Below are 72,089 nucleotides of genomic sequence, written 5' to 3' on the forward strand. Positions count from 1 at the left end.
CTTATTTTTTGCGCCACTAATTGTACTTTGCAATGATTGGCTGAATTTTTGAATAAAGAGCACTGCAAAACCAGAAAAAAATTAAATGTGTGGTGAAATTGAGAAAAAAAAAACAAAAAAAAAAACACACACACATTTTTTTTTTTATTTGGGGGGGGGGGGGGGGGGGGGGGGGTGGGGGGGTATTTACGCTGTTCGCCCTGGGGTTAAACTGTGTTGTTTTACATGTTCCTCAAATTAGAACGATTACAAAGATATGTAACTTGTATAACTTTTATTTTATTTGGTGTTTTTTAAAAAATTAAGACTTTTTTTTAAAAAAATATATGTTCTTTAAATTTGCTCTATTACCATGCTTATGGCGCTTTTATCCTTTGGTCTATGGGGCTGTGGGAGGTGTCATTTGTTGCGCCATGATGTGTTCTTTCTATCGGTACCTTGATTGCGCATATATGACTTTTTTGGTCCCTTTTTATTACAATTTTTCTGGATTTGATGCGATCCCCCCCCCCCCCCACTAACTAGACACCAGGGGAGTGCAACTTTTACAGCTGCATTTAAAAAGCTAATTAGCAGGCACAACGATCGGACCGTGCCCGATAATAGCTGTGGTCCCGAGCTGCATAAAGCACCCAGGATCCCAGCGGCTTAGAGCGGGGTCATCACGCAACCCTCCTCTGAACTACCTTAACGACCTCAGGGCATAACTATATGCCCGTGCTCGTTAAGGGGTTAAAGGAGAAGTCCAGCAAAAAATTTTAATAAATTATTGTATTGCCCCCCAAAAGTTATACAAATCACAAATATGCACTTATTACGGGAAATGCACATACATGGATAAAATGGTGATGTCCCGACCCAACTTCCAGAGCTGTGTGGGCTGTGGCTGCTGGAGAGGATGACAGCAGAGGGATGCTCAGTGTCCCTCCAGTGCCCTGTGTCCCTCAGTGTCCCCCTGCCATCATCCTCTCCAGCAGCCACAGCCTGCACAGTTCTGGAAGTCGGGTCATGACATTACCATGTTATCCAGGAAGTGACATCACCATTTTATCCAGGAAGTGACATCACCATGTTATCCAGGAAGTGACATCACCATTTTATCCAGGAAGTGACATCACCATGTTATCCAGGAAGTGACATCACCATTTTATCCAGGAAGTGAAGCCTTGATGCATTAGTAAGTGCAGGGAAAAAAGCACTTCCCGTAATGCGCATTTCCCGTAATAAGTGTATATTGGGGATTTGCATAACTTTATTTTTTTTTTTTGGGGGGGGGAGGGTCAATACAATACTTTAATAAACAAAAATTTGCAGGAATTCTCCTTAAAAAACTGGTGTGTGAGTGTGTGTGCGCGCGGTGTCCCACCACTGGTGTTTTTTTTTTCTTTTTCTGCCCCTGTCAAAAAGTTCTCAGGTTAAGTGGTGGATGAGGTATTAAGTTTCCCCACTAGGTGTCAGAGTTTATTATGTGCCTATGTATTGCTTGTATTGCACAGCTGAAGGAGGCAAAAGGGTTAATGTTTACGTATGCCATGTGTTACATGCTGACCACTAGGAGGTGCACACACTCATCCCCGCCAATCACAGGCAGGCACACCAAAGGTCCCCTGTAGGAGGAGTTACTGGTGGAGGAAGTGCAAGTAAGTTGCAGTCTGATTCTCAGTGAGAGAGAACACAAAGCAAACTGTTCCTGCAGAAGCTAAGCCAGCAACACGTCAAAAAAGTGCAGGACAGACTCCTGAAGAGATGGGAGCTGATCTCAGTAGGACAAAGCTACCGGTAAAAGTAAAGGTCTACATATCCTACTGTGCAGTGCAGGTACACTGGGACACCTGGGGCACTGAGCTACACCCAAATCACCACGGCTGGGGCTCGTGCTACCCTACTGGGATGGGTTCTGCGATACCAAGGTGGCCAGGCACAGTCTAAATGGGAGTATGAGTATAATTTAACTACGAAAGATAACTACACAGGTTCTAGCAGAGTACAAGGCTCCATTGGGTTGGGGATCCTCTGGTAAACTCTACTTTCTGCAAGCCCTACTACAACTCCTTCTTCTGCTCCTCTCAAGCACCTACCTCAAGCACCTAACTCAAGCACTCGAGTTTGTGTTAAAGATTGCTATTGTTTGTGAAACGTGTACCGTGAAACTACAAAGCCTTACAGTAAAGTTATTATATTTTTATAAAAACGCATGGGACTCTGTCTATCTCCTCTGTCTTGCACCTGTACACACACCACCACACACCTTGGGTTGTTTTTCCCCCTTTCTGTGGGTGGAGGTATTGACAATCTGGGTGGGTCAGTTGACGCTCAGGGGTGCTATGACAAGAGCCCAAGGGACCCACAACAACCCGGAAGGATACTGACCATTTTGGGAAATACAGCCGGCCACATAACAAAGCAGGTATTAACATCACACCTGTGGAAACACAAGCGGAAGTCCCACAAGACTTGTCCATCCCACAACCTCATTGAGGAGACAATATACAAATGTACTGTCACATGAGGAGGAATAAGTTTTAGCCCTTATCTCCATACAACCTCTGTCTTTGTCTGTTTGGGGATCTTGTGTCTTGTCATAAGCTGCAGATGTGGTGTGTGGTCAAGCACACACCCACTTGCGGCCTATCACACTTGCGGCCTATGGTTGGTCGGAATATACTGTGGCTTTGCCAGATGGTAAACTATCGTAACGCCAGTGCCGTCACACAGGTATGGTAGCACACGTGCTTTTATTTTAGGGAGGCTAGCTAAGCCCTTTCCCCTGTGGTCAGTGACCTGCCGGGTTGTAAGGGGGTCCCTTGAGTAGTTATCATGGTGGTCTGGAGTGGGGTTTTAACCCACCCGGACTATCGGTAGTAGAGAGGAGGATGAGAGGATCCGAGTAGTAGAGAGGAGGATGCTGTGAGAGTCCCAACCCAGGGTACAAGTGTGCCCTGCCCGAACTTTAGAAGAAGAAGAAGTATAATACTGTAGATTCAAGAATAAACATTTACTTGTGCCTGTGTTTTAACTTCTTGTCTTCATATCAACTATTGCCCACCAGTGTTAGGTGACCTGTCCTAGAGGGTGACACAAGCCCCAGACCCTGTTACCTGAGTTGATCAGAGTGGCCAAGGTTCCCCAGTGACTCCTGCACTGCGAGATAGAGTATGTAGGCTTTTAGCAACTTTGCTCTATCCGGATCAGTTCCTCTTGTTATCAGGATACTGCATGTTTAGACTGGTTCTCGGCGTGGGTTGTGGTTTCTCCGACTGCATAGTGTGTGGAAGTGCTGCTTTCAAGAAAAAGTTGTCTAAGTCTCCCATATACATCTGCTCTGCTTAACAATTAGACTAAGACTGCTTAGTGTAGCTCCGGAGTGGGGACCTGGCAAAGCCAGGGCCCAAATGGACCACAATAGGGACCAACTTGTTTTGCTTCCTCTCTTCTCAGAAACATAGCAAAGACTAACTAGATGTGGGTGTATGCTTCCTCTCCCCATGTGACAGCTTCCTACAGGTAATGTAATATCCCCCTGTGAGTGGTGGAGAAGAAAAGCATAGAAGAAAGGAGCTCAGAGATAGGTAGAGAAAAAGAGAAGGTCCTCATTGGTGTACAGATGATAATAAACAATAACCCTTTGGTCACCTGCAGCTGTGCAAAACATAAGTACCGTTACATACAATAGTGACATTTTGTGGCAAAACTTAGGTACTGCTTCATGACCACAGTTTACTTAAGAGTACAAACTTTTGCGAAGGGTGTGCACTTTTGTTTTGTTTTCCTTATTTGTAAAACCATATTTTTTTTCACCTATGGACAATTAGTTTTTATTTTGGGACGTTCCGTGTTCATGCTGCTCACCCTATGGTAAAACTGACATCTTCCTCAAGTCAGTACGATTACAACGATAGGCAACTTGTATAGATTTTATTTTATTTTACTGCTTCTAAAAAATTAAAGTTGTTACAAAGACTAAAAAAAACTATATGTGTTTAAAATTGCTGTATTTTGATCCTTATAAGCAGTGTCGGACTGGAGTATCAGGGGCCCACCAGAGGAAATGATCCTGGAGGTCCTCCAATGAGGAATGAGTAAGTGTTAGTGCAGGTTCTAAAGCTGGGGGCCCACTGGAGGATCCTCCGGTCCTCTGGTGGGCCAGTTTGACACGCCGCTGATAACGCTTTTATTTTTTTGTTTATGGGGCTGTGTGAGGTGCTATCTTTTTGACCGTGATCTGTACTTTCTATCGGTACCTTGCTTGCAAATATGTGACTTTTTGATCACTTTTTATTAAAATTTTCCCTGCAAGGAAAAAATGTAGGGATTTTTCTATTGAAAATTTGATCTTAAAGAGACCAGTATTGCAGAAATAAGATAGGCTAGAGGCATAAAGCCTAAACATGGGTAAATCTGCGTCATGTGTCTTGTACAAAATGTGAAAAAAATTCAGAGGTCAGTCTGGTCATCTCCTTTATTGTGACCCGCAGAGAAATATTCAAAATATTTGAAGTGTAAAAAGGTATTTGTTAGAGATGAGCGGACATGCTTGTCTGAGCCTACTATTGGCTCAAGTATGGCGGTACTCAAAATTACTCAATACTCGAACGAATACCACGTGATGCTTGAATAACATTGATAGTCTTCTGCCTACAAGGGGGGGGGGGGAGGTCTTGTTATGTTGGCTGCTGTCATAGCAGTGATTGGTTGGCTGCATCAGGTGACCTGGGTCTATATAGACCCTGGTCTCCAGATGCTCGACTCACTTGCAGTCTTATAGCTTATAGGGAGCGCTGCTGGAGCAGGGACAGAGCCAGTATAGGCTTAGATTGGCTAGTTAGGTAGGCCATTGGCTTACAAAAAGACCCAACAATCCTTTTTAGGACTAGTATTCTGTCAGTGTGGCTGATAAAGAGCTAATTCCATAAAATATACCAATATATACTGGTATATAGCTATTAAAGATGAGCGAGTAGTGAAATATTCGAAAGTTTGAAATTCGGTTTAAGTAGACTGCGATGCTCAACTATTCCATTGAATATTGAATCGATCGAATACCTTATTGATCGAGCAGTACTCGCTCATCTCAGCTATTAATAGTCAGTTATATCCACAACTATTCAAAAGTCCTTTTTAGGACCGAGGGGGAGATTTATCAAGCAAGATGTAAAGTGAAATTGGCTCAGTTGCCCCTAGCAACCAATCAGATTCCATTTCTTATGTCACACAGACTCTTTGGAAAATGAAAGGTGGAATCTGATTGGTTGCTAGGGGGCTCTGAGCCAATTTCACTTTACATCATAAATTTGTTTGATAAATCTTCCCCTATGTGTCTCATAAAAAAAGCTAATTCCATACAAAAAAATTAAATAAAATAACATATGCTATAGGTACAGTATTGTAAATCCAACCAGTGTCACAGTGGGACAGTCTAGTGGGGGAGACTAAGAATACAGTATATTGTATAAGTGTTTTCTGCTAATAACAGAAAACATGGTAAAGAGACGAGGACGTGGGCATACTGATGAGAGTGCAGGAACAAGCCATGGGCCTGGGTGTGTTAAAATAAAGTCTGCTGCTGAGGGACAAGAAGACCACGACTTGCAGGATCCCGGGCCACAGTTCCCGTTTATCAGGCACATACAGTACGCGACTCCTGAATGCCGAGCTGCATGAGCGGGTGTTGATGTAAATAACTAATAACACAGCCAGTCGGTTTGCCACCACGTACTCTGAGATAATGGTTTAGGAGGCATTGGAGGATAATGTGTCCATCAATTTCCAAAGCATTGACCTTCCACTGCCTCAGGGTAGTGAGAAGGTGGTGGACGAGGAAGCAACTGGTCCGACTGGTGAGCCAACTGGACCCAGTGTTTCAGAGGGGAAGGGATCTGTATCATGGGCTTCAAGGTGGGCCATAGTAAGTGTTCACTGGAGCAACCTCTTGTGGAGGGGAAGTTTTACTGCTGTGTGGTATTATTTTGATGAAAGTGCCAGAGATAAACAATTTGAAGGCCGTACACCTTAATGAGCACCTACGGGTCTCATCACAGACTCTTGGCGTGTACCCGCCCCCTCGCCCACATATAAGAAAGTTATAAAATTCCCACCCTAGTAAAGGACACAAAGAGTAAAATGTGATACTCTTTACTTTATTACAGTATTCACACAAGGCAAACAGGAAACAGAATAAAAACAGCTGATCGCAAGACATCAGGCTCCTGTATTTTCCCAGAAGATGCCCGAGCAATACTGGCATAGACCAATAAGCAGTAGGATTCCTAATAAATGCATAAGATATAACCTATAATTCTTATGGCATGGTATGGTAAGTATTTGTACAAAACACAACACATTCTATACTAAAGACCAAGCAATTCATTGTTTATAAATTATAACAAGTATTACACAAAATGAAAGGAGTTCTCTGCTTTGGGCCCATCTTACTTGACAATTAGCTGATCACATTGTGTGTTTCAAATGGGACTCACAGGAATCATCCACTGATCATTATATGTATCTGGCTATTTGACTATGTTACCTGTCTTCAGGCTTCATTTCTATTTGTCTAACTTGCAATGATGTTTTTCATACATTGCACACACAGAAATTGCAGATGAATGGAGGACAGTATAGAACAGTAATGAACAGTGTAAGCTTTGATTACATCAGGTAATCTCTTAAAACAGATTTTGCCAGTGAATGGAGGGTGAATGATTAGTCAGATCTAGTTCTGCTTGTGAGCAGCAATGAATATGAGGGCCTTATAGTCAGTGAGGTCACTCACAGCCGTTCTCTTCTTAACCTTACAGTCATCAATAACAAATCCTTCTCCAACTAGAGCTTTCCTGGCAAAATCCTCATTGTATGTGAAAATGTGTAGCCTGTCTTTTCCGACTGTGCAATATGTCATATCTAAAGCCCCAATTATTATGAGGTGTCCTCCAGGTTTCAGCAACCTTGAGCACTTCCTCAGAAATCTGATGTAATCATCTTGGTCTTTGCAGACATGATCTAACAGCCCACAACTGATGATACAATCGGCTGGTGGTAAGACTATCGGATCCGTCATATTTTCCTTCTCAAAGTGACATTTCACTACATGTGGAATTGTTGATCTCACTTTTCCTTCTTTGTTCTGTAACTCATCACTGAAAGAAATGGGAAAAATGAAGAAAACAATGGTTCTACAGTCAACATGACTACAGTAGAATGCAAGTAGTTAGCTCTGGATTCCAGTATTGGACCCTTCTTATTGTACCCCTAAGGTGACATGCACACATCCGTGATATAAGCTCCTCAAGCTGACTATATACCACAGACTGAACTCTTAACTTCTTATGGAACTCCCGGCATCATAATTTATTATGATGCAGAGAGTTCCGAAACCTCTTTGCTGTTGAACTGACATGGCTTTACCAATACAGGAACACTGAGCTTTAACTGTTTTGGGGCTCCTGTTTTCATAATAAATGAGTAGTGAGAGTGGTCAAGAGTTCAGTCCACGGTATATAGTCAGCTTGCGGAGCTTATATCATGGACGTGTGCATGCTCGCTTAATATTAAGGAACTTATGGAGGTGAATATTGTTCTCAGTGGGCTGTGGGCAGTTTACACCAGATGTATATTTAAACCCTTTCATAAATCTCCCCCTTAATTTTGAATACATTAAACGTGCATAAGTAAAGTAGACCGGAGACATGCTACCTAAACATATTGTAGATCTGCTTCATATTTTATGTACAGTAGCAACAATGAAAATGGGTTTCTCTTTAAATGTGGACATATACCTCACCTCTTTTCTTCTATGTCTAAATGAATTTTTGTGGCATGGCCCCAATCAAACGCTCCTGTCCGTGTGTCCAGCCATCTCTTCAGCTCCAGGATGCATCTCTCACTGACCTTCAGCACTATGATGTGTTTAAAAAATTCACAGGCGGCATAGAGATGGTGGACAAAAGAACCAGCACTGAGGTCAATCAGGACATCTCCTTTAATATGACCTGCAAAAAAAGAAAAAATCCAAATATTGAAGCTTCTAACATTTGAACCACATAGTAGATAAGTAATGACTCGTATCACCTCCAGTATAAGGTGTAATCAGTGGATTTTCAATCCCCCAAACTACAGAAAAACAGCACAAAAATCCTGTTCTATGAAGGTTAGATTTGGATGCATTAGAGTCTGGGAGTGTCTCTCCTGTAAGCAGGGGCATAGCTAGGATTTATGGGGCCCCATAGCAAAAAACTGTATGAGGCCCCCCCCTACACCCTAATATATACTATATATATATATATATATATATATATATATATATATATATATATATATATATATATATACATATATTCGGTGATGTGGGAAAAAATAAATAAATAAATAAATCAATCTCTCGTGGCCAGAGGCAGAATCCTGTGTGCAGCCACAAAAGTGACTGGCAGAGGAGAAAGCCAATGTCTGCTTGTTCTGTCCATCCACTGTATATAACTATAACAGCCTATTAGGAGCCTCATGGTTATATAGTTATATATATAGGTGCAGGAGCAGACTACCTTTTGCTTAACCCTTTATTTACTGCAATGCGTGAGTGACCAAGTGTTCTCTTACATGCTGCAACACAAACAAAGGGTTAATACAGAAGACAATTAGCTCTCTCCTTCACTGATAACCTCAGAGGTTATCAGAGTAGTGAGGTAGAGAGCTAATTGTTAACCTTTTTTTGTGTTGCAGAATGTAAGAGAACACTGGGTCACTTACACAGTGCAGTACATAAGGGGTTAAGCAAAAGGACACAGGAGGCTCTTATCTTCTCTGGGCCTCCTCCCTCCAAGGGCCCCATAGCAACCGCCTTTCCTGCCTCTATGGTAGCTACGCCATTGCCTAGAAGATGCATTCAAAAAAATGATGATTGACCTCTGTGAGATAAACCAAAACACTGCAGAAACACCATCACATATTTCTCAACATCAGTGAATCAAGTAACATTTCCCCCCAGGAAGCAATGTAAAAATACTGCAGAGACAACATGACGTTTTTCTTAAAGCGACTCTGTACCTACAAATTGCTTGTACCTTCGGATATCTGCTTTTAATCCAAGATCTGTCCTGAGGTCCGTTTGGCAGGTGATGCAGTTATTGTCATAAAAAATTACTTTTAAAATTGCAGTCCCGTGCCCTACGGGCGTATCTGTGCCCTTACTTTGCACCACCCCTCCGTCCCTCCTCCCCACCCTCCTCATCATTAGGAATGCTCCAGGCAGATTGCCTCCTATTCGTCAGCTGTGAGAGACTGGCACACAGGGTTGGATCGTTAAGACACCTGTGCAATGTTCAAACAGGAGTAAATGTTCCAGTGGCATTCCTAATGATGAAGGGGGGGGGGGGGGGGGAAGGACAGAGAGGTGGTGCAAAGTTAGGAAACAGATACGGCCGTAGGACATGGGGCTGCAATTTTGAAAGTAATTTTTTATGACAATAACTCCATCACCGAAAGGACCGCAGGACAGATCTTGGATTAAAAGCAGCTATCCGAAGGTACAAGTGGTTTGGGGTGGTCAGATTGTGGGTACAGACTCACTTTAACATCAGTGAACTAGTCAGATTTTCAACCGAGAAGGAACAACCAAGTCAAGGAGGGTCTCCAGTCAATGAAACCACCTTCCAAAAAGCTACAGCCAAGTATAACATGACTTTGAAAATACCCAAGCAAGGTATCCATCCACAGACAGCTGTCTTGGGGCATTTGCCCCTCATCAGTGTGCAACAAGATTCTTGCTAGCGGGAGAAAAGCAGGAGGCCTTTCCATTACTTCACTGGACAGTACTTACGGACTTCTGCATATATATCCTTTAAAAATTAGTTAGCGATAGGGTTGCATTCTATGTTTGGCACCAACTCTTGTTGCATTACTCATTATCTCCTTTTGTTAGTTAACTCTGGCTTTGTTAAAGTCAATGCCTTGTCTAGTTCCTCTGACAATGACCCTACTGTTAAATATTGTTCCTGTAAAAATTGTTGAAAATTTAATAAAAAAATATATGTTACTTTTCTGGGGGCCCATGTACTGGTAAACTACTTATTGGTCACCTTTCTCCAAGGCTATTAACAAGGCTACTAACTACTAACTTGTGCAGCCCTATCTCTTCCTATACCAACTACTGGGGGTATGTATAGTAGGGAAACTACCTACTAGGGCCCTGTATATTGGGGAAACTTCTTACTGTAGACTTATTTAATGAAAATCCTACTTACTAGGATCTTGTATACTGAGAAAACTACTAAGGCATCTGTATACTGGGGAAGCTACCTACTGCTGGCTCTTACCTTGTGGTGGAAAGTACATACTAATAGCTTAAGAGAGAGGAGTCTATATCAATGTACAAGAATACACAATACCAATGCACACGCTATAATAAAATATAAAAATATGCTGCTAGGTTGATTCTCATATCCCTTTTGAAATATAATACAATAAAAGACTGAATATAATGCCCTCAGCTAAAAAAAAAATGCATACACCCAATATCCTGGCTTTATGAATTAATACCTGCAAGCGATAAATCTGTGTTCATCCAAATCCAACTACTCATTGATAATGCATCACCAATAAAAGGTAAAAGGGGAACTATCAGCAGGTTAGACAAATCTAACCTGCTGATAGTTCCCTATTGGGAAGGGGGCACTGAGGAGGAATTTATCACTGTTACCTTGATCTTTGGGGCCATTCCCATTATTTTAGTTTTGCCCGGTAAGCCATTGGGAGCATTGGGGGTGAAGCTACTGCTCCTCACAGCACTGATCTGACCCCCCTCTAATGATTATCAATAGAGGGGGCTTGTCGGATTGGTGCTCTGAGGGTCAGTAGCCCCGCCCCCAGTGCAACTAAAAGCTTACTGGGCACAACTAACAGCACGGGAATGCCGCAGAGGATGAAGGTAAGAGACATACCTTCTTCCTTAGCATCCCGCGCACAAAAGGTTGCTATCAGCAGGTTAGATTAATCTAACCTGCTCATAGTTCCCCATTAAATTGTAGTACACCATTCGAAGCAATTAACCTACCCCACTAGGGAGATCTAGATATCACTTCCCCCAGCCCACTTTACTCTCGCCTTAATGCACGGGACACCAAAGGAGCCTTATAACTGTTTAGAGCACTATAAATCAGGGAGACCCGTGGCGTAGCTACAATAGAGGCAGGGTAGGCAGCTGCTATGGGGCCCGTGGGGGAGGGGGGCAGAAATGCACAGGGAAAAAAAGAGCTGTCCTGTGTCTTTCTGAGGATAAGGAGATCTCTGCTTCACTGCTCTAATAACCCCCTGACGGCTGCTACAATCAAGTAGGAAAATGTGATGAGCTCCATCCAGAGGTCAGGGGTTATCAGTGCAGGAGCAGTGAAACAGATCTCCTTGTCTTCCTTTTTAACTCTTTTTTTTGTGTTGAAGCATGTAAGAGAACATTGGATCACTCATACACTGCAGTACATAAGGGGTTAAGTAGAAGTTAGCCTGCTCCTTCATCTACAGTATGTATTTAACCATAAGGGCTCCTGCCTTATTTATAATGATGGCCGGACCATAAGAACAATGATGCACTTTGCCCCTCTGCCATTCTGTCTCGCACCCCCTCCTGATAGTGTGTAAGAGAGAGAGAGAGAGAGAGAGACCTAGCTACGCCCATGAGGGAGACATATGGTGGTTGCTGGTGGTCTGGACTGGATGGACATGCAAAAGACAAAGCGACCGACAGTATGTCACTGGATGGAAATTTACTATGATCATTTATCATTTATATGGTCTTAGGAACTCTGTAAATCTGCTATGTACCACTGTATGTTTTAGTGCATAAGGTTTTATTGGTCTTTAAGTAGTAATTTCTTACTGAGTAGTTGGAGGAAAAATGACTCCGCTAAGAGACCCTATATATGTTTGCTCTGCTCTTTAAAGTTGATATGACTGGGGCAATGTAGGTCACCCCTTTAATCTCTACCACACAGATAGACAAGTTTACCCGTTTAAGTTAGTTATTTAGAGTTTACTATCTAAAATAAAGTAATTTAAAGGGGTACTCCAGTGGGGAAAAAAATTGCTGGAGTACTACTTTGTTTCCATAAGAAGAAATTTTTTCTCCTCTCCTAATGGGCAGTAGGGTGGTTCTGTCTTCAGCTATAGTTATTATCATGATGATCCCATAACCTATGGCTGCATTCCCACGTTCCGTGATCCTGATGGATCACGGACGTGAAATGCATGTACCGGAGTCCGCCCGCGCGTGGACAGAGCGGGGGAGACTGTATTCATAAGCACCGCGCTGTAGTAAGAGCACCGCGCGGCTGATTCATTACAGCGTGGCGCTTACGAATACAATCTCCCCCGCTCCCAGCATCAAATTACAGATGCTGTCCGGGCGCGGGGGAACTCCAGTACATGCATTCCACGTCCGTGATCCGTCAGGATCGTGGGAATGCAGTCTTAGGAGCACAAACAAGCTCTGTGTCCTCTGCGGGATCATCATGATAGTGGTTCAGGGAAGAAACAGAGTGCTGCACCTCACACCTATGGCTGATACTAGTGCCGCTAGGCTAAATAAAAAACACATCAGAATTTTGTGTATGAATTGATCAAGCCACACTGCCCCATGTACCTCGTGCCGGTATCTGATACACATGGGTCCCTACACTAAGTCCACACCGTGCCAGTCAGTGGCCACCAACCCTGCAGGCGTGCACAGCCAGGGAACGGGGGCCATGGGACGGCCTGCGACCCCCATGCCACAGGACCAGACCCAAAAACACCACACCAGAACGCGGCCAGCACCGCCGGTGGAGAAGGTCGCCCCCAAGCAGCACAAGTCTGGATAAGGTATTACACTCACCATAGCTGCAGCAAACAGAATGGGAAAAAACAGGAGGGATTAAAACCATGTGCACTCAGGTGTCTCCTGCTAATTGCGGTCATGTGGGTCTCACCAGGAGGAGTGCAAAACATGGAGAAAAGAGAGAAGCAAAATGCGGTTCAGGGAAGAAACAGAGTGCTGCACCTCACACCTATGGCTGATACTAGTGCCCCTAGGCTAAATAAAAAACACATCAGAATTTTGTGTATGAATTGATCAAGCCATACTGCCCCATGTACCTCGTGCCGGTATCTGATACACATGGGTCCCTACACTAAGTCCACACCGTGCCAGTCAGTGGCCACCAACCCCGCAGGCGTGCACAGTCAGGGAACGGGGGCCATGGGACGGCCCTGCGACCCCCATGCCACAGGACCAGACCCAAAAACACCACACCAGAACGCGGCCAGCACCGCCGGTGGAGAAGGTCGTCCCCAAGCAGCACAAGTCTGGATAAGGTATTGCGCTCACCATAGCTGCAGCAAACAGAATGGGAAAAAACAGGAGGGATTAAAACCATGTGCACTCAGGTGTCTCCTGCTAATCATCATGATAGTAATGTTTATTATGATAATCCTCTGACTGAGGTGAAAAATTTGACCTGGGCATTAGGACATCAATAACTTTGGTTGTAATAGGGTTAAAGGACCTACCTTTAGAGAAGGTTTTTGCAAAACTTTCGATAGGAAATTTCAAAGAATCCTCTTCAAAGCCCATTTCAGGTTTATCTGACATATAATTCTCTAGATGTTGTCTGGAATCAAAGCCGTGGACATGATAGAGCTTATGGGTGCTGGAAGCCATCGTCTTGTCCTGTATTATAGAAAGGGTTGGTCACTCTTCTCCAGTGTTCATCAAATATATGTAGACTTAGAATGAATCAGTAAACATAGCGTCTCTCATCATGAGTTATTCTCTTCATGCACCAGTCATGGGAACCTGTGATAAAGAATTTACATCAAACCACAACCATCTTTAATTAAACAGCTCAGTTTTATGGTTAAAGAGACAAAAGGGAAAGAATCTCAGAGGTCTGCAATGGAGTCTTCATAAAGTATATGTTCCACCATACAATATTAATTGAAATACTTTAGCCAAAGGGATTCATAGAATAAACAACGACTCTACTGCTTTTTTTTTTATTATTATTATTTTTATTTTATTTCTATGCCTTTCCCAGTTGTCTCCTGATTTTCTTTCTTTTTAAATACCCAGGACAACCATTTTTAAAGGGAACCATTCACCCCGTGGCCCCGGCAGAAACTGACATACAGTGACATAAAGGTCAATATACTTACCACATCGCTCCCGGTCCCGTCCCGGATCCCGTTGTTGACACGGAGAAATCTGCGATTCTTCTTCTTGTGCCCATTATGGTAATGAGCTGAGATGAGTCCAACGTCCATAGGAAACGACAGATGAGTCCAACTTATTCATGAGGTCCTCTTCTCGTCGCCGCCCATGCACGCCTCCTGGAACTTGATTGACGTCTTCAGTCTTCAGTCTTCTGACGAATACCCGCCTCTTCTGCGCCTGCGCGGTAAACTGGATACGTGCTCGAGACAATCGGCGCACGCGCAGTAAACAGTGGAGCTGCCGAGCGGCATCAATTGTGAACTGCGCATGCGCCGAAAACTACTGTCACAGTGCCTGCGCGAGATCCGTCGAGAAGGAAGAAGACGAGGAGGAAGAAGACCCGGCGTCAATCAAGTGTCGGAGGCGGGGAGAAGGCTGGACTTCGGGCCCGGCGGCGCTCATTACCATAATGGGCGCAAGAAGAAGAATCGCCGATTTCTCCGTGTCAACGGGATCCGGGACGGGAACGGGAGCGATGTGGTAAGTATATTGAACTTTATGTCACTGTATGTCAGTTTCTGCCGGGGCCACGGGGTGAATGGTTCCCTTTAAAGCTAGTGCAAATACAGTTAAATATTTCTTTTATTTCATTTCTCTGTGGCCAAGTCAGTGCGACTTGGCCACTGACCAATGAAATAAAAGAAATATTTAACTAAATTAAAACATTCAATATTGTACTATAAATCGCTTATTTAGAGCAAAGCTGTACAAACATAAAACACTCTGGAGATCCAGTTTAGTGAATATTTTGGCCTCCCGGATCTGATCGAAGAGTTCTGAAATGAGTGGGAGCAGAAAGCGGTTCTTGACAGTAATCTTATTCAGGCCCCTGTAGTCAAGGATTCATCCTTTTTCTCCACGAAAAAAAGAAAACCTGCCCTGTCTGGAGATGATTACTGAAACCCATCAAGGTTTACCTTGATATAAGCTGACATTGCCTCCGTCTTGGGCTGTGAGAGTAAGTAAACTCTGCCACAAAAAGGCGTAGTACCGGGCATCAATTCGATGGAGCAGTCATATGGTCAATGCAGTGGAAGAGTCTCTGCCTGCTTCTTATAGAAGAAATATGCAAAGTCATGATAGGGTACAGGCAGAGGCAGGGGTTATAGGACCGGTCGCCTGAGGAGTGGAGGCTCCCACTAGACAAGGTGATCACAGAAGCAGAAGACAGGAACCATATTCTCCGGTATTGTAGTTAGGTTCATGTTTCTGTAGCCATGGCAGACCCAAAAGTATGCTGTGTCAGGAATCTGCAGTAGCCTGGTCTGAACTGGGCCTGGTGTTTTGCTTTTGTGTGCCACACCCAATTGCTTCTCAGCTTCCGGCAATGCAGAAGTTAGGGCCCTATTCCACCGGACGATTATCGTTCAGATTATCGTTAAATCGTTCGAATCTAAACTATAATCTTTCGGTTGAAATGCAGTTAACGATTAAGGATTGAACAAGAAATCGTTGATCGCTTTATAAGACCTGGACCTATTTTTATCGTTGCTCGTTCGCAAAACGTTCGCATTGAATAAGACATCTTTTGGTCGTTCGCAATAGATACGAACACAATAGCGAATAGATAGCGAAGAAAAAACAATCGCATTTACGATCATAAGTAACGATTATCGTTCCATGGAAATGAGTGAACGTTTTCAGGTCTTTCGCAATAGCTGTCGTTTGAGATCGTTAATCGTTAACGATTATGCAAATGATAATCGTCCGGTGGAATAGGCCCCTTAAGCTGAGAAGCTTCTGGACTTGATTTTTCACCTGTCTGGTCTCTGTGATTGATGGGTCTCTCTGCCTGTCTGTAACCTGGATGATCAGAGCGCTGGTCCAATGGGGATCCAGACCGGGCTCTTGGTCAGCATAAATCAAAGCTGGTACTGAGTCCCAGCGCTGGCTATTTTGATTAACATCCGGATCCCAGCTAACCCTTGTCTATTCCTGCGCTCCCCATCCTATCTCCCTCTGCTTGCTCATCTGTGTTACCTGACCTCTGGCTTTGACTTTTGACTATCCGACTGCTACTTGTTTTGTACTGCGCTGCCTGCTTGGTTTTTTGACTTTGCCTGTTTGACTATTCTATATTGTGTTTGTATGTCTGTCTTGTTCTTTGTTGCACTTACTCAGTATAGGGAACATCTTCGTGGTTGTCCACGGCCGCCTAGGGCCGATTGAGGCAAGCAGGTAGGGACAGTTGGTGGGTTCAGCATCAGGGCTCACTGTTGTGTCTTGTCCCTGCCTCCCCGGTCCTGACAGAATAGCCAGGCTACTGGTTTTGCCTCACGGACACCATGGACACCATGACCACAATAGTGGATCACATGCAGCAGCTCAACACTATGGTGCAGGAGCTGGCTGACAGGGTCCAAGTGCAGGAGATGGCCCCCCGACAGCTTACCATGACCTCCCCGATACCTCCTGAGCCTCCTATCCAGCTCCCAGAGAAATTTAAGGGGGACAGGAGATGCTTCTGCACTTTCCGGGAGGGTTGTAAGCTGTTCTTTCGACTGTGTCCTCATTCCTCTGGAGATGAGTCGCAGAGGGTGGGCATTGTTTTGTCCCTCCTCCAAGGACCACCTCAGGAATGGGCCTTCTCCCTGTCACCTGACTCCCCCGACCTACAAACAGTTGACAATTAACCAGGTTATGGCAAGGTGAACGTCCAGTAGAGGACTATTGTTCAGAATTCCGACAGTGGAGCAGCCCTTCCACTTGGAACAACTCTGCTCTCCGGTTCCAATTCCGGGCCGGGCTGAGCGACCGACTAAAGGACATGTTAGTGGCCTACCCGACTCCTGACACCCTAGAGGAGTGTATGACCTTGGCCATAAGGCTGGATCGACGGTTGAGGGACCGACAAAGGGAGAGGGGTTCCCCAGATCTGACTAGACCCTCTTTGTCTCCAACCTCCTTCTCTAAACCTCCCCCTCCTGTCTCACCCTCTCGGGAAGACGCCACCGATGCAAAGGCCAGACGAGCACATCACTTACAGTACAACCTCTGCCTGTACTGTGGGAATGTAGGATATAGTACGGCAATGTCCTTCCAGGCCGGAACCACCGCCAGAAAGCTCCAGGCGCCTGAGCGACTATCGAGGGGGTCACTCAGGCGCACAGGTAACCTTCTCTCAAAGGAACAAACTGTTACTGCCTGTATCTTTGGTCTTGGGGGATAGATGCATTTCTGGGTATGCCCAGGTAGATTCTGGGTCATCAGCGAATTTCATCAATCCTGTGTTTTGGTCTGGCTTGAAGGCATGTCCACTTCGGCTCAGGTGTCCAGTGAATGTCACAGGAGCAGACTCAGCCCCCTTTTCCCAAGGGAATGTATGGTATATTACCCCCCCGCCTTGAAGTTAAGGTGGGGTCTGTTCATGTTGAGACCCTTGATTTCCTTCTTATGCAGGATTTGTCCTCTGATGTAATCTTGGAGTTACCCTGGCTGGAAGCACACAATCCGGTGTTTGATTGGTCCAGCAGGGAACTTATTCGATGGGGGCCTAAGTGTGCTCCCCACTGTATTGCTATATCACTTGCGAAATGTTCCCCCAGAGAAGGGGAGATTCCAGAGTTTTTGGCAGATTATGCGGATGTGTTCGACGAGAATTCGGTGGAGGGGTTGCCCCCCCATCGACCTTATGATTGCTCTGTTGATCTCATTCCAGGGGCTAAATATCCCAAGGGGCGTATATTTAACCTGTCCTGTCCAGAAAGAGAGGGCATGCGGGAGTATATAAAGGAGAGTTTACGTAAGGGCCATATCCGCCCCTCCTCTTCTCCTTTGGGGGCAGGATTCTTTTTTGTGGGCAAAAAAGACGGTGGACTTAGACCCTGTATTGACTATCGTGAGCTTAACAAGATCACGGTCAAGAACCAGCACCCGCTGCCTCTCATCCCTGACCTTTTCAATCAGATTGTGGGTGCTAGATGGTTAAGATAGGTTTAAGGGGAGCCCACAATCTGATTAGAATTAAGGAGGGCGATGAGTGGAAGACTGCCTTTAATACCCCAGAAGGCCATTTCGAATATTTGGTCATGCCTTTTGGGTTATGCAATGCTTCGGCAGTCTTCCAACATTTTGTCAATGATGTCTTCCGCGAATATCTTGGTCGTTTTCTGGTGGTTTATCTTGATGACATTTTGATCTTTTCCCCCGATTGGTCTTCTCACATTTTGCATGTCCGTACTGTCATGGAGCTTCTGAGAGTAAATCATTTGTGTGCCAAGCTGTCAAAATGCCAATTTGGCATACAGGAGGTCTCATTCTTGGGGTATAAAATAACCTCAAACTCGTTAAGTATGGACCCTCTAAAGGTCCAAGCCGTTGAAAACTGGGAGCGACCCAATAGCCTTAAAGGGGTTCTGCCACCAATAGACTTTATTATGCTTAACAGGAGAACAGAAAACTAAACATATTTGCAATATACACTTCATTAAAATAATCCCCCCCTGTAAAGATAATTACCTTCCATAACATGTATGGCACCCCCTGTTGGTTCTAATGAAGCTCCTCTGTCCGACCATGTAAGTTTTTCTGGTGGAGCATGCGTTTATCTGCCTCCCCTCTCTGCCTCTGCTGGATCTACAATAAGTACCTGTAGCTGTGAGCCCTCATAGATCTACAGTTTGTGCCTTTCCCTGCTCCCACTCAGCATGATGTAATGCCGATCCTGTGGCATCCAGCTGAGAGGAAATCGATTAGAAGATGAGGCATTCTCTATGAAGTAGCCAGGATTGCTTCTCAGCAGGGGGCAGCTGTGCAGGGGCAATATCTATCATGCTGTTGCTGTCCCTGGTTGCAGATTAAAAGGTCAGTGAGGTGGCTGGGGATTCTCTTTCAGCTAGGCAGGGCAATTGCCCAGGGCCCCCGACCGCTGCAGCTCAGGGGGAAGCCTGTCATTGTAAACCCTGCTCCAGGTTACCGCTGGCCGAGGTTTGCACTGTCCTGTGCCTCCTTAAGAAATCCCCCCTCCCCTCCTTCTGCTCTGACAAGCCTGAGTCTGCAGCAGCTGTCACATGGTCGGGACGGCAGGGAGGGAAGGGATGTGTGCACACACTGTGCGGCTTCCTGACGTCTTCCTGCTCCATATATCAGACTGATTTTTCACCTCCTCTGCACCCTGCTCTTTCAGGAAGAGTAAGTATAGATATGTGTAACTTGTGCATATGAGTATGTAATGTAAGTATTACATTGTGCATGTATGATATATATGTGTATATTATGTGCACTGGATGTGTGGCTATATAGGTGTGTGTGATGTAAGCATTGTATATGTATATATGTGTATATATGCATGTATGATATATATGTGTATTATGTGCACTGGATGTGTGGCTATATATGTGTGTAATGTAAACACTGTATAGTGCATGTATGATATGTATATGTGTATATTATGTGCCCTGGATGTGTGGCTATATAGGTGTATATTATGTGCACTGGATGTGTGGCTATATAGGTGTATATTATGTGCACTGGATGTGTGGCTATATAGGTGTGTATTATGTGCACTGGATGTGTGGCTATATAGGTGTATTATGTGCACTGGATGTGTGGCTATATATGTGTGTAATGTAAACACTGTATAGTGCATGTATGATATGTATAAGTGTATATTATGTGCCCTGGATGTGTGGCTATATATGTGTGTTTGTGGCTAGAGAGAGAGAGTTTGCTATTTTTTTATTAAAGGGAACCAATCACCACCAACTAGCCCCTGCAGCTACACATACAGTGTACCAGTGTACATACAGTGTACTCGCTATGACTGTTACACAAATCCCCCGAAAATGAACCTTATGCATCTCCAGCGACATATGTAAATCATAGTTAGCTAGGCATGTGGGCCATCAGAGAGGCAGGATTATGGAGGATTTCTTGCACAAGCGCTGAGGACCGCCCACATGCCTAGTTTAGTATGATTTACATAAAGATCAGGAGATCATTTTCGGGGGATTTGTGTAACAGTCATAGGGAGTACTTATATGTTTGCAAACAGCGCTCCCAGCCCTATTAGGCCCCCTTCACACATTTGTAAAAACTGTCCGGATTTCCGGACCCATAGGAGCACATTAGTCACGGACACCCTTCAGGATTTTTCTGGAAAATAGGTCAGGATCTTTTAGATCCTGCCCTATTTTCATCCATCATGCCCTGATGGCAGTTCATGATGGGAGTTGTAGCTCTGCAACCTGGATGACCACAGGTTGCAGAACTACAACTCCCATCATGGATTGCCATCAGGGCATGATGGGAATTGTAGTTTTGCAACCTGCGGTCATCCAGGTTGCAGAATTATAACTCCCATCATGTGCTATTGGCAGTTCAAATGGGAGTTGTAGCTCTGCAACAAATTAAAGGTTGACATGGTTAAAAACCAAGCAACAGCAGCCTGCTTACACCAGGGTAGGAAGAGCCATTGGTTTAGGCCCTCCCCAGCCTAAATATTACCAGCCTGCCTCCGCCCAGTCCAGGAGCGCCAATTTTGACGCTCTGGGACCACTGGCACCCGACTCTTCCCAGTACCCCTGGTAACAATGGGTACTGGGGTAATAATGCGGGGGGGGGGGTTAGTGTTAGCCGTTTTATATCGGCTAACACTAGGCCACGACTTAGTAATGGATTCCGTCTATTAGATGGCCTCCACTACTAAGTCTAAAAAGTAAAGAAATAAAGACAAGACACAAGTGATTTTTTTTTTAATTAAAATAAAAACACCCCCACACCCTCCAATGTCTTGATCTTCTCTCTTCTATCTTCCATCTTCTCTCAATGAAGTCACTGTGCTGCGGACCGGCTCTTTATATGTGCGCTCAGCCAATCAGCTGAGCGCACATATGAATCAAAATGTTTCTTCTAATAATGCTATTGTGACCCAGTCTGTAGAAGCGCGCATGCGCGTGAAACAGCTGTTACCTGGTCTGGTGGGTGTCTGGCGTCCGTGTTAAGCCCGATGTGTCCAGCACTTTTAATGCACGTATAAAGTTGAAATAAAGAAAGAAGATCACGCTATATGGTGAGTGCCCTCATCTTTCCTCTTTGCTTGGATGTTATAATTAGAAGAAACATTTGATGTTTTAATTAAAGTAAAGTATTAATTATTACAGAAAGCTCTATTACCGGGAATATGAATTACCGGCTTTAATAGAGCTTCCTGTAATAGTTAATATTTAATTAATAAAACACATTTTTGTTCTAATAAAGTCACTTTTGTTGTTTAATAATTTAAATAAAGCAAATCTATACTTTTGCAATTAAATATACTGTAAATAAATAAACATATATATATATATATATAAATATACATTTATTTATACATATATTTATTAATTTTAACAGTATATTTAATTGCACAATGATGGATTCATTTTAATTAAATTATTGAACAACGAAAGTGACTTTATTACAACGAAAATGTGTTTTATTAATTAAATATATTAACCATTAGAGGAGTCGGCATTATTGCAGAGGATCGCTAACCCCGTAATGCCGATTCCTTTAATACTGTTTCCCTGCTTTTCCAGATGCATTCAAGAGGTGCTTGCATCACTTTCTAAAGATGTCTTGGATGTCTTTGATTTTATTTGTTATTGTTATTTTAACCAGATTCCTTACCAACGTTCTCAAAGTTCGGTTCAGTGAGGAACCAAACTTTTTGCAAAGTTCGTAACGAATCTGGTTCGTTACGGTACAGTTCGCTCATCCCTTGTCTGTGAAGCTAAATGAATCTTTGTAAAATAAACAAGCACTTTAAGCACCTGCAGCACAAAAGACTCCAATTCTTTTAGCATAAACATAGTAGTGATTGAAAGACTTGAATTTAAAGTGTCACTGTCGTGAATTTTTTTGCAGAAATCAATAGTCCAGGCAATTTTAAGAAACTTTGTAATTAGGTTTATTAGCCAAAAAATGCATTTTTATCATGAAAAAGCAGTTTGAAGCTCTCCCCCCTGTCTTCATTGTTCTCCTATGGAGAGAGCTAAAGAAAAGACCAAAACAGGACAACAAAGAGTTAATCTACAAATACCTCACCCGTTATCTCCTGGGACAGTCACCACTGACCTCTCTGAGCTCTGATTACAGCTGTCACCTAGCCTGTAATCCTCTGTTATCTGCTTTCTGCTGCCGGCTAACTCCCTCCTTCCTCCTCCCCCCTCCCCTCTCCCTAGAGCAGACAGAGTACGGCTCATGCAACAAGTCACAATTTTCAGATTTTTTGCAGTGGATGAAAAAGAGGAGGGAGGGGGGGACCTGGGAAAAGGCTTTTTACATGCAGATAATGGCATATTTGGCTAATAAACCCAATTACAAAGTTTCTTAAAATCGCCTGGACTATTGATTTCTGCAAAAAAAAAAAAAAAAAATACGACAGTGACTCTTTAACAAAAATAGAATTCAAAAGAAATGAACAACACAGAATTGAAAATGGGTCATTGTGGGGGTGCAATATTACTGTGTATAAGCCTTATCTGTGCAGCCAATAACAGGGAGCATTGAGTATGTTGTTTAATGCAACAAAATTGATTGTGGTGCTCAGCATTAGGAAAACAGTCTATTCAAAAATCCCAAAAAGTCATTGGGGAAAAAAGTGGAAAATTGTAGAAGCAGCATCAAAATTCATATCTTGCAGATTTTATTATAGCATCTTCCAGGTAAACGGTAATGGGGCAGGGAGAGACAGGTAGGATGCTGTGCACATGGCTACAGATTGTTTCGCGGGTAAAATTTCCACTTCCTCTTAATGGAAATGACATTTGATGGTGAGTTTCTGAATAAATGCATTGAAGTCTAAGAACAGATCCAGTTTAAGGCTATGTTCCCACTACGTAAGAGACCAGCCGTTCCGTGACCTGGCCGGGACATGGAACGGCCGGTCCCTGCAAAGATCATCCCGGACGGTACTTAAGTACCGGGCGGATGATTTTTCCGGCCGCAGTGTTCTGGTGTGGGCGCATCAGCGCGCTGCCGCATCAGAACTTCCCATAGCACACAATAAAGCAAGCAGACGTTCGCTTCATTGTGTAAACTGACAGGGCTTTCTGCGGCCGCAATTCAATGAATTGCGGCCACAGAAAACTAACATGTCAGTTCTTTGCAGCGCCGCACGGGATCCTGAGCAGAGCACATACAATGTGTATACGCTCCGGCTGGGATCCCATACAGGAATAGGCAGTGTTCCACCCTGAACAAAGTACGGCCATTGTTGCCGATGGCAACAATGGCCGTACTTTTACGTAGTGTGACCATTGCCTAATAATTATATTAGTTGGGTTTTATTAGTGTTCCCTGGGCACCTACTCACGGAGGGGAAGGTCTTCTGCCGCGTGGCATTGTTTTGATAAAAGTGCCAAAGTGCAAACAAGTTTGTGTGTCACGCCAGGCTCTCGCCCACAATTTTTTAAGAGGGTTACAACAGGCTCTCGCCCCCACAATTAGGAGGAAGTTCATTAAAGGGTTTTGGTAAAAAAAAAATTATGGGGTTGTCACAAGGCTCTCGTGAAAAAGCTTTACAGTGTGGGCATGAGGCCCTCCTTTATGTTCAATGGAGGGTAAATGGGATTGCCTCCTTCCTTAAAATTTTTGGCACTTGGTGCATTAACCTGATGAGTCTACAAGTCCATCCTTTGAAACAGGATGGGCTTAACCATGTCACACACACGCAGTAAGAATTACTGGTGGGTGTAGTTTTGAGTTTTCCCCTGTCTAAAGCATATATGGTTGTCAGAAATGATGGGAACTAAGGAAATGGGCCCGCTTTTAAGCAGTGTAGGAATATTTTTTTCTATTGAATATATAATAATAATGAATAAATAAATATAGAATATCTCAAGTAGTAAATATTAGAAATGGGTGAAGCTATATCATGTGATCAACTGATTCTTTGTTATTGCTTTGTCAATAGGAATGAATCATTTATTTTATTTAATGAAGTCATCTTCAGGAAACTGACTGATCACGAGGATCACAGCAAAGTATATTACAATCTCCTACAATAAGAGAGAAGCCTTCTTTGACCTGGTGATGGTGTTAAAGGTCTGAAATGACCCGTGTTAGGGCTTACCTGAAGAGATATAGTCTATACAACAAAACATAAAAAGATCAGAATCTGAACAATTACATAAAAATTAATTACTACATCTTGATGGCTGCACTAAGGCTATTCGATTGACTTATCTATAAGGATGGGTGAATTAATTCTTAGGCTATGTAAGTTGTGTATTTTTCACGGCCGTTATTGCCGATGTGCAACAATGGCCGTGAGTAATACACAATCTATGTGCAGTACTGTTATCGGGAATCCCGGCCAGAGCGTATCCACATAGTGTACGCTCCGTCCGGGATCACTAGCGGTGCCGCAAAAAACTGAAATGTAACTGAATTGTCTTAGTTGTCTTTGCAACCAATCAGATTCCACCTTTCATTTTCCAAATAATCTGTGAGGAATGAAAAGTGGATTGGTTGCTAGGGGCAACTAAGACAATTTTACTTTACACCAGTTTGAGAAATCTCCCCCTATGTGTGAACATAGCCTAAGTCACATTTTTGGGGGATTTGTTTTGGTTAGATTGTAACAGCAATGATTTTTCCTGTTCCCTGCTGTGAAACATACACTGTAAGCAAGAGCTCTGTTCCACGGGACGATTATCCTTCGCATAATAGTTAACGATAAAAGATCCAAACGGCCGCTATTGCGAAAGACCTGAAATTGTTCACCCATTTACATGGACCAATAATCGTTACTTATGATCGTTCTTGCGGTCATCTTGTCGTCGCTATTGCGTTCGTCACTACTACGAATAACCGAACGATGTCTTATTCAATGCGAACGATTTGCGTACAAGCAACGATAAAAATAGGTCCAGGTCATATTAAACGATCAACGATTTCTCGTTCGGTCGTTAATCGTTAACTGCTATTCAACCGAACAATTATCGCTTAGATTCGAACGACTTAATGATAATCTGAACGATAATCGTCCTGTGGAATAGGGCCCTAAGCCATACCACTGGGTCAGGCATAGTGTGCTTTCCTAGTAAATGTATAGTTCCCCAGAGTTACAGTAGGTAGTAAGATTAGAGAATTGATAAGGAACAAATCAGATCATAGACAATTATGTGAGAGTAAAATAAAATAATAATTAAAAAAATAAACATTACAATAGTTTATTTTGTATCACTGGTACATGCCATTACATTGTCTCACAGGTATTTCCACCGTAAAATTAAGATATATGTTGTAATCATTAAAATAAAATTGTTCCAACTTGATTGAATTATTACGAAATCAAAGCAACTAATAGCATTATAAATGCTCAATAATGATGATATATACTATAATATATAAGTATTGGGACACATTAGTAGACGTTATTACTGATCTGGTCTCCTCTCCACAGTAACTGTTTACCAGTTTTTACCATCTCCAGATGGGCCCAAAGGAACAAACTGTAATCTGTAGTGAAACCAATTAGCATTTTCCATTTAGCGCAAAGGAGAAATCAAAAATAATATGGTGGCCATTCATGTAGGTGGATTATTTGTGTAATGTAGGGCAGGGCAGGACCTCCAGAACAAGAGACACTGTCTGTAACTCCTCTCCATTTTGGCCAAGAGATGAGCATCATGGACATGGAACTCCCTCACTATTCATTATAATGTGTATGAAAATGTGTCGTCTAAACTAAGAAATCCTTTTAGGCAAATAATCAGGTTTCTCTATGCTGTAATTATTTTACCTAATTTCGATCATAAAGAAAGTTATATAAGAATATTATATCCTGTTTAAAGTTTTTACTTATATGCTCTTGACATGTAGACTTTATATGTAAGGTTCTACTCAGACCTACACTTCTCCCTGTGAGCTGCAATGAATATCAGGGCCTTAAAGTCAGTATGGTGACTCATAGTCGTTCTCTTCTTAACTTTACAGTCATCAATAACAAATCCTTCTCCGACTAGAGCTTTCTTGACAAATTCCTCATCATAAGTTAAAGCATGGAGCCTGTCATTCCCGACTGTGTAATATGTTATATCTAAAGCCCCAATTAATATAAAGTAACCTCCAGGTTTCAGCAACCCTAAGATCTTCCTGAGATATCTGATGTAATCATCTTGGTCTTTGCTGATAGCCTCTAGGAGCACACAACTGATGATACAATCGGCTGGTGGTAAGACTATCGGATGCGTCATATTTTCCTTCTCGAGGTCACATAGCACCACATGTTGAGCTGCTGATCTCACTTTTCGCTCTTTGTCCACTAACTCATCACTAAAAGAAAAAGGAAAAGTTAAATAAGTCCCTTTAGTCAATAAAAGAACAGTGACATGAAAGCTCGGTAGTTATCTTTGGATTATTGGCTGCCAGTGGTGGTAGAAAGACCTGAATTTAACCAAAATAGGATTTAAAAACAGGGGATCACACCTGACCTTATCCAAAGAGCCAACGTAGCAGACCTCCAAGAAAGACATGAAGACATATCATCCAATTTGATGTACTCTTCTTTATATCACTTTTTGTAATGTTTTCATTATGTAACTTTTCATACTGTACGTTAAAGCGTATGTACCATTAGGAATTCCAGTGCCAGCACCAGTTGGGTGATTCCCTAATGGTACATTTACTTTAACCTGGCTTAGGAAAAGTGAAATAAGAAGGGACACTATACTGGCTGTACTGGATTTAAACTTAACCAGTTTAACAAGCACGGTTATGCAGTGAAAATCTTAATTAGACTAGAATTAGAAATTTATGGTGTGTAGAGGGTATATGGCCTTATTATTATTGTAGGGGGATTTTTTTTTTTACTCTTGAGAGTGAGCTCAGAATAAAAAAAAATGTAAAATGATTTGCTCAAACTGGGTAATTCGGGCAAAATGTTTACCTTTTACCAGTGCGCAACTCCTGTACACCTCATGAGCGGGTGGCATCATGGTACTGAGGGGGCTTGGCCTTCTCCTACACCCAATTTACCATAGTGAAGATCTATATAATCTGAAAGCTTGTCTCCCAATAAATCCAGGTGAACAAAGGGATGGGGATTTAGTTAAGAGGAGTACACCGACAAATCTGCAGTAGACCACTTCACATCTCCTGCACAGTAGCACCAATGGCAGAGCGTATCCTCCCAAATTTAGAGAAATATTTCACCTGTTTCCTCCTATCTCGGCATGAAATTTTATAGCATGTCCCCAGTTAAAGGCTCCTGTCCGTGAGTCCAGCCATCTCTTCAGCTCCAGGATGCATCTGTCACTGATCTTCAGCACTATGATGTGTTTGAAAAACTCGCAGGCTGCATAGAGATGATGAACAAAAGAACTAGCACTGAGGTCAATCAGAACGTCTCCTTTAATATGACCTGCGGGAAATAAAAAATTTGAATGTTGAAACATCTAATATGTTAAACCCTTATTGATACTGTATATAAAAAATGACATGTCTCTGTTCTTATTAACATATAATGTGAGTAGGGATGAGCGAACCAGATTTGTTACGAACTTTGCAAAAAATTCGGTTCGGTACCGAACCGAACTTTCAAAAAGTTTGTTACGAAGTTCGTTAAAATCGCAACAGCGAAGCCAAACTGTATTACTTATTATAGGAATTATTACTCCTATAATCCCTTTTATCCTGTTATTATGTGAATATCAAGGTGTGTGACGTCACTACAGGAACAGGAAGTGCCTGAGCATTCATGCTCTTTCTCATTGTGTGTCTAGACTGCAGAGAGAGGAGGTGTACGTTAGGCAGAGAGGGAAAATCGGATTAGACCACCCCCCTGCCTGATGTGAATGACTAAGTCATCAGTCACCCGTCTTGCATGGCAATCCGTGTGTCCAAGAAAGTGACCTAATATCCTAAATATGTGCCCAACGTAAAAATCCGTAATTTAACTTATTAAGTAATGTTCCCCCCTTAGACCCCAAATTTTTTTAAAAAAATCACCTTAAAAATTTGCAACTTAATTCGGATACATTTGAAAAAACAGATCCCCATTTCCAAATTTGATGCCCATGGTGTGTTGGCCATTTAACATCTCCACACCAGATTAATGCCTCACACCAGTGCACCGTCCAACCCATACCCCAAGAATAGTAGCAACCCTAAAATAATCCCCACGACTATGCTTCAAAAAGTGTGGATTTCACCTTTTGTGAGCTATAGCCGTGGGGGTCTATCCCTGGCACCCGTGCCAAGGAACACTACTCACCGTTTTGTGAGCGGGTACTAACTGTTCTTGAGGTATTTTGTGGATATCATGAGAGTAGTGAAATCTTGCACCGCAAATCCCGATGGGGTTCTTCTGTGTGCAAATTATTTCACGCCTCTCATGCAGTCACGCGTGGAATAAGGCTGTCTATGGTGTATATATCACTCAGGCTGCTGTCCTTCAACTGTGATATAAAAAACCACCACAGTTAGTTACAGCAACAAACAGTTGCTGAAAGGCAGCTTAACTTGCCTTATTACGGGGGCCTTTACAATGGGAGGCTTTTTTGTGGTTCCCTGCTGGCTAAAATCCACAGCGCATCGTTGGCTGATTTTATGCCACCTTCAGTACTAGAACTGCGTATGTCCGGCCGGCACCTTAGTACTGAATGCCATTTGGTGAACGGTATAAAAATGCCCTGTGGATTTTACTCAGCAGACCCGCAGCCACATGTGAAGGTACCCATAGGGTGAGGTTTTTTGGGAGTGACAAAAGCGAGGGTGGGAGGTCACTCCCATACCCCATCAGGAGTTTTTCCCCTACCCACTTTAAAAGATAAGTCCAGGCAATCAATAACTTTCTGTACCCTTACTTGACCCAGTGACAGCACTTAAAAAACCACAAAAGCATACATCTATTGGATTGGACGCCACAATCGGTTAGGACACCAAACTGGTGTTAAGAAAATAAATAAAAATAAAATAAAATAAATATATATATATATATATATATATATATATATATATATATATATATGTGTGTGTATCGCCAACAGCCATAGGTCCAGATTTAACAGGTGTGACACCAGAGTAGTTGCGTCAATTTGTAAAGCAAGTGCCAGTGAGGTGTCAATTTCATGAAAATTGGACACATATTTTTGGATAATGGAACTGGGGTAAAGCCTTCTTGAATCTGTGCCTTTTTAAATGTCCTTTCTTCACCTCATGGATTCTGTGGGTGAGGTTCTCTGTCTATTTTACCGTATCCGTATCCTGCTAGACTAGGTGTAATGTTAGAGGGTTTTTTTTTTTAACGTTGACTGTCCTGTGCTGAACTCTACATCAACATGTTGTCATGTTTAAAGAATAATTTTTTACAAACGTGCATATCCTTAGCTTCAAACTTCAGTTGTCTGTACTAGGTCCTTCTGGGTCCAAAAGAATACTACTCCTACTAATGCCTCCACCGTCAATTGTCTGTTTGGAAACATACTGGGTGGAATCAAGAGCTGCGGAAGCTGCCTTCTCAACTTGTCTGTTTTTAACAATACTGGCCTGAGAGCCATCAACTGCTGCCTTCTTCTGCTCCTCAACTGGTCTGTTTTAATAATACTGACATTGAATCAATCAACTGCTGCCTCCTCCTTCTCCTGAAGTAGCCTCTCCTCGATAATACTGGCCTGGAATCGATCAACTGCTGCTTTCTCCTCCTGAAGTAGCCTCTCCTCGATAATACTGGCCTGGAATCGATCATCTGCTGCCTCCTCCTTCTCCTCAAGTAGCCTTACTGGCCTGGAATCGATCAACTTCTGCCTCCTCCTCAAGTAGCCCTTTCCTCGATAATACTGGCCTTGAATCAATCAACTGCTGCCTCATCCTCCTCAAGTAGCCTCTCCTCGATAATACTGGCCTGAAATCAATCAACTGCTGCCTCCTCCTGCTCTTCAAGTAGTCTGTTTTTAATTATACTGGCCTGAAATCGATCAACTGCTGCCTCATCCTCCTCAATTAGCCTCTCCTCGATAGTACTGGCCTGGAATCAATCAACTGCTGCCTCCTCCTGCTTTTCAAGTAGTCTGTTTTTAATTATACTGGCCTGAAATCGATCAACTACTGCCTCATCCTCCTCAATTAGCCTCTCCTCGATAACACTGGCCTGGAATCAATCAACTGCTGTCTCCTCCTGCTCTTCAAGTAGTCTGTTTTTAATTATACTGGCCTGAAATCGATCAACTGCTGCCTCATCCTCCTGAATTAGCCTCTCCTCGATAATACTGGCCTGGAATCAATAAACTGCTGCCTCCTCCTCCTCAAGTAGCCTCTCCTCGATAATACTGGCCTGGAATCGATCAACTGCTGCCTCCTCCTCCTCCTCAAGTAGCCTCTCCCCAATAATACTGGCCTGGAATCGATAAACTGTTGCCTCCTCCTCAAGTAGCCTCTCCTCGATAATACTGTCCTGGAATCAATCAACTGCTGCCTCCTCCTGCTCTTCAAGTAGTCTGTTTTTCATTATACTGGCCTGGAATCGATCAACTGCTGCCTCCTCCTGCTGCTCAAGTAGTCTGTTTTTAATTATACTGACCTGGAATCAATCAACTGCTGCCTCCTCCTCAAGTAGCCTCTCCTAAATAATACTGGCCTGGAATCGATCAACTGCTGCCTCCTGCTCCTGAAGTAGTCTGTTTTTAATAATACTGGCCTGGAATCAATCAACTGCTGCCTCCTCCTCCTCCTCAAGTAGCCTCTCCTCAATAATACTGGCCTGGAATCGATCAACTGCTGCCTCCTGCTCCTGAAGTAGTCTGTTTTTAATAATACTGGCCTGGAATCAATCAACTGCTGCCTCCTCCTCCTCCTCAAGTCGAATCTCCTCAACAATACTGGCCTGGAATCGATAAACTGCTGCCTCCTCCTCCTCCTAAAATAGCCTCTCCTCAATAATAGTGGCCTGGAATCGATCAACTGCTGCCTCATGCTCCTGAAGTAGTCCGTTTTTAATAACACTGGCCTGGAATCGATCAACTGCTGCCTCCTCCTCAAGTAGCCTCTCCTAAATAATACTGGCCTGGAATCAATCAACTGCTGCTGCCTCCTACTCCTCCGCAAGTCAAATCTCCTCAAAAATACTGGCCTGGAATCGATATACTGCTGCCTCCTCCTCCTCCTCAAGTAGCCTCTCCTCAATAATACTGGCCTGGAATCGATCAACTGCTGCCTCCTGCTTCTGAAGTAGTCTGTTTTTAATAATACTGGCCTGGAATCGATCAACTGCTGCCTCCTCCTCAAGTAGCCTCTCCTCAATAATACTGGCCTGAAATCAATCAACTGCTGCCTCCTCCTCCTTAAGTCGAATCTCCTCAATAATACTGGCCTGGAATCAATAAACTGCTGCCTCCTCCTCCTCCTCCTCAAGTAGCCTCTCCTCAATAATACTGGCCTGGAATCAATCAACTGCTGCCTCCTGCTCCTAAAGTAGTCTGTTTTTAATAATACTGGCCTGGAATCAATCAACTGCTGCCTCATCCTCCTCAATTAGCCTCTCCTTGATAACACTGGCCTGGAATCAATCAACTGCTGTCTCCTCCTGCTCTTCAAATAGTCTGTTTTTAATTATACTGGCCTGAAATCGATCAACTGCTGCCTCATCCTCCTCAATTAGCCTCTCCTTGATAATACTGGCCTGGAATCAATAAACTGCTGCCTCCTCCTGCTCCTCAAGTAGCCTCTCCTCGATAATAGTGGCCTGGAATCGATCAACTGCTGCCTCCTCCTCCTCCTCAAGTAGCCTCTCCCCAATAATACTGGCCTGGAATCTATAAACTGTTGCCTCCTCCTCAAGTAGCCTCTCCTCGATAATACTGTTCTGGAATCAATCAACTGCTGCCTCCTCCTGCTCTTCAAGTAGTCTGTTTTTCATTATACTGGCCTGGAATCGATCAACTGCTGCCTCCTCCTGCTGTTCAAGTAGTCTGTTTTTAATTATACTGGCCTGAAATCATTCAACTGCTGCCTCCTCCTGCTGCTCAAGTAGTCTATTTTTAATTATACTGACCTGGAATCAATCAACTGCTGCCTCCTCCTCAAGTAGCCTCTCCTCAATAATACTGGCCTGGAATCCATAAACTGCTGCCTCCTCCTCCTCCTCAAGTAGCCTCTCCTCAATAATACTGGCCTGGAATCGATCAACTGCTGCCTCCTGCTCCTGAAGTAGTCTGTTTTTAATAATACTGGCCTGGAATCAATCAACTGCTGCCTCCTCCTCCTCCTCAATTCGAATCTCCTCAATAATACTAGCCTGGAATCGATAAACTGCTGCCTCCTCCTCCTCCTCCTCCTCAAGTAGCCTCTCCTCAATAATACTGGCCTGGAATCAATCAACTGCTGCCTCCTGCTCCTAAAGTAGTCTGTTTTTAATAATACTGGCCTGGAATCGATCAACTGCTGCCTCCTCCTCAAGTAGCCTCTCCTAAATAATACTGGCCTGGAATCAATCAACTGCTGCTGCCTCCTCCTCCTCCTCAAGTCAAATCTCCTCAATAATACTGGTCTGGAATCGATATACTGCTGCCTCCTCCTCCTCCTCCTCCTCCTCAAGTAGCCTCTCCTCAATAATACTGGCCTGGAATCGATCAACTGCTGCCTCCTGCTTCTGAAGTAGTCTGTTTTTAATAATACTGGCCTGGAATCAATCAACTGCTGCCTCCTCCTCCTCCTCAAGTCGAATCTCCTCAATAATACTGGCCTGGAATCGATCAACTGCTGCCTCCTCCTGCTCCTGAAGTAGTCTGTTTTTAATAATCAACTGCTTCCTCCTCCTGCTCTTCAAGTAGTCTGTTTTTAATTATACTGGCCTGGAATCAATCAACTGCTGCCTCCTCCTCAAGTAGCCTCTCCTCATTAAAACTGGCCTGGAATCGATCAACTGCTGCCTCCTTCTCCTTAAGTAGCCTCTCCACAATAATACTGGCCTGGAATTGATCAACTGCTGCCTCCTCCTGCTCTTCAAGTAGTCTGTTTTTAATTATACTGGCCTTGAATCAATCAACTGCTGCCTCCTCCTACTGCTGCTCAAGTAGTCTGTTTTTAATTATACTGGCCTGGAATCAATCAACTGCTGCCTCCTCCTCAAGTAGCCTCTCCTCATTAATACTGGCCTGGAATCGATCAACTGCTGCCTCCTCCTCAAGTAGCCTCTCCTCAATAATACTGGACTGGAATCAATCAACTGCTGCCTCCTCCTGCTGCTCAGCTTGTCTCTTCTCAACAATACTGGCCTGGGTGCAATCAAGTGCTGCCGCATCCTCCTTGTAAACTTTTTTTTTTTTTCAATATTTTTTGTCACTATTTTGGCACTTTTATTTACTATATTTTATTATTTTTTCTATAATTAATTTTTTTTCTCATTATTTTTGCACTCCCCCCCCCCCCCCACTTTTTTCATTGTAATATCAACTGCAACTAAACGAAACTATACCCTATCACACTCCCACTATTATAGCTGCAATTATTCAGCCGTTAGAGCAAGGTTCGTTTTCGGTTCGGTTCGGACCAATCCGAACTTCACGAAAGTTCGCCGGATCGAACCGAACCGGACTTTTCAAAAGTTCACTCATCCCTAAATGTAAGCATCCAATACCCAAAAAAATGCAAGAAGAACACCCCATTTAAAGGGGTATTCCCCCCAAAATTATTTTTGCATCAATACGTTGCCCACCCGTAGCTTTCCATCTTTCCAATATAAAGTTATTATGGATTCTGCACAGTTTCGCTGTTATCTAGTTGCACTCAACCCCACGGATTGCATAGAATCATCAGTTCTCAATCCACTCCGACACCGCTCCCTGCTCCTGGCCCGCACCATCCGAGACGGCATTACGTGTCCTCCTTCTCTCCATAGCGCTTCTATCGCAGCCAATCTGAAGAGAAGGAGGACGGCGGTGGCTGCTGTTAGAGAGGGAGACAGTGATCAGTGCAGTTGTCACTGTCTTTCTCTCTAACAGCAGCCACCCCAGTCACCGATACCGTGTGCCCCCCCTCCCCCGCAGAAACAGAGCTCACCCCCTGACTGTGACCCCCTCACCCGCGGCACCCCTGTCACCTACCGGCAACACCGCTGCTCACTCGTGCTGCTCGCCCGCAGCACCCTGCGGCGCTTACACCAGGTCCCCCGTCACCCGCCCTCAGTGCCCGGAGGCCCTCCCCCCCTCCATCACCCGCGGCTGGGCTTGCGATGCTGGCCCGGCGGCTCTCCATCATCCCCCCCCCCCGCGTCACCTGCTCTCAGGCGTTTACCGGCGCCGCCCCACGTCCGGGGCGCTGGAGGGGACAAGTAGATGATGACAGCGGCGCGGGCCAGGTACATGAGCAAGCGCACACCGCAGCCGGAGCAGTCCTGCACAGAGACGGACACCCTGCTGCCGCCCCAGGGATGGCAGCCTGGGTCCGCCACTCGTGGTTCAGCGTGCTACTTGGACTGGTGCTCGGCTTCCTGCTCGCCTCCCGGCTCATCATCCCCCGGGCTGCCGAGTTGCACCGATACCCGCGCAAGGGAGGACAGGCCGTGGGCTGCGGACCCCAGCCCGGCGACAGGAGCAAGCTCACCTGGAGAGACCTGCAGCCGCCATATATGGGAGCCCTGGAGGCCGAGAGTGAGGAGGACTTCCCCTGGGACAGGAGCTTCCTCTACATGGGGGTGATGACCGCACAGAAGTACCTGCAGATCCGGGCTGTGGCCCTATATACAGCCCCCCCCCCTCCCACCGTCTCACCATCTCACCATCTGACCTCTTCTACACCGTCTCACCATCTCAGCTCTGCTTCACCTTCTCACCATCTCAGCTCTGCTACTTCACCATCCTCAGGCAGAAGCATTGCATGATGGGAAATGTAGTTTCCTATCTTGCATATAGACCATCTTTTAGAAAAACTTGTAACTCAGGAACGGCAGCAGCTAGAAAGATGGGAGACGGCTCAAAATACTCAGGGGGACTTGGTGAGTAAGACCAGCTAGGTTTGGGGGCATTACATTTTTTTTTGCTTTTGGAGGGAGTACCCCTTTAATCTTCTTCTATAAGGTAGGGATAGTCCGAACCTGCCGAGGTTCGGGTTTCGTACGAACCCGGACTCTCGGCAATGATTCCCTCTGTCTTAAACCTCCATGGAGAGGGTTGATAAAGCGGGAGGACCGCCTGGAAAACTGGGATACAGCCTATGGCTGTGGCTGTATCCCGGTTTTCCAGGCGGTCCTCCCGCTATATCCACCCTCTCCACGGAGGTTTAAGACAGCGGGAATCATTGCCGAGAGTCCGGGTTTGTACGAAACCCGAACCTCGGCAGGTTCGGACCATCCCTACTATAAGGGTTCAATCTGGTTACATCAATCATATACTTCCTAACATCATATTAACATGGTTCTCCATTGTGGACACAGGGTGTACCCATACTGCAGGACTGACAACAGTCACTGTAAGTTTATTCAGAGGGTAGTACAGTGATCCCTCAACTTACAATGGCCTCAGGATACAATATTTTCAACATAAAATGTTTCGTTCTGGACCATCGAAACTTAGATAGTAAAAATTGTTTAAAAAAAAATAGTAAAAAAATCAAGGTACATACCCACTTTAAAAGTGTTGTCAAGAGTTTCAATAGGAAATTTTAAGACATCATCTTTAAAGTCATTGTCAGGTTTATCTGACAAGTAATTTTCCAGATATTGTCTGGGATTAAAGCCGTGTACATCATAGCGTTTATAGCTACTGGAATCCATCATCTAGTCCTGTATCACAGACCGAGTGACTACCTCTACACTAGAGAGTAAGGTATATTAGTACTAGGAATCAGTTTGCACAGTGTGTTAGTAACCATTACTTATCACATCATGAGACAGTCATGGGGATATGTGTTGGAAAACATTTACATGGAATGTTAATGATCTTCAAATAGATCATGTTAATTGTTAAAGGTACAATGTGGAAAGTATTTCAGAATCCTGTCTATCTGTCAGTGGAGTATAGGCTCTACTATGTGATAAGGATGGAAACATTTTAAAGGTGGGTTCCCACATTGTGGAATCGCAGCGGATTTCACGTTGCAAGTTTGTAGGGGAATTCCGCTGCAATTTCCGGCACTGTCAGTTTCAATGGGTGTACATATTTTCATTCCGCTTTGAGTATGTACATGTCACTCCCCCTTAACCCGCCTCGCTCTGGCTTGCCTCTGGGGCTCCCGCCTCCCTGACGTCCAGCTTAGCGAATCAGTGGCTGTTGCAGGACAGTGCACTGATTGGCTGAGCGGGATGTCATGGAGCTCCAGAAGCAGGCCAGAGCACGGACCGGTAAAGCAGGTTAGGGGGACAACGTTTACATACTGAATTCCGATACTGATGAAAATTCTGCTGCGAGTATTTAAACCTATTCAAACTGACAGTGTGGGAATTGCAGTGGATTTTGGGGCACAGCAGTGGTTCTGTCCTGTACAATGCTGTTAGGCAGTTCTGCTGCACTGCTGCCTACAAAGCCATAAATGCCAACAGTCGCGTTTTTTCCGGGACTGTCCCGATATTGAGAAAGCCATGTCCTGGGTGTGTCTCAAGAAGCTCCGCCCCTGCTGTTGGAGGCTCTGCACCCCCTCGCTCCCCCATGAGTGCTTATAGCTAGGAGTGTGCTTACACAGCTGGGACACATAAGCTCCTGCTGGACAGTATCTGCCTCCAACCACAAGGGGCCTCTCTTTCCTCGCGGTTTAACAGACCAGAGTATACCCCCAGCCCAGACTATACCCGAGGTTAAAATGTCCTAGGCTAGATTATACACCGGGTTTTTTTTTTTGGCCTAGGCCTATTCATTCCCCCTCAGGCCATTTTATACCCCCATGAAATCAGTAGCATTGATGCACCTTTTTGTAGGGGGAAGTTTTTTTTTTTTCCCCATCCGTTTTTTTGCAAAATGCATGAGGAAAAAAAAGGAAGCATTTGTGTGCCTCTGTTTTGATTAGTTTTTCCATAATAAAAAATGGATAAAAAAATTGGATTAAAAATGCATTCCTTTTTTTAGCATACACAAAAAACGTGGTTGACCGCGTTTTGATCAGTTTTTCAATCTGTTTTTTGTTTGCAAAAAAGGATAAAAAAAAAAACAGACTGCAAAAAATGCAATTTTAGGTAGCCCATAAAAACCTCCTCCTGCTCAAAAAATTGAGCTAGGACTGAGAAAACCTGTGACATGTTAACTTGGAGGTATAAAGTCTGGCCTAGACTGTTACACCCCCCCAAATATATGCCCTGGGGTATACTGTAGTCTGGGCTAGAAGTGAGAATACCAATGACATGATAATTTGGAGGGATATATTCTGGCCTAGGCTATTTTACACCCCCTGGTATAGAATATATCCCCCTGGGTTATACTGTGGCCTTGGCCAGAAGGGAGAAAACCAGTGACATGATAACTTGGAGGGATATAGCATGGTCTAGACCAGGGGTGTCAAACTCAAATAGACAGTGGGCCGAAATTAAAAACTTGGACAAACTCGCGGGCCGACCTTGATATTTATTGAAATGCACTAGCAGCATATGTGTAACTTTCAGAGTGGCGTGCAGTGTGCAGCGTATGATATATGGTGCCCCATATAGAACTCAGCATAGTGTCTCACATAGTAAGGCTATGTTCACACTGCGTATGAGTCCGGCTGCATTTCGTACGCCGCTGTACATGTGCGGCTGAAACTATGGGCGTGGGAAAAATCGACATGCGGACGGATGCGTACGAACCGCGAACATACGCCCGTAGTACAGTTATGCTTCCCTAGCTTGTTTCGAAGCGATCTGAAACAGGTCATTTACTTGGAAATCTTCGCCCAGCCCAATAAAACTCACAGAACCTTTTGGATTGAAAAATCAAGTTCAGTTTGGCTGAAATAAGTACTTCATACAGGACCGCATGTAAATCCACGGCCGTGAGTTGGAACATTTCCATCCTCAAACAATGGTCTTGTTTATTTTTCACGGCACCATATACGATCAGGCCGTAAGCTCATTCGTAGTGTGCATTGAACGGGCGTATATCGTATACTTTCAAGCGAACGCATCAACCTCAAAACTATGTGCGTATATTCGCTGTTTGCACTACGGCCGGACTCATACGCAGTGTGAACATAGCCTAAAAGTGTCCCATATAGTAGCCATTTCCCCACAATACTATTCCATATAGTAGCCATCACCCCACAATAGTGCCCAATATAGTAGCCAGCTCCCACAATACTGTCCTATATAGTAGCCATCACCCCACAATAGTGCCCCATATAGAATCCAGCCCTTCCAATATTGACCCATATAGTATCCAGCCCCCCAATAGTGCCCCATATAAAAGCCAGCCCCCACATTAGTGTCTCATAGTATCCAGCCTCCCACAATAGTGCCCCATGAAGTTAGCTAGCCTTCCACAAAAGTGCCCCATAAAGTTAGCCAGCCCCCATAATAGAGCCCCATGAAGTTAGCCATCCTCCCACAAAAGTGCCCCATGAATTTAGCCAGCCCCCATAATAGCGCTTCATGAAGTTATCCAGCCTCCCACAAAAGTGCCCCATGAAGTTACCCAGCCCCCATAATAGTGCCCCATGCTATATCCAGCCTGTGCCCTGAATACCTCTAGGGACAGGGGCACTGGGCACTGTTGGTCCCCTTGCTGCTAGAAAATGGCCATGTCTCCGATGCAGCTGCTCACACTTTATCTCCTGCATGGAGCTTTGGCTCACATGCCAGGAGGAGAGGAGGAGGATAAGCTGGATCTTCCTGCGGCCTGAACCCTTCATCCCTGGACGGCTACCGAACTCGCTCTACCCCAGGATCCGGCCCCCTATACTTCCGCCATCCTGCCGGTCCCGCTCCTGATGCCGATCCTGCTGAGGAGATACGACTGCCCGCTAATCTGCGCGGATGGCAGTTTCTCCATGGTGGGATCGACATCAGGAGCGGGACTGGCAGGATGGTGGAAGTATAGGGGCCGGATCCAGGGGTAGTGCGAGTTCAGGAGCTGTCCAGTGGTGACAGGTTCCCGTCGCACATCGCATCAGATTATAGTATGGGTGGTCCAGAAGACCGCCCATATTATAATCTGTTGCAGTGTCCTATCGGCGGGCCAGCTCTACGGAATCAACTGATTTCAGTTTTCTATCTACAAGGCCATGCAAGGGCTTGTTTTTTTTCCTTCATGATCTCTAGTTTTTAATACCCTATTTGTGAATATCAAATGTTTTGATAACTTTTTATTAACGGTTGCTGGGTTTAAGGGGTCAATGACACGCTGCAGCGCGATCGCTGCAGCCTGTCATTAACGGTGAGTAGTTTTTTAGGACAATAACTGAATCACCTGCCGAATGGACCCCAGGACAGATCTTGGATTAAAAGCAGCTATCAGAAGGTATAAGTGGTTTGTGGGGGACAGATTGTGAGTACAGAGTGGCTTTATGGCTATGTTCACACAGTATTTTTGCTTAGTATTTTGGTCCGTATTTTGCAACCAAAGCCAGAAGTTGGAAGCTAAGGGAAGCTCTGCATAAGGTGAAATTTGGGGTCTCCACTATGAGAACTTTGTGGACACAGCTAGACCACAGCAGGGGGTGAGTATGATAATATGAATACCTTAATAATGATTGCAGCAGCCAGCGCCCATAGCAAAGAAAAAATAGAGATATGTTACACTATAAAAGAATGAGGGTCATTAAGGAGGCTTTATATATATATGCATGTTTTATATGTTATACATACAGTATATGCATGTATGCACGTTTTTTCATGGTTTGTATTATGAATTCTTTCTGGAGCCCAGCGAATAAATATAGTCTGTTCAGGGGTGTGCAGTATGATTTTATTCAGGGTTCTGGGGTATAATTTTTTTAGGAGGTCATCAGTTAAATTTTTTTAGGGGGTCTGCAATATAAATTTATTCAGCAGTCTGGGGTATGAATTTATGAGAAGTCTGAGTATATTTGTGTTGCTTGAGTGTTGAGTGTTGACTGACATTTTGACAGGTTCGATTGAGGGGAGGGTACATGGTCACAGCAGTGTACTTGTGGTCAGATGTCTTTCTCTTGTGAGCCGTGATTAATATGATTGCAGACCAGTCAATAACATTAGCCATGGACGTTCTCATTATCACTGTACAGTAATCAATTATTAAGTCTTCTTCAGCTACAAAATTCTTACAAAACTCTCATTATATGTTAAAAATCAGGAATGAAATAAATCTTACTATAATAACAAAAAAACAAAAAAAAAATAGACAAGAAAATATGGTTTCATTTACATGGTGACTCATATATTAAAAAAAAAAGAACAAATAATAACATTAATAATGTAGTTTACATTGGTTGCAGAAGTCATGACATTGCATCATAGCTAATTTTCACCATGTAGGTAAGGTACGTGCTATAATCAATAAAGCAAAAGTTCGGACAACTTGGCTGAATTATTTTGAAATCAAAGCAACTACTAGTGTTATAAATACATAATGATGATGTACCATATACTACAGGAACAAAAGTATCTGGAAACCAATACAATTAACCTAAAGGAACTTTTAGGATAGCTTTTTTTTCCCCAAAAAAAATGTTTTATTAAATTTTCCCCAAAATTCTTTTATATAACAAAGCAAGACAATGACGCATATCATATCCAGATATACATCAACAGATTTCCCATTCCTAATCCATAGACATTAGTATGGAACTGGTCTCCTCTTTGCAGTAACTATTTAACAGCCTCTAGTCTGTCCAGATGACCCCCTTAAAAATTAACTGTAATAAATAGGGAAGCCAGTCAGTATGTTTCATTTCCCTTTAACACTACCTAAGGAGACATTAAAGGGAACCTGTCACCCCCCGTGCCGGGGCAGAGCCTGGACGACCCCCAGGTGCAGACCCATATACTTACCGCTTCCACAAAGTCCTGCTCCCCATCGTTCTCTATGGGCATCGGACTCATCTCTGGGAACGTGCGCACAGCTTCAGATGGGGATATCACGGCGGTGGGAATGGGTCCATGAGCGGGACTTCATGGAAGCGTTAAGTATATGGGTCTGCACAGGGGGGTCGGCCGGGCTCTGCCCCGGCATGGGGGGAGACAGGTTCTCTTTAAGCATCATACCGTGCCCATTCATGTGAGTGGGATTTCTGCTTAATGCAGAACAGAAGAGGTCCTCTAGAACAATAGACTGTCTGCAAAGTGCCTTTTACACGGGCGATTATCGGCCAGCAGCTCTGCTAGAAACGTTCCTGTGGCCGATAATTGTCCGGTGTAAAAGTGATAGTGATCAGCTGAGGACGCACGATCCTCGGCTGATCATGTTTTTTGATCCTGCTTCAACATTTATCATTAAAAGCTGCACATCTTCCTGTGTAAACAGGGTTATGTGTGGCAAACAAAAACAACAAAACAAAACCAACAAAGGGAAACTGACAGCACAAATATGTATAGATCTATGTTGTCAGTTCCCAGATCACCATCCACAGTGCTTGTGACTGACAGCCGGATAACTGCTTGCCATCTGGAAACTGTCAGCACAGATACATACATATATGTGCTGTAAATTTACAGGGCTGCACCAATGATGCAAGGCTTGTTTGAGCAGCCCGGCCAATGTAAAAGCATTGCAAACAAGTGCCGATTTCACTGATTATCATAAAGAAAGCGTTATAAGAATATTATATGCTATTTAAAGAGTACCCTTCCTACAAAGAAAAAAGAACTTTCGACATGTCATAAGACATGTCAAAAGTTACTGATCACAGTAGGTCTCTCTGCTGAGGCCCACTGCAATAAGGAAATATAGCAGGGGAGAGAGTGTGGCAGCAGCGCCATCATCCACTCCCTGGCTGTATCTCGGTATTGGCCAACTCTAACAATATAAGTCTATAAAACTTCATTGTGAGAATTAGTGGCCGGCTGAGGAGTGGATCGCGATTCTAACATGCTCTCTCCCTGGTTGTATGCCTTGACTTTTGATATACCATATTTTCCGGAGTATAAGACGACTTTTTGACCCCAAAAAATCTTCTTAGAAGTTGGGTGTCGTCTTATACCCCGTCTTATATGGTGGCCCCATACCGTGGGGGAGCTAAAAAATGGAAGCATCCCTACCGTATGGGGCGACCACTATAAAAACAAAAAAACAATTAACTCACCTGGGGCCCGTTCCCAGCATTGGTGCGCCTCTTGTTCCGTTCCTGGCTCAGGCAGTGTGATGTATACTACCTGCGCCGGAGACAGAGATCCCCGAACCTCTCCCGGGCAGCCGAGTGTCTCATCAGAGAGGCTCGGAAACGCTCGGCTGCCGAGAGAGCTTTGGAGAATGAGAGAGGCGCCGGAAGTTCCCGAAGTCTCTCTCATTCTCCTGAAGCTCTCCCTTGGTACCTGATGACAAGTCAAAAGTTACTTAGAAACTCACGTTTGACATGAAGAACTTTATCTGTAAGTTTCTACAAAGACCTACTTCTCCTTGTGTGCGGCAATGAATATGACACCCTTATAGTCTCAATCGTCACTCACAGCTGTTCTCTTCTTAATCTTACAGTCATCAATAACAAATCCTTCTCCAACTAGAGCTTTTCTGGCAAAATCCTCGTCATATGTGAAAGCATGGAGCCTGTCTTTCCCAGCTTTGTAATGTGTCATATTTAAACAAATAAGTAATATGAGGTGTCCTCCAGGTTTCAGCAGCCCTGAGATCTTCCTCAGATATCTGATGTAATCATCTTGGTCTTTGCAGGTAACATCTAGGAGACAAGCACTGATGATACAATCGGCTGGTGGTAAGACTATTGGATCCACCATATTTTCTTTGTTAAGGTTACATATCATTACATGTTGAGCGGCTGATCTCACTTTTCCTTCTTTGTCCTGTAACTGATTACTAAAAGAAATACGAAAAAAGAAAGTTACTAGGGTCAAATATGAATACAGCAATACGAAAGCTCAGTAGTTATCTCAAAATTAGAGATTAACAAAGCGAATCACGCAAATTCTCTGCAAAACACGTTATAAATTGGCTTCATTCCACACAGCGAATTCAGAGTGATTTGTTACCATGGGCGTTGTGAATACAGCTCTTATTATCATTGAATGGGTGCTCTGAAATCAGTGGCACTATCCCCTCCATGTAATAAAATGTATTTGCTTCTTCTAAAAATCACACAAGAAGCCATATGTCCAAAAAAATAAAAATCTGTGCAACTGTTCATGATGTCAATCTAAGCCCGGAGATGGACGAATTGGTGGTGGAGGGGAAGTTATATGGCCAGGTGTTTTAGACACCAATGGGTAGCATCTCTGGCCTGGAATCACAACAGATGATAGAGGAATCAGTTTGTGCAGAGGATGACCCCAGGGCACCCTGGAAATACATCAAAGACACGGGTAAGGAAAGGCCTTCAGTTAGGTTTGTTCCCATGTGCTTACTGGAGTGCTTACGCTCAGCTATGTGCGTAAAGAACATGTGTATGAGAGAATAGTACTGGCTAGCAACCTTGGTTGACCCTCGTTTCTGTCGAAAAATGCTCCAGTTTTTCACACCATTGGACAGGAACTCTAAAGTGAAAATCTATTGTAAATTGTTGTTTATTTGAGCTCTACCACAACACCATCCTGCATCGTAAACAAGTCAGGAGGACTTTGGCCCCTCTTCAACAATGACTGGTAGTGAAGTCATGAGACTCGTACTGTAACTGAGGCCCCACAAACCCTGTTTTTTAATATTCAAAATTTTCAGTGGGCAATGTATCAATAATCACCTGATCACCTTGAGTTCAATGATTTTTGTATTTTTTCACCAGAAGTGGCCTTAAAAGATTGAACTAAGCTTCTGTTGCCAAGCCAGGTAGAAGCAGAGGACTCCACTAAAGCCTGATGGAAACATCAGGGTCTTTCTCCTGATTGTCACCTCTACCTACAGGGTGAGATGCCAACATAAGGAGCAACCTACATGGGGATTACCTACATCTGTGATATTATTAACTTTGGGGGGCATCTGCCACAGTGACTAGCCACCGTGGGAACACCTACATGGGGAGTGGGGATACTTACAGGGGTATTACCTGCAGATACGCATTACTTGGAAGGGGGAGGGGGCAAACTACAAGGTTGTGGGAGGGAGGTTGGTTGCTCTATGGGGGATACTATCTACTGGGGCCGCCCTGCATAGTCAGGAAGATGAGACTAAGCTGCCTGCCTACTGCCGCTCTCTGCCTGTCAGTGCGTTCAGAGGGATGATTGACAGGCAGAGAGGCCAGTAACGGACCTCTCTTCCTGTCATTCATCCCCTTCGAGCATGCTGACAGGGAGAGAACGGTGACTAGACACAGGCGGGGAGCCACCCAGATGACTACCTCCCGCCTCTGTCTGTCACGCGCGGGGAGAATAAAACTCATTTTCCTCTGGTAGAAAGCTTTTGCAGCAGCTGCGTCCGGTACGTGCTGCGGCTAATGCTGGAGCTTTATACAGCGCTCCTGGGAACCATATCAGCCCAATCGGGCTGATTGGTTCCCTTCAAAGCAATCAAGCAGGACTGCAGACTGTGACATAATCGTCCCTTTTATTTCCTGGTTTCCTCTCCTTCAAAGAAGGTGGTGAACGGGCAAAAGTTTTAGTTCAGCTTGAATCAGAGTTCGACCCTGAAGTTCAGGTCAAACTCGGGTTCGGATGTCCAGATTTTTTCATTTGTAAAGATAGTTATAAGGTATACAGTATTAACATGATTGAGGGTTGGGGGAATTTATCAATCCTGTGAGTGTAGGACAACTTTTCCCCATTGCGCAACTGTAGTGTCCCACTACATGCTTTTCTTCTTTCTTACACCTAGACAAAAGTGTATCTATTCAGTGTCACAGTGCATGGTAAAAAACATTAGGGAAGCCGGAGACATACTCCTTGCCTTTGCTGTGGATTTACACAGGGCAGTCAACCAAAGAAAGGAGAGGACTATATAGGCTGTACCTGCAGTAGAGCACAGTGCAAGTTGGCTGCTCTTTACTTTACTGACTAGTGTGCAACGCAGGTGATTAAGTTAAGAGAAGGTACTCCAGTTTTGCTAAACTGCACATTGTGGATCTATTTAACACTGTTTGCACAGTGGCACCAATGACCAAAACTTCCCTCCAAATATAGACATTTTACCTGTTTCCTTCAATGTCTACATAGATCTTTGTGGCATGGCCCCAGTTAAATGCTCCTGTCCGTGAGTCCAGCCATCTCTTCATCACCATGATGCATCTGTCACTGACCTTCAACACTATGATATGTTTGAAAAACTCACAGGCTGCATAGAGATAATGGACCATGGAACCAAAGCTGAGATCAATCAGGACATATACTTTAATATGCCCTGCAAAAAATCAGAATATTAAGGGTAGCTTCACAAGTCCATCTCAGAAGTGGTGGAATCATTCAGCAGAGAACATGGAGGTGCCAGAGGAGGACATTATGGAACGCAAGTTAAGAATCTTTTCTATATAACTTTAGCACTATATTAAAAGTTTTCTCATGTCGGAGTACCCCTTTAGGCTATGTTCACACTCTGTAAGAGACCGGCCATTCCGTGACCCGGCACAGTCACGGAACGGCCAGTCTCTGCAAAGATTATCCTGGCCGGTACTGTAGTACCGGCCAGATGATCTTTACGGCCGCAGTGTTCTGATCAGCGCGCGCCCGCATCAGAACATCCCACAGCACACAATGAAGCAAGCTGCCGGAGCCAATCGCTTCATTGTGTGAACTGACTTGTTTTTCTGTGGCCGCAATTCACTGTATTGTGGCCACAGAAAACTGACATGTCAGTTCTTTGCGGCGCCGTATGGGATCCCGGCTGGAGTGTATATTATGTGTATATGCTCCGGCCGGGATCCCATAGAAAATAAGGCAGTGTCTCACAGCGCACAAAGTACGGCCGTTGTTGCCGATGTCAACAACGGCCTTACTTTTACGTAGTGTGAACATAGCCTTAATCTGTACCTGCTGCTTCTTTTTAAATATTTTGATATGAAACTATTGATCTAAAGATGAAAATTGTTCTATAGTAAAAGCAGTAAAAAACAACTGTAATAAAAAAAATGGATGTACTTACTCGTAACAGTTTCATTAAAAGATATTTCATTAAATCAAAGTCCATGTCGGGTTTTTTTGCAAAGTAATCCCCCAGATATTGTCTGGAATCCATGCCGTGTACATCATAGTTCTTATAGGTGCTGGAATCCATCATCCAATCCTGTATCAGAGACCGAACGACTGCCCCTACACCGAGACTCCATATAATTACTAGGAATCAGGTTACAAAGTGTGTTAGCAACCATTACTTACCACATCATGAGACAGTCATGGGGATATGCTTCAGAAAACGTTTACATGGAATATTAATGATTTTCAAATAATATCTTCAAATATTAATTGTTAAAGTGAATCTGTCATTAAAAAAAAAAAAAAAAAAACTTTTGAGATGGCATAGAGACATGTCAAACATTTTGATCGGGCGGGGTTTGAGTGATCAGACCCATACGGACCGTGAAAAAAAAAAGGCAAAAGAAGACCGCACTAAGCATGGTCCTTTCCTTGCTCTGTGTCACGCGAGCAGTCGGGCTCCGATGGATAGTCAATGTCAATGTAGATCGACTAGTTTTCTAATACATAGCAGGGAGCGGACCATGCTGTAGTGCGGTCCTCTCCCTGCTCGTTCTCACGATCGGTACAGGTTTGAAAACTTAGGCTCGGTGAGATGCAAACTTTTGACATTTCTTTCTGGCATGTCAACAGTTTTCCATGATGACAGTGACACTTTAAAGGAATAGTAATAGGGATAGAAATATTTTAAAAGGGTTTCTTGGATTTTTAGAAAATTGCGAGAGACGGAGGGCACCTCTTAACACAGTAATATCTCTTTTCATAAACATTTGGACTGCTTGAAGAATATGGGTAGTAAGTCCATTTTAACCCTTTGAGGACCACACCCAAAATGACCCAGTGGACCGCGCAAATTTTCATTTTTGCGTTTTCATTTTTTCCTCCTCCCCTTCTAAGAGCTCTAGCACTTTCATTTTTTCCATCTACAAGGCCATGTAAGGGCTTGTTTTTTACAGGAATAGTTGTACTTTGTAATTTTCATTCTACCATAACATGTATGATGGAACCCCCAAATTATTATTTATGAAATTGGAAATTGGAAAAAAAAAATGCAATATGGTAACTTTTGGGGGTTCCTGTGTCTACGCAATGCACTATACAGTAAAATTTACATGATACCATTATTCTATAGGTCAGCCGAACACAACCATATACAGGTTTACTCAGATTCTCTAATGTTATATATATTTTTTTAAATGAAATCCTTTTTTTTGCAATTAATTATTAATAAAATGGGCCTATTGTGGTGCTTATAATGGTTTTTCACCTACAGGGCTGTATGGGGTATCATTTTTTCCGCCATGATCTCTAGTTTTTATTAATACCTTATTCGTGTAGATATGAAATTTTGATCAGTTTTTATAAAAAAAATTTGTAACAAAATCGTTAATTCTGGTACTTTTTTCGCTCTTTTCGTTTCTTTTTTTATTAAGATTAGCATATTTTAATAGATCCAACAATTATGCACGCTACGGCATTTAAGGGGTTAATGACACACTGCAGCGCGATCGCTGCAGCCTGTCATTAACGGTGAGGTCCTAGGTCGTCTAGGGGTTAAATCTATGAGAGAAAAATACCAGATACTCATCCCACTGGTATACAATACAAATCCCCGATGAACAGATGAATCAAGGAAGAAATAGTTATCTCAGGGGAGCATGACTAAAAATATCAATCAGTAAGGATTTTAAATTTCCATCTGGCACAGAAGTATATGAGACATAAAAGTCATAGAAAATAAAATAATTCCTATAAAACATATAAAGCATTTGTTGGTTCTGTATACTATAAAAAATACATCCGGTTCTCAGACTCCTCCGCAATATTTTGAGTTCTGCTATGTGCAAGCTGCCTGGTTGGGTTCTTATTCTTTATCAAACATATTGTGGAGAATTACAGCAGGAAGACGGAGCCCTCCCAGAAACTACATAGATAATAAGTAGGTAGGCGATTAAAAAAATATCAAATGGCTACAAAGCACAGAATGCTTGGCTGACAAAGGATCTAACAAAGGATCACACGCACCACTCACACTCACCACTACTTTTCACAATATTCAGGTAAAACAAATATATGAGGACTAAGCATAACAGTCTATTCAAAAATTGCACAAGCCATTGGGAAAAAACAGCGGCACTTACCAAAATTCATATCTTGCAAACTTTTGTAGTATCTTCCAGGAATATAGCAATGGCACACACCTAGGACACTGTGCACACAGCTACAGACTGTTTCGTGGGTAAACTTCCCACTTCCTCTGAATGAAAGTGACATTTGATGGTTAGTTTCTGAATAAATGCATTTAAGTCTAAAAACTAGTAGTGTTTCCAGGGCACCCGCTAATGGAAGGGGAGGTCTTCTGCCACGTGGCATTATTTTGATGAAAGTGTCAAAGGCAAACAAATTGTCTTTTGCAAACAAATTTTTGAGAGTGTCATACTAGGCTCTCGCTTACAATTTTTAAGAGGGTAACGACAGGCTCTCGCCCCCACAATTAGGAGGGAGGCCACCACAAGGGTTTTGGTTAAAAATTTTCAAGGGGTTGTCACCAGGCAGTGTGGGCATGAGGCCATCCTTTATGTGTAATGAAGGGTGTAGGGGATTGCCTCTTTCCTTAAAATTTTTGGCAGCCCTTGCACCTGGTGCATTGACTTTAAAGTCCATTCTTCAAAGTTACCGGTGGGTGTAGTTTGAGTTTCCCCTTGTCTACAGCATCTATGGTTGTCAGAAATGACAGGAACTAAAGTAAGAGATGAGCCAGCTCTTAAGCTGTTTAGGAATTTTTAATTCTTTTTGTTTACTTTACAAGTAACTATACTATGAAAGAGTGTTTCCTAACTTTTTTCCCAATTTAAATTAGACTTGGGGTGGGTGTGCAATATTGATACCCTGTAAATGTGCCGTAAATCAGGGAGTTTGGAGTCTTTAATGCATCCATACATGCTCCCCTTGCTGTGACACTTCCATTTCTATGGCGTTTGCATGACTTTCTTAGATTACAGGTGCACCAGGAACCCTCACCTCGGCTGATCAGGAGGCCCCTGAAAAGAAATACTCAAGCCACCTATTGACATTAATGAGGTTGATTACTCGAATTGAGCAACTAGTGCATTTGATTCTCACTTGAGCATTTTAGTACTCACTCATCTCTATTTAATAACCTTACCGTACATACAAAACTAGTTGGATGCTATCTACCTATTCTGGTGTGCTGAATAAAACGTGATGTTTGAAATATACAATATCTCAAGTAGTAAATATTAGAAATGGGTGAAGCGACATCATGTGATCACCTGATTCCTTGTTATTGCCTTGTCAATAGGAATGAATAATGCGTTATATTTTATGACGTCATCTTCAGCAAACAGTAACTGCTCAGAAAAGTATAATGATACAATGTCTAACAAATGCAAGACCAGATATAATTAATTGTTTGTTTGTTTTTATTAAATATTTATCAAATGTCTGAAAACATTGCAGATGATAGTAAAATACACATAATAAGAGCTGGAGTATATACAAATACCCAACAAAAAGATGTATGGAACTAAATTACGTTATGTAGTAAAACCATACATATTGGAAAACCAAAATATATCCAGAGTACAAAAGATAATTTACATACACATGTACTGGGCACTGGGCATATAACTATAATATAACACACAGTGCATGAAAGTGCACAAATCACACCAGAAACTGATGCATATTACCCATATACTGTGTCCTTATTCCAATGGCCAATGCCCCACTTACCCGACACGCGTTTCGCACATTGCTTTATCCTGAGAAATGTTCAAATTGATTTGCAGTCAACAGCTCAGTAGGCAACTCTGGGTTATTGGTTTCCAGCTTTGGTGAAATGATTTGAACTTAACCATGGTTGTTATGCAAATGTCATGGTTATACTTTACAATAGTATCTATTATTATGCAGGAAAAAAATATTGTAGATTGTACTATTATGTTTGGAAATGTTATCTTAAATATACTAGCGTTGCAAATATAAGGTAGGTAGATGAAATATTGCATAAACTTTTTCTAGATATACTTCATATCTCTTCTACAGCTCTACCTCTATCTCTACATGAACCTTTGTGCCGCGGATCCCTATTGAAATGCTCCTGTCCGTGTGTCAAGCCATCTTCTAGGCTCCATGATGCATCTGTCACTGGCTGCATATAGATGATAAATCATGGAACCAACATTGAGGTCCTTTATTATGACTCGCAAAGAAATTATCTGAATATTGAAACATTTAATGCGTTAAACCCTTATAGATGTTGCAGATTAGGGTTTTCAACACATAGCCCCCTGGCTACATGTGGCACCTAAGACTATTATCTGTGACCCACAGGGCACTAGAGACATAGACCAGGTTATTGATAGTAGAAATGAGCGAAGCAGCTAATTTCTTTTTTTTCCCGAGGTTCACAAATTTTGGGTCAAACTTATTAAGATCAAACTTGTGAATCGAATCTTAACTAATTTTAATAAAGCAACCATAGTAGCTACAGTACTGGGACTATGACAGAAGGATGAATTTGATAACGCATGTGTCAGGAATGTGCAGTAGCCTGGTGTGAACTGGGCCTGGTGTTTGCTTTTGTGTGCCTCACCTGATTGCTTCTCAGCTTCTGGCAATGCAGGAGTTAAGCTGAGAAACTTCTGGACTTGAATAATCACCTGTGTTGTTTCTGTGATTGACGGGATTCTCTGCCTGCCTGTAACTTGGAAGATCAGAGCACCGGTCCAATGGGGATCCCGACCGGGCTCTTGGTCAGCATAAAACAAAGCTGAGGCAGAGTCCCAGCACTGGCTATTAGATTAATACCCTGATCCCAGCTACCCCAGGTCTACTCCTGCGATTCCCTTCCTAACTCCTTCTGATTGCTCGACTTGTTATCTGTCCTTCCATCTGACTTTAGACTATCCGATTTGGTTGCTGATTTTGTACTGTGCTGACCGTTTCGTTTTGACTTGGCTTGTTTACTATCCCATATTGTGTTTGTCTGTCTGTCTTGTTCTGTGTTCCACATATACAGCATAGGAAACAACTTTGTGGTTGTCCGCGGCCGCCTAGGGCCGACTGAGGCAAGTAGGTAGGGACAGTAGGTGGGTTGTAAGGAACGCCTAGAAAACTGGGATACAGCCATTGGCATTGGCTGTATCCCAGTTTTCCAGGTGTTCCTTACGATGCATCCACCCGCTGCACGGAGCCGGCAGACAGCGGGAGTCAGCTGCCGAGATTTCTGATTCATACGAACCAGAAATCCATCTGGTTTGCTCATCTCTAGTTGAGACCTAGGGCCCACTGTCTTGTCCTGTCTGTACCTCCCTGTCCTGACATTGGTGGAGCAGCGGCGTAACATCAATTATCTCTCATTACAGCACTGGATATAAGGAGACCAGTGGGGTAACATCAATTTTCACCTAGGACAGCAGTGGATATCAGGAGACTACTGGCTTAAAATCAATTTTCTACCAGGACAGCAGTGGATATCGGTGAACTAGCGGTGTAACATCAATTTTCTTCCAGGACAGCAGTGGATATTGGTAAATGAGCAGCGTAAAGTGACACTTTCTCCCAAGACAGCAGTAGACATCCTCACCTTGTCACGGCATGGTGGTGGCACTACTGCGGGATGACTCCTCAGTTGACTATTGTGTCTGTGATTGGCTACTGCCTGTCGTTGAGCTTGAACTGTGAAAGATCCACTTCACAATCACAGCCTGGCTGGTGTTCACCTGCCCACTGGGTGTAACAGCTAGTTAAAACCTTCTTCCAATAAGGTTTGGATCAACAGTCTCGACTCTGTCTTCCATCAGCGCCACATACACTGCCTTGACCCTGGGAAGAGCATGATTTCTTTATGTGCTTGGACATATTGCTTGTAATAATAATAGTGATAATTGAAAATGAATTTGTTTAACACACTAGTTGATTGCAACTACTGATTATTTAAGGTGCACGCTCAGTTCACTAATGAAACCCAACTTGTATGACACAGTAGGAGTGGAGTGCGAGCCCTGATTATGTACATGCTAAATTTACTAATCCTAGTAAATTGGTATAACTCAATAGGAGTGTACAGTGCCCAGTGAGTAAATAATATGGACTATGTCTTCATTGGTCCCGGTGAATTCCTATAGGCACCCAGTTACTGGTAAACTGTACATTTGGTTGACAGCTAAACCCAAAAATTACCCACAATCTTGTGTCCTATTCTTTACTTTCCTCTCTGTCCCTATATCACTCTTTTGGTCTCTCCCTGCTCTGCTGTAACTGCCGGCTGCCATCCTGCTCTCTCCTCCACACACAGAAGACTTGCCACCTCCGTAAACGAACCGCCTTATATAGAGGGTGAGGGGGAGGTGCTGACATAACAGAGGGGCCTGCAGCTGATTGGACGGGTGCAAGAGGTTATGTTTAATTCCTTTCTCCCGCCCAGTGACGCCCCAGACAGCTAGCATGTGGGCCGCCATGTTTTTTTTGTCAATTTCCTTAACAAATGCGCGTAAATTTGCTTTGCAGAACCAAGTGAATTGACAGCACGATTCTCAGCAAGTCTTGCTTCGCCGGATTCGCTTCGTTCATCTCTAATTGGTAGCACTGGGTTGTACACTTTTTTTTCTCAACACAAATGTCTCTGGTTGTCTCCATTCCTTATACAGACGGCTTACAGAGACAGCCTCTATGCTCTTTTCCTTCTTACACAGACTGCTCCTTCGTCCACAAAGATCACTTGCCATGCTACCTCTTTCAAGCAGAAAGCTCACGTTTTTCTTTAATTGACACAAAATGCTCCCTCCACATAGTGCCTGGGGTTAACTCATAGAATTCTGTTTACTAACTACCCCTAGTGAATGTCCAGTCCTACTTAGTGGATAAAGGCTTCTGCCCCTTAGTGTCTTCTAGTACCTGTAAGGACCTCTGTACATTTCTTTACATCCTGTAATAGAAAAATTACAACTTCATTCATTCTACCAACTGGGAGACAACCAGTGAAGGTCCTAATGTTTGCCTAAACGTCCATTAGGGTGCACATGATTGGAAAGTGGACTGTGAGCTTTACTTGGGATCCTATCTAAGTGACCATTGAAAAAGAAGTCTTTGTTGTTTCACATTGCAATAGAAAAGGATTGCTGACAACTAAATGCTAACTATAGACAATCACTCTTCTTCGGTGGGGTCGGTCAGCGGTGGGGTCTGAGTGTAGAGAATTGCCCAGGTGAGTAAAACCAATGAAGAGAAGTGCACGGCTGAGCGTTGTTTCTTCCTGCTATCTGGTGCTCATAGAGGATGGGCGCTATAGAAGTCATCATTGAGCCAAAGACGAAGTCTCCTTTAGATTTTTAAAATTAATCACCTAATTGTATGCATGGATTAATTAAATTCATACACATCCCCCTGATCTTTTCAATCAACACTGATATAACCCGTCTGCCTTTGCCAGGCTGTAACAGCAGATCTTTCATGGCAGGCATGGAGGTCTAGAGTCCTCTGGCTGCCATGACCTGTTCTAGTAATGGACACACTCAGGCAATAGCATTATATTCAACTTTATTATTCGATTACTAATATAAAGCAAATAGATAACAGAACAGTACATTAAAAAGCAACTAAATTATCTCTAAGCAACATTATAAGGGACAATGCACACATCTGCAGAATTCCGTTCGTGCACGGACAGTGTTCTGTGGAGTGGACCTCAGAGTTCACAGCATCATGATTAATTATGATGTCAGGAGCTCCGATACTGTTTGAAAGTTTGTGCAAGTGTACTGACACAGCCGCAGGGGATCTTTGCTTGATCAATACATTTAAAGGAGTTCTCTCCTTTAGACAATTCATGTCTGTTAAAAGAGTCTGTTGGAAATAAGTTGATAAAATGGTTTCCAACTGGGACCCACAGAAACCAGCTCTTCTACCTGTTAGTAAATAGTAAATGTATTATTTGTTTAATGGAAGGCAAGGTAAATCCTCTACAAGAAGATATACTGTTAGGAACTCCTCTCCATTTTGGCCAAAGTATGAGGACCCTGAATATGGGACTGCCTTGATATGAGCTCAGAATTCCCTGAGTAAGTGCAATTGCAATGTCTAAACTGGACGATCCATTTGAGCAAACTAGCAGGATTGTCTCTAAATTCTGCAACTAATTAAAATCATAGAGGAAGTATTTTCAGAATGATTATATCAAATTTTAAAGCTCTAAAAATAATCACTTTAGATGTAAACGTAAAATTAAATTTCTATATCTCCTTGTGAGCTTCAATGAATATGACGGCTTTATAGTCAATAAGGTCACTTACAGCCGTTCTTTCCTTAACCTTACAGACATCAATAACAAATCCTTCTCCAGCTAGAGCTTTCCTGACAAAATCCTCATCATATGTGAGAGCATGGAGCTTGTCTGTTCCAACTGTGATAAATGACAAATCTAAAGCCCCAAATAATATGAGGTGTCCTCCAGGTTTCAGCAACCCTGAGAACTTCCTCAGATATCTGATGTAATCATCTTGATTTTTGCAGATAACTTCTAGTAAGCAAAAACTGATGATACAATCGGCTGGTGGAAAGACTATCGGATCCGTCATATTTTCTTTCTCAAGGTCACATTTCACAACATGTTGAGCGGCTTCTCTCACTTTTTCTTCTTTCTCCTTTGACTGGTGGCTAGAAGAAATGAGAAAAAATAAGACTTGTAGTTCTCCAACACAGAGGAAGACAGTATGCCTTAACCCCTTAATGACCAGGGGCGTACATTTACACTTCCGCAGGTTGGGCCTTAACGCAAAAGGGTGTAAACGTACGCCCTGCCAGGGGTCCCCGCTCAGGGGTCCTCATCATTAGGAATGCACCAGGCAGATTGCCTACTATTCGTCAGCTGTGTCAGCCCAGCACATGGGCTGGATCGTTAAGGACCTGTGCAAATGTTTAGCATGGAGAAAATGTTCCAGTGACATTCCTAATGATGAGGAGGGTGGGGAGGAGGGACGGAGGGGGTGGTGCAAAGTTAGGGCACAGATACTCCCATAGGGCACAGGGTTGTAAGTTTAAAAGTTGTTTTTAGAACAATAACTGCATCACCTGCCAAACGGACCGCAGGACAGATCTTGGATTAAAAGCAGCTATCTGACAAGTGGTTTGGGGGGGTTAGATTGTGGGTACAGAGCCGCTTTAAACATTGGAATAAATTCCATTCATATTAAAAAGATTCTCACATCACTCTTGAGTAACTTTACAAAAATAGGAAGTGTAAAACAAACTACCTAAATATATTTTAGATCCACTTTCCTGACTTTTAGGGCCCTATTACACCAACAGAATATCTTACAGATTTTTTTAAGCCAAAGCCTGGAATGGATTTTAACCCCTTAACGACATCGGGCGTAAATTTACGCCCTGATGCCGGTAAGGGAGTTCAGAGCGGGGCCACGCGGCGACCCCGCTCTGAACCGCGGAGGTCCCGGGTGCCACTTGTAGCCCGGGACCGCTGGTATTAGCGGGCACGGTCCGATCGCCGTGCCCGCTAATACAGTAATCAGATGCAGCTGTCAAACATGACACTTGCATCCGATTACCAGACGCAGCCTCATCCCTGGTGTCTAGTGGGGAGATCGCTCCTCCGGGATGTTATCCCGGAGGAGCGATCTTCGTAACTGAAGCCGGCCGGGGACCGCTCCAAGATGGCGCCGTCCCCGGCTCGGCACTGTTTGTTTCCGGCTGCAGCCGAAAGCAAACGAGTGCCGATCTCATGGATCTCTGCAGCATATCTATGCTGCAGAGATCTCAATGAGAGATCAAAGCACTTATACTAGAAGTCCCCCCAGAAAAATTGTAATAAAAAACGATCAAAAAGTCGTATATGCGCAATCAAGGTACCGATAGAAAGAACACATCATGGCGCAAAAAATGACACCTCACACAGCCCCATATACCAAAGGATAAAAGCGCTATAAGCCTGGGAATGGAGCGGTTTTAAGTGACATATATTTGTTGACAATGGTTTAAATTTTTTACAGGCCATCCGATACAATATAAGTTATACATGTTACATATCGTTTTAATTGTAACGACTTGAGGAACATATATAACAAGTCAGTTTTACCCCAGGGCGAATGGCGTAAAAACACATTTCCCCCAAATAAAGAAAATGCGTTTTGTTTTTTTTTTCAATTTCACCACACTTTGAATTTTTTTCTGGTTTCGCAGTGTACTTTATGCAAAAATTCAGCCTGTCATTGCAAAGTACAATTAGTGACGCAAAAAATAAGGGCTCATGTGGGTCTCTAGGTGGAAAAATGCAAGTGCTATGGCCTTTTAAGCACAAGGAGGAAAAAACGAAAAAGCAAAAATCGAAATTGGCTCTGTCCTTAAGGGGTTAAAAGAGGAGAAATCTCAGCCTTTCCTTTATTACCTGTTCTCTGTTTATAGTCCATTCCTGGCTTTGGGTAAAAAAAATCTGTCAGATTATCTGTTGGTGTAATAAGGCTCTTAGACAGTGGCAATAGATGATAGTGGATAAATACTTCACCTCTTTCCTTCTAGCTCTACGTGACGATTTGTAGCATGTTCCCAGTTAAACGCTCCTGTCCGTGTGTCCAGCCATCTCTTCAGCTCCATGATGCATCTGTCACTGATCTTTAGCACTATGATGTGTTTGAAAAACTCACAGGCCGCATAGAGATGATGGACCAGAGAACCTTTACTGAGGTCAATCAGGACGTCTCCTGTAATGTGACCTGTAAAACATTATGAGGATATTTAAACATTTGAAAACAAGCAAAGGTAAGTATGTAATAAGGGAAATGGCACACCAAAAGTAGAGAGAAATAGAAGTATCTTTATTAAACAAACCAACAGGAAAAACACTTGAAAAAAGTTAAAAACACTTTATATGTATATGTATTTATTGATTTATTACCTAGGTTTTCTTTGGTATTTAGGGGATTAGCATTTTGCTTCTGGATGGGGTATGAGACATTTATTTGGAGTATATGATTCTCCACTATTGGCCCTGAGCACATGATCACGTTCATGGTCTCTTTTTCTGTTTTTTAAGTGTTTTTAACTTTTTTCAAGTGTTTTTCCTGTAGGTTTGTTTAATAAAGATACTTCTATTTCTCTCTACTTTTGGTGTGCCATTGCCCTTATTACATACTTACCTTTGCTTGTTTCCAGTATTTTGTTTGGTATGTGGGCTTTGTGCACCTGTTCTTGTATATGTACTGATATCTGTATTGATATTTAGAGCGGTGCATCTCCATTTTTTGTTTGCCAGATATTTAAACATTTATTATTTTAAATAATAGAGGAGATGCAAAAGAGACTATATACATAAAAGACCAAGGCAAAGAGGAAAAAAGACCATAGTTATAGACTAACATCTATAACAGTATGTGGTACAAACAGACCTGCTAGATCCCTCGGCAGGTTTCTCATGGGGTCTCTGTAGTAAAAAACACAGATGCTGCATAGTTGGACCCATTATGGGTGCTGGGAATATCTAAATAGCTTTCCTAGCTATTCACTGATACCAGAAATAGGAATATTGGGTATAATAACCAAAAAAAAAACCACTAAAATTATCTACATTTTAAATAAAAAAAAGTTCTAGTTTATGAAAAACAGAGTTTGAAGCGGTAATGAAATGCCGGTAATAATAACTGATAAATTACAAATTACCAGTTAAAAGTAATTGCACAAAAAACTGCTATTTTAGCGTTTTGATTTTTCCACCTACAGGGCTGGTTCGGGTGTCATTTTTTTGTGGCATGATCTCTAGTTATTATTAATAGCATACTGGTGTAAAAGAAAAATTTTGATTCCTTTTTATTAATTTTTTTCTGATATATAATTTTAAAAAATCAGCAATCCTGATGTGTGTTTTTTTTTTTTTACGCCGTTCACCGTGTGGGAACAATAATGTTATATTTTAACCCCTAGACGACCAAAGATGTACCGGTACACCCTGGAAGTCTGTCCCCAGATGACCCTGGGTGTACCGATACGTCCTTTCCTATTAAAGGGGTGCTCCGGCGGGGGGGGCACTTTTTTGGGGGGACCGGGGAGGAGGTGGCTGAAATAAAAGATGTTTACTTACCTCCCCGGTTCCAGCGGCGGGTCCCGCATCATGGCTATCAGGTCCCCGGTTCCCGGCCGCTTCCGGGTGTCTGACGCCACCCGAGACGCTACGTCTCAGGGCTGCTCAGCCACTCAGTGAAGGAGGTGGGATCCAAGCGGACTTCACACGGATCCCGCCTCCTTCACTAAGTGGCTGAGCGGACCTGAGATGTCACGTCTCGGGCCAGCGTCAAGACACCCAGAAGTGGCCGGGAACCGGGGACCGGAGCGCCGTGATGCGGGACCCGCCGCTGGAACCGGGGAGGTAAGTGAACGTCTTTTATTTCAGCCACCTCCTCCCCGGTCCCCCCCAAAAAGTGCCCCCCCGTCGGAGCACCCCTTTAAGTACGCTCCAGAGCAGAGCGCGCTTCATAGAAGGTGGGGGCCGGATGCAGTGGGCAGCCGAGCCCTCACCGTTAATGACAGGCTGCAGCGATCGTGTCATGTCATGTGTGCAGGGCCGCTCACACTGCAGCGGTCCCGCACACATTTAAAGCTCCTCACTGTAAGGAATGTATATATGCGTTCCTACTGCATGGGGCATCTGCAGCAGGAACGTATTGCTAACGTGAAGGGGTTAATCTTGCACAAGTTTCCCAATAATGTGACTTTACAGTAGGAATGAAGCAAAGCGTTCCGGTAGGATCGTCCGGGAACTTGCCTGGCTGATGGCTTTGAAGTCGGTGCCGCTCCGTGCCGCTCCTCCTAGGGTGCCAGAAAAAGCTGGATCCAGTCCTGAAAAACTAGAAGATGTTTCCCACGGCTGGATCCTGCTTTTCCTGGCACGCACTGACTTCAAAGTCAGCAGCCGGACAAGCTGCCGATCCTAATGAATCGTTTTACCTATAAAATATATTAGCAAACAGCAGTAAGAGATTAAGTAATATATTTTGTAGCGAATGCATTGCATAATATTATAAATAAAAAGTTACATACCCACTGTGAAGGTTTTTGCAAGATTTTCAATGGGAAATATCAGGAAATCATCTTCAAAGATCATCCCAGATGTATCTGAAAAGTACTGATCTAGATGTTGTCTGGAATCACAACCATGTAAAAGATAGAACTTATAGGGGGTGGAGGCCATCATGTAATCCTGTATCACAGAAGGGGTGACTACCTCTACACCGGAGCTCAGGAACTTTATATACTGAAGTTTATACTAATCAGCTCACAATGTATGATAATATAAGTAAGCTGAAGGATCAGGTCAGTCATGGGAATCCGTGTTATGTAAAAAAAAAAATATCACATGAATCTTCAGTTCAACGACTTAATGGGTAGAATAAACCCCGAAGCTTCAGTATTTGGCAGTGAAAAATACTGCAATGACTTCTCAAAAAAATATATGCTCCACCATACAATAAAAAGGAGTTTTAGGGTATTTTTTAGCACATTAGGAAAGATCTTGGGCCAGGCTGACTTAGAAGAAAAACCTTTACTCACCTGTAAATTTCCTGTAGCTTAAGTTCCCCCGCTGCTCTGATGTCCCCGTAGGGCCTTCAGTGATGCCATCCCGTAAGTTCATGTGACATTACAGCCAATCACTGGCCTCAGCTGGTTCTGCTTGCATATACAGTATAGCGCATGACTGCTGAGGACAGTGAATGGCGGCAACATCATATATAACATATAAGGTTTGTGATGCCATTACAGCAGATCTGGTGAAGCAGTAGTGGAGTATTTAAGGGATTTAGAGGTGAGGAAAGTTGTTGTTTTAAAGAGGAGTGCAACTGTACCAACCCCATTTGTACTCACAAACTGTACCAAACTACATTTGTACTCACATATAGCCACAGGTTGGTGAAATTAACTGTGAATACTTGCTTGTTTTGTCTTTGTGGCCCTTCTGTGATTAAAGGACAACTCCAACGCTAAAGAAAAAAAAATAAAGATAGAGACAAACACATTTTTATACTTACCCTCACTCCTGGCTCACTCTCCGTTTGAATCTCCTGTCGATCGTGGATCCCCGGAGCTCCCGTCGGCGTCTTCATCTCTTCGGCACTTCTTTCTACTTCAGCGGCAGTGTCAGATGACTGACAGCTCCCTGGGGTGACTGGGATGACAAGGGCGCATAAGCTGTCAGTAATAACTGGGAACCTATTGGTGCTACGATCAGTGTGATTGCAGCACATATAGGGCAGAACAGAAGGAGAATTCTCCCTTTGTTTACCATCGTGGCTCCTGAGGCCTCCAGTGTCATAGCTACAGTGGTTAATCTGGCTCAGCCCTAAGGCAGAGCCTGATCTGCAACGCCTATGATAGGAACAATATAATGCAATGGAGATCAGCACTACAATGTCATGTTCCTGTCACCAGGCAATTAAATAGTGAAGTCCCATGGTGGTACAGTATAAAAGTAAAAAGTTAATATATATCTGCAATGCACGCATAATCCCCATAGCCCCCGTTGCAGTAATAAATGTAGAAAAAAAAGTACACATATTCAGTATCGCCTCATGTGTAATGATGCTGGCCATAAATCATCACAGGATTGAACCCGCATGGTAACTGTAGAAAAAAATGAGAAAAATGCTAATTTTGTAATATTTTTCACAAGAAAATGGCACGGATATCGGCCAAAATTTACCAGCACCCTAAAGTACAATATGATAAGTTATAGCATAACAGAGCTATGACCACATAAAGTGAGACAGGTCAGGTTTCAACAATGGGCTCTGGTCCTTAAGACCAAAATCAGCCCGTTTCTTAAGGGGTTAAAGGATGTGCTATAACCAGTAAAAAGAAACTCATAGTGAGAATAGTGAGCGCGATAGCAATCACAGCTTACTGTATAGAGACTGTGATGCCGGACAGCCACACCCTAGATACTGTACTGCATATAAGCAGCACCTTCTTTATTAATTCATTCTGAATAAGTACCCCATTTATGGATTTATTTATTTATCATTAAATAAATTATTATTATTATTATTATTATTATTATTATTATTTTATTTTTATTTTTTTTTGTGACAGAAACAATACATACTATGTATACAGACGGCATGGCAATTTTACCGCACAATGAATGGCATAAAAAGGAAATTGCCACAAATTTCAACCTTACAATCCCCCCCCCCCCCCCCCTCCTGTTTCGCGCAGTTTTATTCATGGTTAAACAAAGTACATTTGGTTTTAGTGGTACATTTAGTTTTTGAGGCGAAAATACGTATTTTGACAATTAAATACATTAAAAGAGCAAGATCATTGTTCACGGTAGTAATTATCAAAATAAAGCCGCCTCTCCCCCCCCCCCCCTCAAAAAAAAACAAAAAAACAGTGAACATACCCCTAAAGAAATTAAATGTCACTTAAAATCCACAATCGCAGCTTTTGGCTATGTTCACACAAAGTACAGCGGCTGATATTTATGGATATACAACATAGGTTTGCTTTCTTTTTTGGGGGTGGGGGAAGGGCTTGGGGGGGTGGGGTTGGACTGTTTGTTGATCTACCCTATGTTGACTTTGTAGCCCTTTTGGTGTTTTAATATTTGTAATATAACTGGACTTAGTTCTGTAGTATCTCCTTATCAACACTGCAACCCTTCATTATCCTCAATTTAAAGGATAAAATAAATCTGCTAAACCAATAGACCTTATGTGCGTGATTTATTTTCAGTGACAAAGGGTATAAAATTTAGACTGGTGCAAACTGCCCACAGCAACCAATCACAGCTCCTCTTTCCTTTCAGCACTGCCTAAAGCTGAGCTGTGATTGGTTGCTGTGGGTAGTTTGCACCAGTCTAAATTTTACACCCTTTGATAAATCTTCCCCTAAGTGTCAGCAACTTACCTGACCGGGATCCTGCGCTCTCCAGAGCCCCAGACACTCAGGGGGCTGCCCCGGCCGCATCATTCTGCAGGAGCACGCCCTGCCCCATGGCTTCAGCACCAGTGATGTTATGGATACACAACAGCGTTCCTAGCAACCAGAGAAGCTGTGGGGTCCACATCACCGGTGGGAGTTTAAAATTCCATTATATTGTGTGTTGATTAGCAGGTATTACCGTGTTCATTGCTATAGTACAGGGGGCGGTCCAATAACCTTTTTGACCGGGTCCTTGGTCCCTTATATAAGGTTTGAGCATCTGCCTATTCCTCGCTGGCTATTGAGTCTAGAGAACACCATCCTCTCCCCCCCCCCCCCCCCCCCCACGGCAAGTTTAGCTCCTCCTGCATTTTTCTATGTGCCACCTTTGGCTATTTGACCCTTGCATCTGTACCCTGACTATCCTGGTTTTCCGCCAGCCTGTACTTTTTGTCTGTGACTTGACTATTTTTGTTGGATTTTATTTTTGTACTTCTGCTGCCCACTTGTGGTGACCTTGGACTGATTACCATCCTTCATTATGTTTGTCTGTCTACATTTTGTGTCTCAATGTACAGTATTTAGGTTTGGGACTGGCACCATGTTTGTCCGCAGCCGCCTAGGGCTGATTAAAGCAAGTAGGCAGGGACAATGGGCGGGGACAAGTGCAGGGTTCATTGTCTGTGTCTTCCCTGCCTGTTCCCTGACAGAGTCATACCATTAGGTTGATATTTTGATAGTATGATATTGTTGGTGTAAAGATGAAAATTGTTCTATAATGAAATATAAAAAAAGCATAAAAACAAACTAAACATGGAAATATCAAGATACATACCCACTGCAAAAGTTTTGAGAAAATTTCAACATATTCTCTCCAAAGATCATATCAGGTTTTTGAAATGTTCCGGATTTTGTCTTGAATCCACGCCATGTACATGACAGAGTTTATAGGTGCTGCAAGCCATTTTCTAATTTTGTATCACAGACAGATTGACTACATCTACACCAGTGTTCATTGTCTTTATATAATTACCAATGATCGGTTAAGTATGCTAAAAAGAAAGACTTATCACATCATGAATTCATATTTTCAGTCAGTCATGGAAACGTGTGTTATAAATAATTTACATGGAAAAATAATGAAAAGTATTACAGGATACACCTTTTTGATATGGTATGGACCCTTATTTCCTCTTGAGACAACTCTAAATACAATAAACACAGGCTATGAAAAACACATTTTTGATGTTATAACAGCCACAGCTTTATGTAAATCAGAGGACTAAAACCATACAGAAGTAAGGTGAAATGCGAGGGTTTTGGGTCTAACTACCCTTAGTCATGGCATAATAACATCTTAAGTAAAAATGAGTCCACTGTAACTCTCCTGCAACTTCCACCTGACTCCTTAACTGCCCAACCAAGGCTGTGATAGTTATTTAACTGTCTTTAAAAAAAACAAAAAAAAAAACATTTACACAGTGTTGCACACACAATAAAGTGCCATAAATTTATAACTTACAACTACAAGTCCAGGCAAAATCTATGAAACTTGTGGAAAACGCAGGGATTTTGAACACTTACCCTGCCGGGAAATTCCTGTTCCTGGAGTCCGTAGGCAGCACACAATAGGTTAAGTCTAGGATCCCTAGTGCAAGGCAGAAGAAACATGCTCAGCAGTAACCAATTAAAAAAGGTCACATGGTATAAGAGGCAGGAATAACCACACCAACACAGAGTTCGTATGCAGCAAATCTTTATATAGTTATAGGGAGGGAGTGTTGTGCTGCCTACGGACTCCAGGAACAGGAATTTCCTGGCAGGGTAAGTACTCAAAATTCCTGCGTTCCTGGTAGTCCTTCGGCAGCACACAATGGGATTTATAAGCAGTATAAAGGAAACATGGGGGGGGTTTAAAACAACCAATACTTTAGCTCTTCAACACTTTTGAACCTAAAGCTGTTCCCCCAGAGACATTTGAGGCGATAGTAGGATATAAATGTAGAGGTTTTTGACCATGCGGCTGCTCGCCATATTTCTTGCAGCGATACATTAGAGGCTTCTGCCCACGATGTTGCTATGGGCTTTTAGTTTTGAGGTACTTGAAGTTCCTGTGTCGAGTAGTAAAGTTGAATTGTACTCTTGATCCACTTGGATATCTGAGCTTTTAAAGCTTTCAAACCTTTCACTCTCCCTTCATATATGATAAAAAGGTTTTCGTCCTTTCTGAACTTTTTTGTTATTTCTCTGTAAAGAAGGACGGCCCAGCGAACATCCAATGGATCTTCTCCTGATTACAAGATTGGTAAGCTTGGGAGAATTACTTCTTGGTCAATGGAGGATGCCACCTTAGGAATAACTCCCAGCATCGTGGGTAGAAATAAGGCATCTCCTTAATCTCTGAAATGTGGTTCTCTGGTAGAGCCTGAATTTCACTCACCCTTCTGGCTGAGGCTGAGCCACTAAGAACGCCATCTTCCAAGTCATGTACTGAAGAGATACTGTCAGGACAGGGAGGTAACAGACACAACCAGACAGAGGGCCCTAAGTCTGAACCCACCCACTGTCCCTACCTACTGTCCCGGCCCTAGGCGGCCGTAGACAACCACGTAGACGTTCCCTGCGCTGAAAATGTGCACACGGAACAAGACAGACGAACAAACATAAAAGAATAGTCTACAGGCCGGGTCAAATCCAAACAGGCAGCGCAGTACAAAATCAGCACGCAAAATGGATAGTCAATAGTCAGGCAGGAGGTCAGGTAACAAGTCAAGCAAAACAGAGGGATTAGGAACGGGGTACGCAGGAATAGACAGGGAAGCTTGGACCAGGATGTTAACCTAATAGCCAGCGCTGGAACTCTGCCTCAGCTTTGTTTTATGCTGAGCAAGAGCCCGGTCCGGATCCTCACTGGACCGGTGCTCTGATACTCCAGGCTGCAGAAAGGCAGAGGAACCAGTCAATCAAACAGACCACCCAGCTGTGTAATCAAGTCCCACAGCTTCTAAGCTTAACTCCTGCATTGCCAGGAAGCTGAGAAGCAAGCGGGTGTGTCACACAAGTAAAACAGGCCCAGTTCAGACGACTGCACAATCCTGACAGATACATCTTGCAATCGTTCAAATGGAGATGGCTTTAAACCTTCTAAGACCACTTTAAGGTCCCAAGACGAAATAGGTGCCTTTGTGGGAGGATGTAAGTTCCTGGCACCCTTCAGGAATGTAGCCACAAGGGGTTCATTTGAGAATTTTCCATCCATGAAAGAGTTAATGGCTACGAATTGAACTCTTAGGGTGCATAATTTCAGACCTTGGTCCAGACCTTTTTGGAGGAAATTAAGGACTGATGGAAAGTAGTCCGATGTGGTCGAAGTAAACGTCTTCTATATTCTCTCATACTTCTTACGTGTACTGGCCCTTCCTGCATTTATTAATGTAGAAATCGTCTTTTCTGATAGGCCTTTCTTTTTCCAGACTCTCAATTCATTCTCCATGACGCTAACTGGAGCAGATGAACTATGTGGTGAAGGAAACCGCTCAGTGAAAGAAGGTCCGGCTTGCATAGCAATTTCCAAATCCTCTCCTTCGCCAGAGTGATGGCCAAGGGAAACCATGGTCTACGCGGCCAGTATGGAAGGATCAACAGGGCTTGTGCCTTTTCTTCTTTCACTTTTTTCAGAACTTTCGGTATCAGAGCTGGAGGAGGGAAGGCATAGATGAAATTCATCTTCCATGGGATGGACAACCCGTTTAGCATCATTGGGTGATCTGCCATATTCCTCGAGCAAAAGTTTGGGAGCTTGGCGTTTTCCCGCGTAGCAAAGATGTCTAGGTCTGGTACTCCAAATCTCTTCGTCACTTGAATATTTCTTGGGATTATTCCCATTCTTCTGGATGTAATGCGTGGCGACTGAGAAAATCGTCTGTACAGTTTAAAGTCCCCTTGATGTGGACAGCAGATAGGTCCTGGAGGTGATGTTCTCCCCTCTCTTGTAGGAGAGTTTGACTCCTGGTGCCTCCCTGTTTGTTTAAATAAAAAACAGCTGACAGATTGTCTGTCTGTATCAGCACATTCTGGTCGGTAAGGCGATGACTGAAGTGGAGGAGCGCCAGCCTGATCGCTCTCAGTTCCCTCCTGTTTGTCTGCTCTCCCTTCTGGACCATCTTCTTTGAATCCATCATTCTTGTATGTAGCGGCCCCAACCATAGTGGGAGGCATCTGTAGTGAGAATGACTTTTTCCTTCTGACGGTGAGTACTGATGGCTTCAGCCACCATTCCAGATTCTCCCGGGTTTGCTGTGAGAGTGACATAAGACGGTCCAGGGACAGATGGTTCTTGTCCCAAGATGAAAAACTTAAGGGGCTGAGGACAGGCCAATTGATGCTAAATAGTTGTCTTTGTTCAGTAGCGGAATTACTGATTTTATATTGTCCATTTGAAAGTGGTGTTTGTCATGTACTTGTTTAATAGTGATAAATCGATCAGTAATCGGAATTTTCCATTTTGCTTCGGAACCAGAAATATGCGGGAGTAGAATCCACTTCCTCTTTCTTGATGGGGAACTGGTTCTAGGGCTCCTTTCCCGACAAAGTCCTTGACCAATGGTAGCAGATTTGAGTCGGACGGCTTGTTTAAGAAGAATCTGTTTGGAGGCAGAGATTTTACTTCTAGACAAAAGACATGTCTTATTATGGACAACGCCTATTTGTCTGATGTCGTCTCTTCCCATTGAGGAAGGAACCTTCTGAGTCTGCCTCCTGTGTCCAGAGTTGGCAAGATGGCGTCATAATGAGTCCTTTTTAGGTGTAGACTTGCCTTTGGTAGAAGATGAGGAGCCAGACTGTTTTGGCCTAAAATTCCTAAACCTGTTAGCACAATAGTCCTTTTTGGGTTAAGGAGATGCTCTCAATTGACGGCGACCAGGCTTGAAAGCTGGTCTTTTAGGCATTGGGAAAGTAGATTCTTTGCTTTCATGCAGATCTTTCAGAAAGTCTTTAAGTTGAGTCCCAAACATGGATTTTGGCTAAAAAAGGAAGGGCGCAGAAGTGATTTTTTTGACGCTAGATCTCCCGGCCATTGCTTGAGCCACAAACAAAGTCTGGATGAGTTGGCTGATGACATACTCTTGAAAGACAAGGTGTTAGGACTCAGCTCAGCGTCCATAGCAGCTGGACTGCTTATCAGGTTTTGCACCTCTATGCTATTCCTTGTGGTAGCAGTGGCCAGTGTGTTACTCCCTGACAGATCAGCACAAGGTGTAGTGAACTCACAGATTTTTGATTGACAACTGACTCTCCCAATTAGCTGTCAGTGTCTGGGCTGGGCTGGGACTTCTAGTCCTATAAGTATTTTCACTTGTCTCAACCTCCTTGCCTGTGAAAGAGCCTCACTTGTGAGAGTATCTTGAACTAGCGTGTTATTCTGACTTATTCTCTGGTATTGGATTTCTGGCTTGGACTTAGACTACTCTCTGGATTTTGCTTCTGTACCTCGCTGACCGGCTGTTACTGACTTGGACTGTTTACTTCCCCTTATTGTGTTCGTACGTCTGTCTTTGTTTTTTGTATTGCACTTGCTCAGGTTAGGGAACACCTCCAAGTTGTCCGCTGCCATTTTAGGGCTGTTGTGGCAAGAAGGTAGGGACAGCTGGGACGGGTGCAAGTTCTAGGGCTGCACTTTTCCATTGTCTTCCCTGTTCCCAATCTGACACAAGGATAACGAGTCTATTGGTGCATCGCACAAGAATTCTGCAGCTGCTTTAAGTGTGGGCAGTTTTTCAAGGATTTCTTCCTTAGGTACATCTGAGGTAAGATCCTTGGTAATTTCACTCAGCCATACTCTTAGCGCTCTGGCCAACAGAACAGATGCTAGTGCAATCCTAGAAGATGGGGCAGCTGCAGCATAAATCTTTTTAGAAAGTTTATCCGCCTTTCTATCCAGGGGCTCTTTCAACATGGTTGAGTCCTCCGCAGGAAAGATAGATTTCTTCGCAAGTTTAGCTACTGCCAGGTCAACTCTTGGAGGAGCCTCCCAGGCTGAAGTACTGGCTTTGTCCAGTTTGTATACGGCTTTGGGCTACGTTCACACTACGTATGAGACCGGCCATTCCGTGACCCCGGCCGGGTCACGGAATGGCCGGTCTCTGGCCGGATGATCTTTACGGCCGCAGGGCTCTGATGCGGGCACATCAGAGCTTACCATAGCCCACAGTGAAGCAAGCGGCCGGAGCCGCTCGCTTCACTGTGTGAACTGACAGGTCTTTCTGCAGCCGGAATTCACTGTCAGTTTTTTCCGGCGCCGCACAGATCCCGGCCGGAGCGTATACGATGTGTGCACACAAGGCTATGTCCCACCACGCAAAACTACGGCCGTAGTTCTGCGGCGAGAACTATGGCCGTAGTTTTACGTAGTGTGAACATAGCCTTAAAGCGGGACCCCGTGTCCAGCCGTTTTTCAGGTTTATCCCAATCCTTCTTCATCAGCTTCTCTAGAATAGGATGGGAAGGAAAACATCTGCCTTCTGACACTGAAAAATAGTAAAGTCCATCTTTTGGAGCTTTATCCTTAATGTTCCTTTCTGATTCCAATGTCCCTTTAATAGCCTTAATTAAACCAGACACATCATCCCTATGAAATATATAATAATCACTTTGTGATATGTCAGACTCAGAACAGGAGGCATCAGAGGCCTGGGCAGGAGAGGTAATCCACCGTACGGTCTTTATTCGCTTGGCAGCAGGACCTCCTTCCCCAAACATAGATCGTAATTCAGCTCGAATAACATCTCTGATAGAGTCAGACAAGGATGGTGTAACAAGTGGCGACTCAGTCATAGTAGCAGATGAACACAGTATGCAAATATCATTGGCATTATCATCGGGTAGTAGTTCACCACATTTAATACATGATCCGTGTTTATTTTTAGAAGCACTTTTTCCACCAGGAGAAGTCATAGGGGGACATGTATTAAGGTGTGTATCGGTGGAAAGTGCCAATTTGCATATTATTTTATTAGCAAATATGCAAATATTCGCATATCGGCACTTTCTGCCGAGTATGGCGGGGGGGGGGGGGGGGGCGGAACGGGGGGCGTGCAATTTATCTTTTGCTACGGCAAAAGATACGCCGAAATCCTACTCCACCTTTCAGGTGGCGTAGGTTTTCTGCCGTGCGCACCGACGCGCACGGGATTTATGTAGAGGCGTAAAAAACGTCGGACTTAATAAATGTCCCCCATAGTGTACAATCTGTAAAGATATCAACATATGTGTGTTTTGTAGTTTTATATATATATATATATATATATATATATATATATATATATAAACCATAGTGTTTGGGAAGAGAAAAAAAAACACTTACATAAGTCTCTGGGAGGAGCGGCTTCCCGGCAAGTGAACCAGAGCTGCTAGAACCACCCCCATAATATAGGCATAGGAACCTCTCCCTGCCCACAACACATCAAAATTGACACACATCCTGTAATCTTTATTGCACTGGAATAAACGTGCCCCACTTCCTGTGGAGATCCCAATGTTATTGGGCAAAAATGGGCCATATCCGGTTGAGCACCGGGTGCAGCGCCCGACATCCGGGATGCTGATAACATGAGTGCTGTGGTAAGGCAGGAATTCTCCCACCTAAGGTTTGAATCACCGCACATCGGGTCTGCGGCAAGAAGCTAATGACAATCGGGATGATAACAACCGGCTTGGCGGACGTAAAAAATCTGCGACTATATCCAGTACAGTAGCGCATCTATCCACCATAGGCGCCGACACCGGGCTAAAACAAGGGAGAAAAATAACAGTCATTCCATACTCTAGACATGATGACATAAGAATAAATGTCATGACGAAAATAATCACTCACCGTTCCGGTAGTCAGATTTCTCCGTCAGCCCTCAGAATCGCCCTCCTAGCATCGGGTCTTCAGGGCCATAAGAATATTAAGGGAAAATTGGAAGGTAGCAACACTGCAACCCAGCATCCATTTCCATATTCTTTTTGTTCTTTATGCAAGGCAGAACAGGGCAAACCACACACTGTAATTTGGAATTCCAGACTGACCTGGCGATGTGCCAGCCACACTGCTCAGGCAGGCTACAAATAAATAAATATTACATAAAAGAGAAATATTATGTCTCTTCTAACATTGCAGAAGAAAAAAACTCTGTGTTGGTGTGGTTATTCCTGCCTCGTATACCATGTGACTAGGGATGAGCGAACTTTTGAAAAGTTCGGTTTGGTTCGATCCCCAGAACTTTTCTGAAGTTCGGAATCTTACGAACCGAACCGAAAAAAAACCTTGCAATAACGGCTGAATAATTGCAGCTACAATAGTGGGAGTGTGATAGGGTATAGATTCGTGAAGTTGCAGTTGCTATTACAATGAAAAAAGTGGAAAAAAATCAAAGTGCAAAAATAGTGAAAAAAAAAAATAGCTGGCAAATCAGCAATAATACCGACTCCTCTAATGGTTAATATATTTAATTAATAAAACACATTTTCGTTGTAATAAAGTCAGTTTCGTTGTTCAATAATTTAATTAAAAGAATCCATCATTGTGCAATTAAATATACTGTTAAAATAAATAAATATATATATATATATATATATATATATATATATATATATATATATATGTATATTTAGATATATATTTATTTTTTAACAGTATATTTAATTGCACAATGATGGATTCTTTTAATCCCCCTTCGAGGAGCAAATCATGGAGAGACAGGCGAGGAAAGATTTGCAGCAAAAAAAACATGCGGCTGCTGCATATCTTTCTCCTCCTGTATCTCCTGATCTCTGTGGTAGTCAGGACTCTGGAGGAGTCAGACCCAGTCACAGGATTATATATATATATATATATATATATATATATATATATATATACTTTTAAAATGAATTAATGAAATATGAACACATCACAGCCATCTATTCCATCAACACTTTGCCTTTGGCAGACTGTAACATCAGATTTGTCATGACAAGCATGGAGGCCTTGAAAGTCCTCTGGATGCCATGACAACTGATTGTTGGATAATACATGCTGAGTGTATACATACAATGTTGTCCCTGACCTCAGTTAGGCAGTGATTCACTGGGGGCCTGGCTGAGCAGTGTCACATACATACAGTATGCATACCGTGTCACATGACTGTCAGATATCTAATGGGACCTAAGATGACCTATCTTACTGTATGAATTTGTAGATGTATTTAGATCCCACTCAGTACGCTTATCTTCAAAAATCAAGGTGGTAAAAATCCTGTCTTAGTAAGGATCACAACACAGGCAATGGCAATATATTTAACTTTATTATACTTAAACTATAAAGCAAATAGAGAACAGAACAATGAATGGAAAAGCATCTGTCATATCCTGTTCTTGGCATGTCCAGATAGTTATTTTACCTCCCAGAACCATTATAAGTTCAATATACACTCACCGGCCACTTTATTAGGTACACCATGCTAGTAACGGGTGGTCTTCTGCTGCTGTAGCCCATCTGCCTCAAAGTTGGAGGTACTGTGCATTCAGAGATGCTCTTCTGCCTACCTTGGTTGTAACGGTTGGCTATTTGAGTCACTGTTGCCTTTCTATCAGCTCTAACCAGTCTGCCCATTCTCCTCTGACCTCTGGCATCAACAAGGCATTTCTGCCCACAGAACTGCCGCTCACTGGATGTTTTTTCTTTTTCGGACCATTCTCTGTAAACCCTAGAGATGGTTGTGCGTGAAAATCTCAGTAGATCAGCAGTTTCTGAAATACTGAGACCAGCCCTTCTGACACCAACAACCATGCCACGTTCAAAGGCACTCA

The 72,089-nt window shown here is 43.3% G+C and overlaps 3 protein-coding genes across 3 annotated transcripts; all 3 read right to left on the bottom strand.

Moving 5' to 3' along the window:
- Positions 1-6,305: 6,305 nt before the first annotated feature.
- LOC138769057 (indolethylamine N-methyltransferase-like) lies at positions 6,306-13,688 on the bottom strand. The gene is made up of 3 exons (XM_069947232.1): positions 13,531-13,688; positions 7,781-7,988; positions 6,306-7,136 (listed from the first exon to the last, which is right to left on the bottom strand). Exons 1-3 carry the CDS (start codon positions 13,679-13,681, stop codon positions 6,713-6,715), a joined length of 783 nt encoding a protein of 260 aa, XP_069803333.1. The 5' UTR covers positions 13,682-13,688; the 3' UTR covers positions 6,306-6,712.
- Positions 13,689-25,364: 11,676 nt separating this feature from the next.
- LOC138769694 (nicotinamide N-methyltransferase-like) lies at positions 25,365-35,937 on the bottom strand. Its single transcript, XM_069948309.1, has 3 exons — positions 35,774-35,937; positions 27,374-27,581; positions 25,365-26,494 (listed from the first exon to the last, which is right to left on the bottom strand). Exons 1-3 carry the CDS (start codon positions 35,925-35,927, stop codon positions 26,059-26,061), a joined length of 798 nt encoding a protein of 265 aa, XP_069804410.1. The 5' UTR covers positions 35,928-35,937; the 3' UTR covers positions 25,365-26,058.
- An 18,137-nt stretch (positions 35,938-54,074) lies between these two features.
- On the bottom strand, positions 54,075-59,546 carry LOC138769581 (indolethylamine N-methyltransferase-like). Its single transcript, XM_069948149.1, has 3 exons — positions 59,379-59,546; positions 56,854-57,061; positions 54,075-54,992 (listed from the first exon to the last, which is right to left on the bottom strand). The coding sequence occupies exons 1-3, from the start codon at positions 59,530-59,532 to the stop codon at positions 54,569-54,571; spliced, it is 786 nt and encodes a 261-aa protein (XP_069804250.1). The 5' UTR covers positions 59,533-59,546; the 3' UTR covers positions 54,075-54,568.
- Positions 59,547-72,089: the final 12,543 nt, after the last annotated feature.

The sequence above is a fragment of the Dendropsophus ebraccatus genome, chromosome 12, assembly GCF_027789765.1.
Source record: "Dendropsophus ebraccatus isolate aDenEbr1 chromosome 12, aDenEbr1.pat, whole genome shotgun sequence".
Taxonomy (NCBI): domain Eukaryota; kingdom Metazoa; phylum Chordata; class Amphibia; order Anura; family Hylidae; genus Dendropsophus; species Dendropsophus ebraccatus.

Excerpts from the sequence above, each read along its gene's own strand:
- LOC138769057 (XM_069947232.1), bottom strand. The coding sequence starts at position 13,681 with ATGGCTTCCAGCACCCATAAGCTCTATCATGTCCACGGCTTTGATTCC. Across the intron at positions 7,989-13,530 it reads TGCAAAAACCTTCTCTAAAG|GTCATATTAAAGGAGATGTC; the intron begins GTAGGTCCTTTA and ends CTTTTTTTGCAG. Across the intron at positions 7,137-7,780 it reads TTAGACATAGAAGAAAAGAG|TGATGAGTTACAGAACAAAG; the intron begins GTGAGGTATATG and ends CATTTCTTTCAG.
- LOC138769694 (XM_069948309.1), bottom strand. The coding sequence starts at position 35,927 with ATGATGGATTCCAGTAGCTATAAACGCTATGATGTACACGGCTTTAAT. Across the intron at positions 27,582-35,773 it reads TGACAACACTTTTAAAGTGG|GTCATATTAAAGGAGACGTT; the intron begins GTATGTACCTTG and ends TATTTCCCGCAG. Across the intron at positions 26,495-27,373 it reads GCCGAGATAGGAGGAAACAG|TGATGAGTTAGTGGACAAAG; the intron begins GTGAAATATTTC and ends TTTTTCTTTTAG.
- LOC138769581 (XM_069948149.1), bottom strand. The coding sequence starts at position 59,532 with ATGATGGCCTCCACCCCCTATAAGTTCTATCTTTTACATGGTTGTGAT. Across the intron at positions 57,062-59,378 it reads TGCAAAAACCTTCACAGTGG|GTCACATTACAGGAGACGTC; the intron begins GTATGTAACTTT and ends AATGTTTTACAG. Across the intron at positions 54,993-56,853 it reads GTAGAGCTAGAAGGAAAGAG|CCACCAGTCAAAGGAGAAAG; the intron begins GTGAAGTATTTA and ends CATTTCTTCTAG.